The sequence below is a fragment of the Lygodium microphyllum genome, chromosome 7, assembly GCF_053477565.2.
Source record: "Lygodium microphyllum isolate KBCC chromosome 7, Lygodium_microphyllum_v1.1.10, whole genome shotgun sequence".
Lineage (NCBI taxonomy): Eukaryota > Viridiplantae > Streptophyta > Polypodiopsida > Schizaeales > Lygodiaceae > Lygodium > Lygodium microphyllum.
Window position 1 is genome coordinate 604,869 of NC_141141.1, and position 72,089 is coordinate 676,957.

Genomic DNA, 72,089 nt, shown 5'->3' on the forward strand with positions numbered 1-72,089 from the left:
GCATACAGCTTATGGGCCCTCATTGTCTCAAGGACAATCCGAAGTTGAGGTTCATGATCTTCTTCCTATTTAGAATAGATTAAAGTATCATCGAAGAAGACAAGCAAGAAATCATCAAGATATGGTCTAAAAATATCCTGCATTAATCTATTGAAGGTGGCAGGTGCATTTGTAAGCCCGAATGACATAACCAAGAACTCAAAGTGCCCATATCTTGTATTGAAGGCCGTCTTTGGAATATCTTCTTCCTTGATCCTTATCTGATGATAACCTGACCTGAGATCAATCTTGGAGAAGATATTTGCACCTTGAAGACGATCGAGAAGCTCATCAATTCTAGGAATAGGATACTTGTTCTTGACTGTTGATTGATTCAACCCTCGATAATCAGTACATAGTCGAAGTGTCCCATCTTTCTTTTTTTGGAATAGTACTGGAGCTCCCCATGGTGAGTTGCTAGGCCGGATGTAACCTTGATCCAACAGTTGCTTGAGCTGTTCCTTCAACTCAATTGCTTTTGATATGGACATTTTATAAGGTCTCTTTGCAATTGGTGCAACTCCAGGTACTAGCCTAATCTCATGATCTACTTCTCTTGGAGGCGGAAGTTCAATCAATTCCTCAGGGAATACGTCAGCGTATTCCTTTAGCCAAGAAGGTCCTTCATGAGACTCTTGCTTTTGATCTAACTTGTTGAGTTTGATCAGGTAAACGGGTAATCCTTTTCTGACTCCTTTTATGATCCGAGATACTTTGGCTAATTGGATTCTTGGCACTCCTGCCTCACCTTGAGTTGTGACAAATTCCCTTTCAGAGTTTCGAAAGGAAACTTGACCCTTTCCACAATGAATGTGGGCGTCATTAGGCTTAAGCCAATCCATCCCGAGTAGACACTCATGGATACCTAAATTCATGACTTTGAATTTGACTAAAGTCTTCTTTCCTCCCAGAAAGAATTCCACCTTAGCAGTTTGCCTAGTACAAGTTACCTCATGACCGTTTGCCAATTCCACAAGCAGGGTAGGTGCTTCTACTGTGGCTATTCCTAATCTTTTTGCACATGCTGGTGAGATAAAGGAATGTGTACTGCCACAATCAATCAAGGTTTTGAAACCTTTACCTTGATAGTCCGACGGTGTTTGAATCACCGAGAATTGGCGATTCGGCCCTTTCTTGTGTAAAGCGGCATGGATTGTCGCTCTTTCAAATTCTGCTTCCATAGTCGGATCTTCATCATCTTCTTCTTCGCATCTTTGCCTATTGGCAATGCAGGCAGTTCTTCCTCTTCCACGGGTGGCGGCTCCTTGACCGCGGCCTGCGCCTTGGAAAGGCGTTTGATGATGTCCCCCGCTCAGCTTGGGACATTGCCTCTTGAAGTGACCGGGTTCGTTGCAATGGAAACATTAGAGGTTTCAGCCATTACTTTGAGTAGGAACAAAGTTGTTGATCCTTGCTTTCTTCCTTTGCCCCTGATTGTGACCTTGAACTCTCTTCACTTGAGGTCTGAATGCTCCTCTGTTCGGGTCACTATAGGACCAAGTTTTGTTACCCCTTGGTCTAGCTTGCACCTCTTGAATTATAGGCGCCGCTCGAATGAGTGCATCCTAAAGATTTGATGGACGCATAGATTCGAGATGGGTATTTACGGGTGGATTTAAGCCCGCACAAAATTTGGACACCTGCTGCGTCATGTCCATCTGTGGCGCATACTTTAAAAGTGAGACGAATTTAGAGTAGTATGCGTCCAGAGTGAGTCCTAGCTGTTTTAGCTCGTAGAACTCATTCATTTTCTGTGTACGATATGCAGGTGGAAAATATCTCCCCTGCACGGCTTTCTTTAACTTCTCCCAGGTAACGGACCCCTCTGAAGTCCCTTGATCCCTGCACCATTGTTTCCACCAAAGTCTGGCTTCACCAATGAGTTTTAACTTAGCGAGCATGGCCTGATTGGTAGGTGCAGTACCAGCTGCTTCAAAGTAATCCTCCATAGATTCAATCCAAATTTCAACATCAGACTGGACGAATGTGCCTCTCCCGTCAAACTCGGGTGGCTTTATCTGCTTGAGGAGGAACTTCTTCTCCTGGGTCATAGCAGTACTTGATGTAGGGGGCGGGGCGAATTTGGAACCTGTACCTAGGGTTGTGCCTGGATAAAAGTTTTCTTAACGTTATTATATGATAATTGACGTTAGCTTATCTTTAGTTCAACTATCTCGTAAATAATGAAGCTAATTAACTTTTTAACAACTCTGATGCACATCAAGATATTGATAAAATAAATCTTTATTTATATTTACATGGGCGTAACCTTATACAACGTCTCGTGTGATGATAATCCAATCATTACATTCAGTTTGGGGAGAACAACGTTGTATTGCATTTGTCTACAGGGACTGTGTAATAGTAGGGTTTTGGGTCATGGATCTTTAGGAATCGATAATTCATTGGAGGTTCGGGATACCCTTTTCGTTGGAATCCATACTTCTCATGGCGGCCCAACACTTTAATCCTGTCGGCTGGGATTACACGGGTTACTTCCTCATATACATATGAGTTCATTTCAACCCTCCGACCTTGAATATGTAAAGTCAAATTTACGTGAGCTTCCACAAAAATGAACAGCTTCACGACTTTCACGTCTTCCAACCACTTGATCCTCTTTAGGTTGGTCTGTAGATAAGCGAACCGGTGGGCAGCTATGTAGTAGATTCCTGAAGACCCCATCCATCTTCATTCAATGTACAAAGGTGATGGATTATAAATCTTCTCCAGGATGTTCATCATCCCAATTCTTTGTCTATAAAGCGGAGAATGCATTGCAGTCATAAACATGACCCGAAACACCAAAAACTTGTTCCACGCTTCATAGTTCTACAAGACAGCATTGAAGATGAGGAAATGTTTGGACAGCAACAATTTCTTTACTTCATTTTATTGACATCTCATAAAAACAATTCCGTTCTTGGTCGGCTCTGATACCAACTGTAACCTGTCCCCTAGTATCATCTAGGACACGTCTTAGCAGTCCATCGGAAAGGATGTCTAGAAAGCTCCGCCCGGCACTCCCATGGAATGTTACGGGTTTTGCAATCTAGTTCTTCCCGCGTCTGCCACGTAGCAGAAGTATCCTGGCCGTTCCCACTTAGGATTGATCGGAATTAGGGTTTTCCTAATGGGTCATTAGCTAACAGCAACTAGCGTCAGACCCGAGAGAACTACTTTATGCAGAAACGCCAGGTCCGAAGCGGATTCACGCTGCACTTGGTTCAAGGAGAATGGGAAACGAGAGGGATGCAAAGCTCAACCTCTCTGCCATAAGGCATAGTCCCATTCCGTTCCCCTAAAACAGTGTAAATCGGGTAAGACGTAACTCTAGGTCATCGTTCTCGTTATTCTTTTTGATGATGATGATCATTCCGCTATTCTTCGAGATTTTTGAGAAAACCTCCCGGCTAACCGGGACCACCAAACCGTAGGACGGACCCATGGCCCATCCTCCGCACTTTCCTCGGTTTGTTTTAGTTATGTAATTATCTAGCACATTAATTTGAAGTATAACAATCAACTTCTTTAATTAATCTTGTTAAGCATTGGTTCCTTCACGTAATCTTATCACGTGACATAGAAAAACAACATCAAGCAAGTTCTTTTAACATCTCATCATTTTATCTTTGAAATACAAGGAGTTCCGGCCGTAGGCTTGTCCATAATCTGCCCGAAGGCTAACCAGTAATCTCCAGGGATCACTATTCCAAGCTTCCGCCCGTCAACTAGTATGCGGGCCTTGAGATCCAATCCTGAGTCACGTTAGCCTCTTGTGCAGGACCCAGAAGGCGAGGGATTTACGGACAGAGGCCCCCCTGGCACCCAAACGTCCTCCTACTCCAAGTAGAGCTTAACGGAAAGACCTCTCGCGGCGGGTTCGGTCCACATTTCCGGCGCGGTCAACAACCCCCTTGGTTAGGGTCAGGCAGGTAGTCAGGGGTAATTGAAGCTGCCTCTCCCTTCACGCCTTTAACCTGAAGTATATGTACTTACTTAATTTGTAATTCATAATTCAAAGAGAGCCCTAAAATCTCTAGCAAGCACAAACATTTCCATTAATCAACCCAGTTGTATGGCAAACTGCTAAGGAAGTGTTCTTTCCTTTTTGAGTGTATCATCACTCGTTCCCAAGGTGTCTTGTAACTTGGCAAGATCTCTTATATTCCGGTGTAGGGCATACCCAACTTGGTTAACCTTAAGGTACCTTAGATATGCTAGTTTCTATTTTACAACTTTCCTTATTTAGAAGGATATCCAAAAATACATCTTTTTGCAAGATAACTTGAGTAAGGATCTGCCGTCCTTGATGAGGGTTTTTTCCCTTTTCTCCTTATGAATCAATCACAAAATGATTTCATACATGTTGCGCAAGTCCTGCGATGGAATAATCTGTTTAGATTCTTTAAGCTGACGTATGTCAGGCCTAGGGTTTCTTCATTTAAGAAGCTTAGAGACAAACCCTAGTTTCTTATCTTTATGAATTTATTGTCCCTACGGTAAGGAAAGTAGTCAAGTGTTTAGGGTATGAATGTTTCCATGTTTAGATTGGTCCGGTTATCTTTTGGAAGGTAATCTTAATCGTCTTGTCACGGTTTTACTATCCTTGTGACAATTAACTTTCCCAATCAATACAGTTTAATTTGGCATATAGCATAATGCCAAGGTGATACAAAGAGCGACAATACTCCTTGGGACAAAAAGGCCTAGCTGAGAAATTGGTGTATACACACTTTATTAGTCCCAAGTCCTCAAATAGCAGGGGAAAAGTGTTAATAGAGTGTCATCCAGAAGTCCCCTTTTACATTTTCTTTCCAAATGAATTCGTATATCTAATTTTTATACTTGTTAATTCCTAACATTTAACTTCCACCTCCTTTAAAGTTGAACTCATGCCAAATAACAACAATTTCCTTGCTAAGATGTGCAACTAGCAAAGATAACTCCCTAGTGATTTGAGCATTGAAGAAACCTTTCTTGGATTTAGCTATTTACCATGAATCGTTGCGAAAGGGAATAAGACTAATGATGCAAGATATAATTTCTACACTTTAGGAATATATTACTATAGTAAATGGTTAATCTTGCTTGTAATTTTATAACGCTTGATGCAATTTGAAGAAAACTAAGTTGTATACATTGTCATTCATAAGCTAACTCCTTCGTTTAAAAATAACTCGAACAAATATATCCTATCCTTAACAATTTTTCTTTGCATGACCGACTTAAAACCGAATTAACACCAAGAAGAAAAAAAACCTGGCTTTGAGGTGAGATATCCACATGGATACCGGGAGATGACCCTCCCGGAGCTACACCTTGGAGTTTCTTCGGCGGCATCGTAGTTCGAACGTGAGATAGCCTTTTCCTTTTTCTTCTTGGAATTCCACCGTCTGGTCCTTCCTTTTCTTTTACCTTTTTCCCACCCTTCCTCCTTCACTCCCTCTTTTCACTCCCTCTACTTCCCTCCCTATCTTTTATCTCACGGCTATTTCTTCCTTACGGGATACCATACGAGGCCATGATGATGAATTGGATTTTTAGGACATGGGAGTGTGTGGACACCGGCTTGTTTGATAAGACTAAGAACACAAAGCTCAACTAAGAGAGCACTTGCACAAAAAGATTCAAAAAGTGAGTGAAGGAATTAATGCAAGAGAATGGAAGTCCGCAAGGTAGCCTAAGGACAAAGTAGGGCTATGGGTGTGACTTGAATAGTCTAAAGAGCTAAGAGGGGGGGAAAAGGAACAAGGGCTTAGGGGGGAATTAAAACCCGGGAGGGGGGGGGAAACAAGGGCTTAGGGGGGGAAATTAAAACTCGGGAGGGAAAACAAGGGGGTTTAGGGGGGAATTAAAACCCGGGAGGGGGGGAAACAATGGCTTAGGGGGGGAAATTAAAACCCGAGAGGGGGGGGGGGGAAACAAGGGCTTAGAGGGGGATTATACCTGGGAGGGGGGAAACAAAGGGTGTTTAAAGAAAAACATAAGGGGGGGGGGGGGGGGGTGAAAGGGGGCTAAGAAGGTTCTTTTAGAAGCTTCCCTCCAGGAAGCTTCTAAAGCTTCCACGTGGGGGGGGGGGGGAGCTTATGCAGCAGAGCGGCGGCGCATTGACGGACTGGACGGACTGCGACAGTCGATGGCAATGTGGTGGAGGGTAGATGTCGGCGTGATGGTCGGCAGTGGCGACTCGTCTTCCTCCCTTCAGCTCGGAGTTATGGCGGCACTTCTCCTTGCCTTGCTCGGCCTCTTCTCTCACGGCCCAGCCTCTCTCTATACAGCGCCCCCCCCCCCCCCCCCCCCCCCCCCCCCCCCCTTGGTTAAATAGTGGAAGGGAGGGGGATCTTTCCTCATGGCGTGTCAACACGCATGGTCCCCCTCCCTCCTAAGGCTCCACCAAGGAGCTTACAACTCCTTCTATTCCCCTCCCCCTCCAGCTCGTTAGTCGGCTGGAGGGATAAGGGGGGGAATTAAATTTTTTTTCCATAAGTCCCATTTATTTTCTCAATGCGGAATATTACAAAAAGCTTTTTCATTTCAGCCTCATGAAATTGGCTATGTGGATCCAAGTGTTGTGGCACTAATGGTGATTTTCACGATCCCACACATCCCTTGGAACCTTAAACCAATTCCGGTACCAAGGGCTCATTTGCCTAAGTTATTGGAGCTTTTAAATGAAAAGATAAAGATGCCAATATTGGAGCCATCTTCAGCTCCGTATTCTAACCGATGATTTATCGTGCCTAAGAAGAATGGATCTTTGCGATTCATTCAAGATTTACAGCCTGTCAATAAAGTCACTATTAGAAATGTTGGTTCAGGGCCAATTGTTGATGAATTTTCTTAGGCTTTTGCAGGTAGAGCAATTTATTCCATGGGTGATTATATTAGAGCTATGACCAATTTCAGCTTGCTTTGGAGAGCCGAGACATTACCACAATGAAGACGCCATGTGTACTCTACCTCAAGGAGCTACAAATTTAGTAGCTCACATGATGAATGCCATGCATCAAGTATTGAGAGATTATATTTCCCAACTAACTCTTCCTTCCCTTGATGATGTATCGATCAAAGGATGTGAAATTCATGAGAAGAATGAAGAGCTCAATGAGCTTGGATGCTGCAAGTTTGTTTCCAATCATATTAATGATTGTGCTCAAACCTTGTCTAAATTGGAAGAAGTTCATCTTACTCTTTCAGGAGCTAAATCAGTTTTTGGAGTCGAAGAAGTTCTTGTGGTTGGGCATATGTGTGACCCATATGGCTGAAAGCCTTCTCAATCAAGATTGATGCTATCAGTAAAATGCGGGAAATATGCACAAATGTTTCGAAGGTGAGAAGATTTCTTGGAGCATGTATTTTCTATCTTATTTGGATCCCACACTTCACTCATGTTGCTGAAAATCTTTATCAAATGTTAAGAAAAGGCCAAAGGTTTATGTGGGAAAAAGAGCATACTCAAGATGTTCAAAAATTGAAGAAATTGCTGATTTCAGTCCCCACCTTGAAGGGGGCTGATTACTCTAATGGACATCCTATCATACTCACGGTAGACACAAGTCCTATTGGGATAGGATGGGCAGTCGGTCAAGATGATCTTGAAGGCAACAGATATGCAATTCACTTTTTGGAGCAAAGGTTCTTAATGAACGTCAACGAAGGTATGCCACTACAAGATATAGACCTTATACCGACGTTTAAAGCGACGAAAATACAAACAACAAAATTTGCCCCCGTCGTCGCAAAAAGCGTCGTTATTGACGACGCCATAGAAACATCACTATTTGCGTCGCTATATGTGTCGCATTTGCGCAAGGCCAATAGCGACACGAGCAGTAAATTTGCGACGCAAATAGCGATGGTAACAGGGAAATTTTTTTTTTGTGGCTGTATGAGAGCCATACAAAATAGTTTCTGCACTACTGTATACAAAGCGTTTGCAAACAAAAAGAATGTATACTGAAATCATAAAACTGATACATGAAATAAATACATGATTGCATAAAATGCGATTGGTACAATCATGAAAGGATATCACTAATACATAGAAAATGTCTACATAGATCAGGTGACTAAAAACTAAAGGTGTGTGAGCTCCAAGGATCCAAGGGCGAGCTAGAAATCCTCGTCCCCCGAAAGCTCATCCCGTCGCAAAGGAGCATCGAACGGATTCTGCAGAAAAAGAAACAACATATCAATCTACCATACAATAATGCATTCAAATATCTCATGGTAACTACGGACAAGAAAGATGAGTGACTTACAGCACCGCCGCGTTTATACAATCAGTCGATCAATGCATTGAGACCGTGCCTCTCTGCATATCGAGTCTCAAGGCCTTGCGGATCGCGATTTGTAATGGAGTGCTGCAAAGAAAACAAAATGCTAACTGTTAGAAACATGATTGTCAGTACAAAGAATATTTCAAGAAAACAAATAAGCAAAACAAAAGAGAAACTTACAAAGTCCTCCAAATATGTCCTGTGGCCACCACTCCCAAGATGATGCACCACTCCGGCCTCGAGTCGTGCCCTCGCCGCCTCCCACTGCTGACTCCAACGTCCTGGCGAATCTGTAGCCTCCTCCCTCAGTCGGCGCCAGTCGTCTGCATCTAATCACTCGGGCTTTGCAGCCCCACTCTTGATTGCCTTGCATGCATCGGATCGTCTATGTGACATGTATGCACGCATGCAATCCATCATCCAGCCCGTAGAGAATCTATCTACTGCGGCTGGCACCGGAAACTCCTCGTGCAAGGATGCTACTATGTAGTCCTTGCTCCCCTCTGGTATGTTCTTCCAATGATCCAGGACGTGCTGAAAAACTTGTTGGCACAACTCCCTCATGCGAGCCATCACCCTCCTCCCCTCATCATTCATGATGATGGCTCCTAACCTACTATCAACTAGGTATCCATAACCCCTAGGAGTCTACCTAAGATGGGTCCTCTCCCATCTCCATCCACGATCCTGGGCATATCTAGGAGACCCCTGTACATCCGATGTACCGACGGGGGTACCCTCTCTCGGAGTGCCATTCAAAAGGGTGCCACCAAAGGGGGTGCCACCAAAAGGCATGCCACCTGCTGACGGCTGCGCAAAAGCCAGAGTAACTGGAGTAGATGTCCCCACAGGTGTGACAAATCCTGGAGGTGACGCAGCTCCAACTGAACGACGAGACGGAGACACCACGTCCGTGTCTCCACTGCAGCACCCCCCGATCTCGATGCGGTCTCTCTCTCTGGCCCAAGTCATGAGCGTCGAGATCGTCTGCTCGAAGCTGAAGCATCTGATCACGCTGAAACAGATCTAGGAGAGCGCCCTGACGAAGAACGAGACAGCTGATCTGGAGACATGCGTGCCATCATGTCCTGAAACTCCTCATCGCTCATTCCTCGACTCATCCTAAAAATGTCACCTGCACAGATAAAAAATGATGTTAGAATAATCAATTTAAACTATACAAAGCACAGTAATATAAATCATTTTTGAAAAATCCCTCTTAAAATGCATATCTTATGTACCTTTATGGAAGATCTAAACAACGAATTGAGTAATACAATTCTCCAAGAATGAAGTATTCTATGGTCCCATGTTAATCTCCTGACACAACTCTACATACACTGGAAGGTCGATAGACATGTCACCACAAAAGAACGAGTCTGCCTCGTTCTCAAAAAATTCTTGGACTTCTGTATTTCCATCATTGTTAGGCGATGCGGGCTCCAAACTTGTGATGGCCTCCACCCCTTGTAATATCGACCCCTCTATTTGCATATTTTCTTCATCTATGCCTGGAACATCGCTTTGATCATATACTCTCGCACTTCGAGGAGTTGAAGGTATAACATACCACCATCGAGGTTGTCGGGGGTTTGGATAGAAGATTACCTGTTCACAAACACGTACAAAGCGAGTTCAAACCATTATGACATAAACCATGTCGTATTACAATTAGTAAGCAAATGACTCTTTGCACCTGTTCACAATGGGCCGGCAACACAAAGGTATCGTGCAAATTCGTCCATTTTTTTTTGGAATCTATTTTGAGAAATCCAGATGGACCTCGTCGAACTATTGCTCCAGCTCCTCTAAGTACCATTTTGAACCACTGCACATCGAATAGTATCATGGAGAAGCTACGGTAATCCACCGTAATAATACTTTGCAAGTTCCCAAAATACTCCATCTCATCCACAACTGTGTTCGGATCCGTTGCTTGTCGCCGGCTCTCTTGCTCAAACCTTGCCATGACACCACAGTCCATTGTGGAGCGCATTTTGTCAATATGCTCCATGCGAAAATGCCGTCCGCGCGACCACACTGCACTATATATTTTGTACTGTACATTGAAACACTCAAATTAGATGTAGCAAGCAAATTTAGATATGACACATTCTAAACCCCTCATTACCTTTGGACTACATCCCCTCGAGAACTCCCACTCCTCCATTGAGACCTCTGTCCCTTCGCTAGATGCTGCGGTCAAGGCTCCATGCAACCATCGTGTTGACATAAACCATGGTATCTCCTCCATGCCTTCGGCATATCGAATCAGTCAATGATGTGTACTGTGTCGGAATTCATCTCGCGCTTCCTCTCGATCTTGCCTTGCAATCTCGTACTTGGCGAGCCACGTCTCCATGGAGGCATGGTGCAACATACAAAAGCGATTCACCTTCTCTTCCATTGAGGCATCCATTATTTTTTCTATCCCATTTCCAACCACCACATCTCCAGTCAGCCTATCATCGTCCTTCAGCCTCCACAGCATTTCATTGTCTGGTTCCACCGTTGGTAGCCATTGTGAGATATGCACTAACGCCTCTGACACCAACCAACCTTCCACCATGTTACCTTCTGGACGAGCTCATTGTCGCACAAAGCCTTTCAGGGTTTTCATGAAGCGCTCCAGGAAGAACATCCATCGCATATGGACAGGTCCAACAATCTTCACTTCGTCCACAAGATGCATCGTGAGCATGCTAGTGGGCAGGTATTTCTCAAAGAGACAGACCGTCTCCACTGCTCCCCGCCTCGCGGATTCAATAGAGGACGTATTAATCTCTTTTTGTGAGATCCATTGCACCAAAGTCGATAACTTGTAAATGGCCCCGCGAATTTTTGGAGTAAGGCATCCTGCGATCGCGATCGGTAGGACAAACTGCCACAAATGAGAAAGCATTATGAATAATGGCCACTTTTCAAATTGCAAAATGCCCACGCTAATTACAATCCATTCTGTTCGCAAACCTGACATATCTTATGCCAATCATGGGATTTTAGCCCCGACAATTGGTCATCTTTAGAAAATGCGGACCTGAGAGAACGCATCATACCCGTCGGAGTGCGGATAGACTTGATTACTTGCTTCACAATGCGCTCTTCTTTGGTAGACAAAACCCAGGGAGTGCAAGGAAGCTGCACTCCCCCTTCTGCACTCGACTGCGGCCAAAGTGCCTCCATCTTACCTACCTCCTTCAAATCCATTCGTGACCCTATAGTGTCTCTCTTTCCTGTGATGTGGTCCCATAGCAAGCTGCCCACATTCTTGAAAATATGCATGGGATCCAACAAGTGGTTGACCTGTAAGTGGGTCCAATATGGCAACTTGTAGAAAACTGAGAATCGTCGCATTCCATTTGGATGTGATTCCGGGTTTACCATTTTCAGCTCATACCAGCTTGCAGTGTTCATACGTGCTGGAGGTCATCCAAGAAAACATTCCCTGAGTTCATGATCCTCCGGCAAGAAAGCGGCGTGTCCTTGATATACCATCTTCTTCATGGTTCATGACCTTCGGGAGTCTAACTGCGGCCCACACAATGGACATGCATGATAACCTGAGGTAACCAGACCTGTAAGGCGAGCCACGACCTAATGAATACTTGATTGAATGAAATAAAATATAGATATTACCAGCGAGAACGGAGGTCTGCTCACTTGAGTACTCTCCCAATCTCGAAAAGTCATGCATCGTGCACATGAGAATGGCTCGAATGTTAGCTGACCACCGACCATCGCGCTTGCTGATATCTTGCACAGTGACCCCCTCCTTCCACAAAATCTTAAGCTCATCGACTAATGGACGAAGATACACGTCCATATTTTTTACTTTGTAGCGGCCCGGGACGAGCAAGCTAAGGATGAGATGTCCTTTCTTCGTAGAAAGCTATGGAGGGATGTTGTAGTCGACAAGCACTATAGGCCACACACTGTAAGAAGTCGAGCGCAGACTGAATGGGTTCACACCATCCATGGCGAGACCGAGCCAAAGATTCCTTGGCTCTCGCACAAAGCCTGGGAAGGTAGAGTCAATGTGGCTCCATGCGCTCGAATCTGCTGATATTCGTTGAACTCCATCCGTGGACCTATTCTACACATGCCACGTTGTCAAGCTTGCCATGCCAGACGTGCGAAACATGTGGTTTATGTAGAGGACGAGCAGAAAGTGTCTGAGAACTTTTTGAGGGATGGTTTTCCCTTGCAAGTCCTGTCGATACCTGTGAGCACCACACTTTGGACATGTCTCCATAGTCTCGTATTCATCTCGAAACAGTATGCAGTCATTGATACATGCATGGATGTTATTGTAGTCCATGCCAAGCTTCCGTAAAACATGTCGTGCATCATCACGAGACTTAGGCATGGTATTTGCAGGTGGTAATATATGATATTTCAATAACCTAAAAAAATCATAAAACACCTTGAAAAAGCACAAATTTTTGCAATAATACTGTAAAAAAAAAAATCAATGAAGCCTATGTGCAAGGTACCTGAATAACTCAGTCACACTCGTATCACTCCAACCGTATTCTGCTTGCACACTTAAGAGTGCAAGCAATGTCTTCAACCGAGATACTCGGCACCCATCATATAATGGTATGGATGCTTCCTCTCTAAGCAGGTCATATGTCTCAACATCCATGGGAATCAATGCATTGATCATTGCCTCCATCTCAGGCTCCAAGATTGTAGGTAGGTTGGGAAGGTTGTCTGTCTCCTCTGGCATTGACGGTATAGATGGGCCTTGCGAGTGGTGGATTGGCTCTTGCAATCCATTCATCTCACGTCCACGAACTCTTCTAATTGGCCGCAAAGGGTGCACTTCCCCTTGGGTCGAGACATCACCCCCTTGGATAGAAAATTTGCCAACAAGACCCAATCTTATTGCGTATGGTTTTCAATTAGCTTGCGAGTACAATGCATGGTTAATATTAACTTCAAATTACCGTTTGCTGAAAATCCGCAATCGCCTGATCAATGATCTCAGATTGAAATTCGCCAAATCGTCGTACGTGTTCTATAGACAATCGACGTTTTCGTCTAATTGCCAACTTGCATTGAGAGCAAGGACATGGGACACGCTGATTAAGATACGTATCGTAGTCTTGAACAATAAGACCTTCTTCATTTTCCATCTTATCTACATTACAACAAACGAGGCTTAAATGGATAGCTTTATGGAGATGTACGTCAAGTTGCAAGTTGACCATAAATCTTGCATTGTACATAGTAGTTGAGAGATTTTCCAATGTTATATCTCGGCCTTGTATCATGCTCAAGGATTTGTTTGTCCCGGTAGATAATTATTCGTTATTGTAAAAAACTGCACTAGAGGGCTTTGAGTATAAGTAATCCATTTTGAGCATCATTGAGGATCTCTTAGTCTAATAATAAATCAGTCTCAACAAAAAGCATCTTAGAAATGTGGTTTTTTTGTCCTAGGATCGTGTATTAAAATTAATGCCATCTATGAAATTTATCAACTATAGTAATAAAATTTATTTCAATCAATTCTACTCATAGTCATAAGACCTCAAAGAAAATATCCTATACTCAATTTAAGGGATTCTTCTTCTATAACAATACTTTTGGGTTCATTTTGATGAAGTACCGTAATGACCATTAGCTAGGATATCATTTTCTTTTAGTCCTTCCGTTGACTAGTTGGCATGATTTCTAATTTGTTATGCCTATAAAGTTAATACAAAAACAATGAATTATGCATATCACAATTAGATCCCCTACTTGGACATTATGAAGGACATGACCAATTTTAAGCCATCTTAAAGAGTCACCAATGTATGTGGCCCATGGCAAAGCACATTGCATACCATTATCGATAAGTCTATTATCTTAAATTTCCTTCCCCTCCCTCTCCCTCTCTTTCTCTCCCTCTCTCTCACTCTCCCTCTCTTTCTCTCTTTCTCTCTTTCTCTCTCATTTCCTCTCCTAAACAAGCAAAAAAGAAAGTGATTTAAACATTAAACAAGCAAGAGGGAGAGTGAGAGAGAGAATGCACACACTCTCTCTCACCCTCACCCTCACCCTCTCTTTCTCTTTCCCTCCCTCTCTCATTTCCTTCCCCTCCCTCTCCCTCTCCCTCTCTTTCTCTCCCTCTCTATCTCTCTTTCTCTCTCATTTCCTAAACAAGCAAAAAAAAAGTGATTTAAACATTAAACAAGCAAAAGGGAGAGGGAGAGAGACAATGCACTCTCCCTCTCTTTCTATTTCTCTTCCTCTCTCATTTCCTTCCCCTCCCTCTCCCTCTCCCTCTCTTTCTCTCCCTCTCTTTCTCTCTCATTTCCTCTCCTAAACAAGCAAAAAATAAAGTGATTTAAACATTAAACAAGCAAAAGGGAGAGGGAGAGAGAGAATGCACTCTCCCTCCCTCTCCCTCTCTTTCTCTCCCTCTCTCATTTCCTCCCCCTCACTCTCCCTCTCCCTCTCTTTCTCTTTCTCTTTCTCTCTCTCCCTCTCCCTCTCCCTCTCCCTCTCTTTCTCTCTTACTCTCTCATTTCCTCTCCTAAACAAGCAAAAAAGAAAGTGATTTAAACATTAAACAAGCAAAAGGGAAAGGGAGAGAGAGAATGCACTCTCCCTCTCTTTCTCTTTCTCTCTCTCTCCCTCTCCCTCTCCCTCTCTTTCTCTTTCTCTCCCTCTCTCATTTTCTTCCCCTCCCTCTCCCTCTCCCTCTCTTTCTCTCCCTCTCTATCTCTCTTTCTCTCTCATTTCCTAAACAAGCAAAAAATAAAGTGATTTAAAGATTAAACAAGAAAAAGGGAGAGTGAGAGAGACAATGCACTCTCCCTCTCTTTCTCTTTCTCTCCCTCTCTCATTTCCTTCCCCTTCCTCTCTGATGGAACCTAGAACGGGCCGGCACTGGCTCGTGCACTAGCCAGACCTCTATCTCACGCGCTCAACAACCCCACGGCCTCGCGGCTAGGAGCGTTGATGACATATACATTGCCTTCTTAGACATCTTGCGTTTGTATTACATCGTTTGTAGTCCACTCTTCTCTCACCCACTACTCCTCAGAGGGAGTCCCTTGCATATTGCCTAATGGCACGATGCACAGACATAGGGGGTCCTCCAACGGCCGAGTGCCGCCACCCCTCTGCGACTCTCCTACACCTTGGGGATTAGCCCCTCGATGCGTTGCTCAACATATAAACATTTCGCACAAAATCCACTCAAGGTACCATTTAATCGTATACAGAAATGTACCATTGTCCTTACTTCTCTTTTCCCCAGACCCCACAACTAGCCTATGGCTTAGGGTGTCATGTCTCTCACTCAACGTGGGTCAAGGTCCTAATGAAAGCAATTGCTGTGCATCCAGGATTTCTGATACCTTTAAATATCTCCATGATTTATGCATATTGTGGATGCTAAGTGCTCAAACAATTATGAAATCAATATTGTGCACATGCGGAAAACATCCTTTCAATGATTTTCAACTATCATTCTTATGCGGCGTTGCACGAACCTAGCACCGAGGAAACCCTCGTGCTACTGGGCCCTTATTTTATAATTATTCACCGACCTATATGGCATGCAAACAAAAGCCAACAATCTTTTCATCATTTTACTCCACATTTAGACACATTTTAACCACTCTACCCTCGCATCGATCAAATGTTGCATTGTGGTATAGATTTATAGGGCATTTTGCCAAAATTTTATATGTAAAAAATGGAAAAATACGCACTAGAACAAGAAGGTGGGGTTGAACTGAGGCAAATCCTCATGCTTCAGTCTCCACAAACATTCACAAACATTGTTCTTAATTTTCATTAATTTTTCGCACCCAAAATGCATTTTTTTCCTATTTTTAGTGTTTTTTTTTTATTTTCCTCGTATTTTTTCTTATTTTCTGCATTTTTAAGTTATCAAAAATTCAAAATAGGTTATGGGCTATGGCCCTTAGTTCCTTCTTGTAGCAAAAATGAAAATTTAGTTGGTGTTCCTATTCATTCTTCCATTTTTATGCCAAAAAACATCATTTTCCCTTGATTTTCCATATTTTACGTGTTTTAGTGTATTATTTTGAGTCACAAGATGCATGTTTTTCTGATTTTCTGATTATGATCAACAAGTACTCATGGAAAACAGCAACATAAACAATTTTTAGCCCACATGAACAACATTTTATCAATCAAAAGCCATGAAACCTCAAATTTCCTTTGAAAAAATTGAATTACCGCTTATTTGCGTGTTTCGAGTTTCATGTCCATGGCTGCAAATCTGAAAATCAGCAGCACTTCATGCTCATGACGATCACAAGTCACCATTTCCAGCCCGTGGAGCAATCCGATCGATGCCGGACAAGCCTCCACCATTCTTTCTTCTTCTTTTCTCTTCCCACATGAACTCCCCATGCGGGGGTAGATGTTGAAGTAGGACTCCAACTTGGATGTCCATTCTTCTAGGTCAGATGGTGAGGGGGATTGTCCATTGTACTTTGTCTGAATGACCTTGTCACACAAATCATAGGGGTCATGCTGCCCATGAAATCCTTGCTGTCCGTGCATCCTGTGGTGGCCATACATGCCCTGCTGTCCATATATCCCTTGTGGTGCATTTAGCCCATGTTGTCCATTATAGCCATGCTGTCCATGATTGCCAGGCTGGCTGTTTGTACCAGATGGTCCTTGATGGGGCTGATTCATATGTGGTGCATGGGGGCTCCTAGGTAGAGCGGGTGAAATTTGACCCAAGGTGGGAGAAGGCCTCAAGTGAATGTTGCCGGCATGGTGGATAGGGCAATTCAATAGGGGCTCATCATGCATATGAGAGGGTTCCCCGATCTCATAAGTAGAAGAAGGGAAAATTCCCTTAGCACCAAGTATACCCTATGGGCCATGCGATGGTTCCTGATGTGGATGGTGTCTAGACTCATGTCTAGAGTCATTGGTCTTCTCTTGGGGTGAAGCGATCGCTAACTGAGCAACAAGAAGAGTGAGTTTTTCCAAGGTCAGTTGGGTCTTTGAGTTTGAGATAGTCATGTGCTTGATCGCTACATCAAACTTGGAAATCATGGCGGTGGTTGATGACCATATCATGGTGGCATTCCATATGACAGAGCTCATGTTGACAGAGGGTGTGATTAAGAAGGGCATACAGGTCAATTTCAGGCATTTCCTCCTATATGTCACCATGGTAATCTTACGCTGAGCTTGGTTCCTCATTCATGGAGGTCCGAGAGTCTCTAATATCCCTCTGGAGTTCCTCTTGGGCCTTGGTTTTGCCTTTCTGGCCAACCATCTGGATGCAGTCCATAGGACCTGCTGTCAGTAAAAGGGGTATGAACACACATGTATGTCCCGAAGTTCCTTTATGCCTAGCTGAAAATTATATGGCACTGGTTGATCTGATTGCCCTAGATATGGGCCCCATTGATGTTGTCTTGGGCTGTGATTAGATGAAACAATTGGGGAAAATTGGTTGGACTTCTCTCAGCTTTACATGGAGTTTATGATGCATGGATAGCCGATCCACCTAGAGGGAGTTTGAGATCATGCTGATTTTCAGCTCATTACAACAAAGCAACTCAAATGGGAGTTTAAGAAATGCTCACAAATCTTTTTTTTTGCAATTAAATAAGGACACTTCTGATCAGCCCTCCGCAGTATCTCATGACTCTGCCTTGCAGGCCTTACTTGAGGAATACAATGACTTATTTCAGATGCCTACATACCTCCCTCCCAAGAGACAAGTGGACCATCCACTTGACCTAGAGCCCCATTCCAAGCCAGTGAACAAATCCCCCTATAGACTCTCCAAGTGTGAGCATGAAGAGGTTGCAAAGCAAATCAAGGAGTTGTTGGAGATGGGTTTTATTGAACCGAGTTCTTCCCCCTATGCATCCCCTATCCTCTTAGTCAAAAAGAAAGATGGTTTCTTTTGCATGTGCATTGACTACAGAGATTTGAACAAAATTACAGTGAAGAACTCCTACCCCATCCCATGAATTGATGATTTGCTGGATGAGTTAAAAGGGACATGCTTTTTCACTAAGATTGACTTACGCTATGGCTACCATCAGATTCGTATGCGGGCAGGAGATGAGGTCAAAATGGCCTTCAAGATTGATCATGGACTTTACCATTTTCTTGTGATGCCTTTTGGGTTGACTAATGCCCCTGCCACCTTTCAAAGCCTCATGAACAAAATCCTACAGCCCTTTCTGTTCAAGTTCATGCTTGTTTTCTTTGATGACATCCTCATTTACAATAAGTCATCTATGGAGCACTTGACACACTTTTGGAAGGTGTTTGACATATTGAGAGAGCATCGACTCTTTGCTAAGGAGAGAAAATGCATATTCATGCAAACATCTGTGGAGTACTTGGGAGACATTGTGAGCAAAAATGGTAAACAGGCTGACCCGAAAAAGGTGCAATGTGTTAAAGATTGGCCCACTCCTTCCATCACCACTTCCTTGCTGGCTTCCTTGGTCTCTCTTCATTCTACAAACGCTTCATTAAGCACTATGCTACCATTGCAGCACCTTTGACTGATCGCTTGAAAAAAGAGTCATTGTTTTGGGATGCCATTGCGGATCATAGGTTCAAACAGTTAAAGGATGCGCTTACTTCAGCCCCCATCCTTGTTTGCCTTGACTTCTATAAGCTATTTACCATTCATTGTGATGCCAATGGCCGGAGTATTGGTGCAGTCTTGTTGCAAGAGCATGGTGTGATTGTATTTGGAAGCCACAAGGTTGATGAGAAGGAGATGCAAATAAATGTATATGACCAAGAGATGTTGGCCATCCTCCATGCCATCAAGAAATGGCACCTTAATTTGTATGGTAGCCACTTCCAAGTAAAAAGAGATCACTGAGTCCTCTAATACTTCTTGACTTAGTCTACTTTGACTCCTAAGTAAAGGCAATGGGTGGCAATCTTGCAGAATTATGACTTCGACATCTCACACACACGGGGCAAGGATAATAGTGTGGCTAATTCTCTCTCTCGAATGTGGGCATGTAGAGTAACTTCTATCTCAGAATTGCACAGTGATTGGGTTGAAGAGCTCCAAGAGGCTTACTTGTTAGATGATCATTTCAGCCACATATTTCGGAAATTACAGCATGGGGTTATGGCTGAAAACTCCAAATATCAGCTCAAGCATGGCCTTATTTGGTCCCATGGCAAGATTGTCATCCCACACACTTCCACCTTCACGCATAAGATCATGGAAGAAATGCATTCTTGCCCCACTACTGGTCACTTGGGTGTTTTCAAAACATATGATAGGAAAAGCTTATGCAGGGACGTCAAGGACTTTGTGACCAAATGTGTTCCATGTCAACAGAACAAGGATAGTATACTCAGGCCCGTTGGCCTCTTGCAGCCTCTCCCTATCCCGGAAGGGAAATGGACTCACATCACAATGGACTTTATCACTGGCCTTCCTGCGACTAAGAAATGGCGAAACAGTATCTATGTGGTAGTCGATCACCTCATCAAAGCTGCCCACTTTATCCCCACTAAGGTCCAATATACTGCCTCTCAGGTGGCCACTCAATTTATGGAAAATGTCTTCAAGCTGCATGGCTTACCACAAGTCATAGTACATGATCGGGATGAAAAGTTTATGAGCAACTTTTGGCATATAGTTTTCACCTCCATGGGGACCAAGCTTGCTCCATCCACTGCATACCACCCCTAAAATGATAGCCAAACTGAGAGAGTGAACAAATGGCTTGAGACATATTTGAGGCACTTTTTCCATGATGTACATCACAATTGGGATACGTGGCTTCACTTGGCTGAGTTTGCATATAATAGCTCCATACACTCTAGCATTGGAGTTTCCCCTTTTGAGGCCTTATATGGTATAAGGTTCCCCTTCCTACAGTCTGTTTTACTGATAAGATCAATCCTTAGAGCCAAGCTGAATTGGATTGCATGCAAGCTTTACTTCAGCAATGCAAAATGAATCTTCAGAGGTCCAAACACACATGAAACTCTATGTTGATGAAAAACGAAGGCATTTGGAATTCCAAGAGGGGGAATTGGTCCTTTTGAAAGTGCCTAAGTCCCGTTACTCAACTCTCAAAGAGGGCAGCAATAACAAGCTAGCCCATCGCTTCTATGGCCCATATCGAATCCTGAAGAGAGTTGGCGACTTGGCTTACTGCTTAGAACTCCCCCCTACCACCAAAATCCACAATGTGTTTGATGTCAGTCAGCTGAAACCCCTTGTAGACTCCTCAGTGGACTATGTGGAAGAACTTCCTCCCATAGATGAAGAGGGCATCACTCAATATGTCCTTAAAGCAGTCATTGGGCAGCGAGATAAACACTTACGATCCTGATCCATCAAAGAATACCTCATCAAATGGCAAGGCCTACCCTTGGAAGAAGCCTCTTGGCACCCAACAACCATCCTCAATGAATTTCCCTACCTCCATGAACCCCAAAGGCTGGAAGACTAGCCGGTCATGCTGCAAATTGCCCACTTTCTGCCCGCAGACTGCACACTTACTCAAATCACATGCATGTGCATTCTACATAGGCTGAAAGTACTCGTCATAAGATCCATTTTGACATATGGTACTCCCTATTTGGAGGAGCCTATCAAAAGTTATGACCAGTTTACTTTAGCAGACCAGTTCCAGACTGCATGCTGTCCCTAGTCTCTCCACACCTAATCTTCATTGTCAAAGGGCTTTGAGTAGTACTCTCCAACCCTCCCTTTGACCACCCATCACTCCCCTCTATTTCTCCTTGTTTTTTAGGGCAAAAACCTTTTGAGTGGGGATGGATTGTAACAAGTGGGATATACACCGACTAGGGTTTAGACACCCCATCACACTGACCAGGGTATTTAAGGTGTAAGAGCCCTAGATTAGGGCAACTAGTTATTATCAAGATCATACTCTTCACTTTCATCTCCAGCTTCCATGGCTTCCTCCCTCTTTATCTCCTCTTTTCTCTCTTTCTCTCTCTTTTTCTAGTGTTCTTCCTTCTTCTTCTTCTTGTCCTCTTTCTCTCTCCTCTCAGCTTCTTTCATTACATGCTAGAAGGTATTAAGAGAAATCATTCATATCTATAGTTCAAGTCCTTTGGCTCCCCAAGCATTAGGTGCTGATCTTTACATTTTCTTAGAGGTATATTTTTTGTGTTCCTTTCTTCTCTGCACTTTTTTCTATCCTTCTATTCCCTATCTACCCACTTGGTTGTTTATAGGCTTTTTATTACTTCCTCATTCAAGCACTATTACTCAATGTGAGTCACTCATCCAACTCTCTCTCCATCCTATTCTATCCAATTTATCTAATTAAAAAATTGTCTATGCCCCTACTTTTTGAGGTGTGCTAATGCTATTGAACACCATATTGGAGAATTTGGGAATCTCCCAGGTCCCACTTTCAAATAAGCGGTAAAGATTTGGCCATGTGGTGAATTCTTAACCCATTCTTCAAAGTGGGACTTGGAAAGATAACCTATATAGTAGTTAGGATAGACTCCACTTTCAAGTAAGGCGACAAGATTTGATCAGGTGGCAAAATATTAACTCCATTGGAAATTTCCAAACTATGTGAGAATTTCCTAATTTTCTAATATAGTATTATTGGGGCCCTTAACTTACCTTATTCTCTCATAACTAGGTTATTCATAAAATCACTCCCTCGCATGGTAGCCTTTCTCTTTCTAGGTAGTTACAATTATATTCCCCTTTGTTTAGGTCATCACTCTAACACATGATTCTTCCCCAAAGAGATCTATCATGTCATTCCTTCATTTTTAAAATTATACATTTTTTTAATATTAAAAATAAATAAATTTGGGTTAGTTTCACCTCCCTTTCACTCCCAATTGAATGCTTATTGTACTTGAATGGTTATATTGGATTTCAACTCTCCATTCTATCTAGGAGAAAACCTTCTCCCTCTCTCACATTCAACTCTCTAGTTTACTGTGTTCTTCCCCTATATCTCTCAACTAGCATTTGACATGCATCCATCCTCTAAATCCTTTCTATTCATATTGAAGACTACACTTGGATAACTTTTAGATAAAATGTCTCCACCCTCACGGGCAAACCACCAAGACCCACAAACCGCTTATTACTTCAAGCATTTCAAGACAAGAGCTATGGCTACCTCTCACATAGTTGTGCACATTCCTCCACACACCAATGTAGTGAGCTTACCTTTGAATCAAATTGAATACCTCCTCTCCCGAATTTGTCAATAGCTCCACAATTCTAGATGCACCCTCAAGTAAGCTCCAACTCCAAGCTCCAAGATTTTACCTCCATTGCCATGTGCATAAGAAGGGGGAAGAGAAGAAGATGAGTGCTGAAGATAATGGAAGTTTCGATAGGGAGCATGGCTGCTCTCCTTCTTGCCTAACCTTTGTCCCTCTCTCTCTCTATTTTGTTTTATTATATCAGATCTTTTTCATCAAGTTGCCATTTAAGAGGATTGAATTCTTGTGTAAAAAGTCTATGAAGAAAAAAAAAACGTGCTGCCATAGCTAGAAAAACAACATCACATTGGAGTGGACATCACATGCTACATACATCAGATTAAGGTAAACTAAATTGGAAAAGTGTGTCTCATATCAAAAGGAACAAGGTGAGTATACTTGTTGGAGCTAAATCATTGTTTAGAGTCCACACAAGATCAATCATTGCATTAGAAAAAATTGTTCCTATTTTTAGCCATGTGGAAAATTCTATAGTAGTTACTGTGTCACTCAGAAGTGAAGGATATCTAACTCATTTGCTCTTTGACATTCAAGATCAAGTGGAGCATCTAATCCCTCACTAAAATAGCTTCTAAATGAGCTAGTACATGCTGATTTACAATAAGTTCAAAGCCAACCATTGAAGCTGCAAAACAGAGCAAAACGATCCTCAACTAGAGTGGACTACATTAGAGCAACTGGAGTGACCAAACTGAGCAAGATTGAGCTGGGCATTCCACATCATCAACTGAGATTCGAATTGCAAGCATAGACCAGGTAATATCCATCACTAAAATCCATTTAAATCAACTCAAAACAGGTGGACAGAAAGGCATACAAGCTGTCCAAAATAGTTTGACTATTTAGCAAGGTTTGATCTGCTAAAAATTAGCCTAAAATTGGTCTAACAAGTGGAGCAACCACTAGAGTTTGATTTGGAAAGTATTGAGCTGGTGTAAACTCATCAAATGTATTCTAAATTTTCTCAAAAACATAGCAAAAATTTACTGGTTTTTGTCTGAGCTATCTGAGCTCTAAATTGAGCAATAAACACTATTGCATTCTCATACACATACTTGGGAACAAAGCATATGTATTGGCTGAGAATGAAATAGTGTTTATTGCTACAAATTTTTGGTAAAAATTGGTTGTACTATAGGTCATTTTGACGTGCATTTCCTACTCGCATTTTGGGGTAATTAACTCTACACATCAAATCTCATTTTTCCAAGCTGAAGACTTTGGGATGGCAAACACAAGAGAGAAGGATACTATCACCTAGATAGTAGGTGAGAAGCTAGACTACAAAAACTATGTTTAATGGAAGTTCAGGATGTCACAATTCTTGATTTGAAGAGGCTATTGGGATCTAGTCACAGGTCTTGAGGATGAGTTAAAGCTATCAAAGGATAGACCTCCAACATAGGATCAATTGAAGACACATAAGACATGGTTGGAAAAGTCTACCAAGGTCTTGCATTGGCTATCCTTATATGTGTGTTAGACACAAAAGCTATGCAAATTGCAAATTGTACATCACCACAAAAAGCAGATTGGGGCTTGTTGATGAAGAATTATGGCCATGTCACTCATTCAAGAAAGACACAATTGAAGCAAAACTTCAACCACATATCCAGAAATGGAAGGTTTGTTGAAGACTATGTGAGTGAGATTAGAACCATTGTAAAGCAACTAGGCTCAATTGGAGCTGAATTTGAGGATGATGATTTGGTGGTCACTATCCTCCATGTTCTTGGAGACGAGTACACACAGTTTGACACTTCCATATCGGTGCATCAAGAGCAGCTTGACTTTGATGAACTTGTGGCACTTCTTTTGCATGAAGAACTGAAGCTTCTTTTGCATGAAGAAGTGAAGCTTGGACTCAATACAAGTTCCAATGGATCTAAGAATAGTAGGCACAATGTCTTCTACTCAAATCAAAGGAGAAGAGTTGGAAGAGGAATACCAAACTTTAGAGGAAGAGGGGTTGGAAATACATATGCAACCCATGGTGGACAGTAAGGTAGTGGATGGTGTGATAGGTAGCCTCAAGAAAATAGAGATGCCTCTAATGCTCATGGAATAGGGGATTACTCATCTAGAGGAAGAGGTACTTGGTATCAACCCCAAATGAGCCATGCACATCAATCAAATGCAGATAAGGGTTGTCATTTTTGTGGAAAATATGGGCATGTAGCTAAATATTGCAACAAGAAGAAGAATGATTAGAGAGCAAGAGGAAGGCAACATGGTAATTATGCCTCTTCTAGTGGTATGCAAGAGGATGATGGGTTCTTTGCTATGCAACATGCGAAGAAGGGATTGCCTACACAAGGCAAAGTAGATGATGTATGGTGTATAGACTCAGGGGCATCTAACCACATGACTCCTCATGGAGAGTGGTTTGACACATTAGTAGAAGGTGCTCATGGATATGTTTGTGCAGGGGATGGTACGCAACATGACATTAAGCATACAGGTGGTATCATTCCCTTGATGATGTTGCATGGTGATAAGAAAAAGAGCCTATATGATGTGTTACATGTACCCCCCATTACCCAAATCTTGCTTTCTATGGGAAACATGGCTTTAAAAAGTCTATAAGTTAGATTAAATAGACATGGATGCTACATTGAAGAGTATAGTAAAGGAGGCTAACTCATTGCTAAAGGCAAAAGAAATGGCATAATGTTTGCATTGGATACAAAAATTTCAACCTTGAATGCTACTATGCATTCACATGACAATGTTGCAATAAGGGACATTGAGATATGGCATAAAAGGATTGGTCATATAAATGTTCAAAATCTAAAAAATATGTAGCATAAGTAAGTTGTACTTGGACTCCCTAAGTTCAAGCATGTGGAATTGGGACATGTATGTCAATCATGTCGATTTGGAAAGCAACCAAGGCTTCCATTTATGAGGCATGTAAGCACCACTACTAGATCATTACAACTTGTACATTTTGATGTATGGGGACCCTCATAGAATGCATCTCTTGGGGGATCACACTACTATGTGTCATTCATAGATGACTATAGTAGGTACACATGGTTGTATATCCTGAAGCACAAGAGTGGTGTAATTGATGCTTTTTAGGACTTCAAGAGATGTGTAGAGAAAGAATTGGCTTGTTATATCTCATGCTTGAGATCTGATAGTGGTGGAGAATGTCTCTAAATACTTTGATCACTTCGTAGTAGCCCATGGGATGAAGAGCAATCGATATGCATGTACACACCACAACAAAATGGTGTGGCAGAAAGAAAAAATAGGGTGAATCAGCTAGAGCCATGTTGAATGAGAAGAGCCTACCAAATGCATATTGGGTAGAGGTTGTAATGATTTTTTTGTATGTCATGAATCATACACCAATAGTAGGGATACATGAGGTGACTCCTCATGAGAGGCTTTATGGGATAAAGCCTGACATTAGCCATCTTAAGGTCTTTGGATGTTTGGCATATGTACATGTTCCAGATGAGAAGAGGAAGAAGCATGATCCAAGGGCAAGAAATGCCATCTTTATTGGGTATGCACAAGATAGGAACGCTTAGAAATGCTACAATCCTTCTACTCATGAGACATTAGTGTCAAGAGATGTAGTATTTGATGAGTCAAATTCATGGCATAAGAAGAAGACCATCTTGATAGATGATGATGATGTTTGTCAGGAGACTTATGTACATGCAAGTACAAATGAGAGTGCAGAAATTTTTGGGCCTTCTAAAGATGCTACTACATTAGCGAGTCCTTAGATAGGTAGATTGAGAGCTCAACATCTTTATCCACTAACACAGATATTTCAGTGAGAGGGAGAAATGTGGAAAAAAGCCAAAGCCAAACTTAATGATGTTACAGGGCCACTCACTTTTGGTTATGATTCACTTGGCACACTGACAGCTTGGATAGTGAGTTTGGCATTCCATTAGTTTGGCATTTCAAAGAGCTACTTGGAGTGAGGTAGCACACTTGAGCTTGAGGGGGAGTGTTGAGATTCAATCTCATGTATCTTTGTTTTGGTTTGGTTATCTTAGTTGAATAAGGTTTGGGTCATATTTGCTCAACCACAATTGAATATAGGTCACTTTACTTTTGTATGTTTGGTTGTATGCACACAAGTTAGAGTGCCAAAGATAATGGAAGTTTTGATAGGGAGCATGGTTGCTCTCCTTCTTGCCTAACCTTTGACCCTCTCTCTCTCTTTGTTTTGTTTCAAAGAGAATAAGTTTGGCCACACACAAGAATGAGTTTCTTCATTCATTTCTCAACTTATATACATGCCCTTATCCCCTCCTTGGGTGGTCATCCCCCTTTTTGGTCCTCCAGTCTTTGTTCGACCTTTGTCCATTCCTCTACTCTCTTTTCCTCTCCTTACTATTAACATAGGCTTCAACCGGCATCTCTCATTCTTTATCATTTTCATGGAAGGGAGCCTGGCACTCTTTTACAAAATGAATTGTAATGTACGTGGTGCTTTTTGTTAGCATATCACAATGCGCTTATTATTGTGTGCTTCCTTTTATGTTTGAGACTTTTTCCTACACTTCTTGTCTCCAAAATTTTTTGAGTGTGCCTTTCTCCTCCATCTTCTTCTTGCCTTGTGATTGTCTTCCATTTTTTGTTTTTTAGCTTTTATGTCTTGGTCTTCCAAGGGTTTAACATTAAACCCTCTAGCTGGGTGCTAGTCCCATGGCACCTAATGATACATGCTAAGTTTGCAAAGGGTTGATGAGAAATGATGCTTGGGATTGTTGGGGAGGTAGGCCACATTGGGCATGCTCTGTAAAGTGAATTTGAGAGGTTGCCAATGGTGAGGATAGATGATTGGTCAATGAAGGTCTTTGTCTGGGTTGGTTTATCACATCACCATACAATGTTCTTAAAAAGAAAAAGAGTGCACTTCCTAGGGGGTCATGTCTACCTGCCTAGGGGATCATTATATCTCTAGCTTGAGAATAGGGTATAGACCATTTTTGCATGTAGTCCTAGATGGTACTTTTAGGAATGTCTGTCAAGATGATCCCATTTTTTATGTAGACCTTCTTTTTGTCCATCCCCAGCATCCCATAGACATCCCTATTTGTCCTCTTCTCTAGCTTATCTACTAATCCCATGGCCTTCTTCAAAATTTTTGGATTAAGGGTGACTTCCACCCTTCTAGAGGTCTCTCCTTGCCTGATGGTTACTGTCCACTATTCATTTGGGCATCAAAACTTCTTAGGAATTCTGTACATTTGCTATGGCTGATTTCTTGCTCCACCTTTTCTAGGTACTTGGCAAGATTACATCATTCTATCATTTGTGCCACTACCTCTTTGAATGTCACCATTCCTTCCAAAGTGTGGATGCTGTAGTATTTTAATTGAATGAATGCTCATATATCCATGGCTATTTCATATCTTCTCTATGCTCCTCCTCTGAGAGAAGGTGAGCTTGTTGGCTTTATCCTACTAACTTTCCATTTATGTTCCTTTTGCCACACAATAGCCCACAATTAGTTCTCTTTAAAGGGCATCTCTTACACAAAAGGTAAAATGACTAGAAAGATTAGTGTCATATGATGAAGGATATAACCCAAAAATGAGAATTCTCATACCAACCAATCCATACATTTTTACACATTCATTCTTCCCTTTAAAATTCAATTCCTATTTTGAGTTTTCATCCATTTTCCACTTTTTCCCCCTCTCCCTTTGAAGGAATGAAAATCCTTCCTAGGATTGTGGAAATCCTAGTGTATGAGCATTCCAATGCATCCATGGTGTGCCTTACTTTTTCAAGATCTGGTCGTAGAACGTGGGGTTATACTCTAGAGTCGCATAACGGTCCATATCTTATGGGGGAATTCCCACTTGCATGATATAAGTTAATACATCAATTAAGAGGTCACGGAAGTTGAGTCTACTTGCAATGTAGAGTTCCTCCTCCATTAGGATCTTATCCAAGTATGGGTGGAGCATGATATTGCCTTCTAATGGACTATTCCTTATTATGGCTAAAGCTCTAGATGAGGCTTGGGCCACATAGGTCTAGTGATACTACTCATAAGTTTTAATGGCATGTCATTGCTCCACATTGGTCATGAATTGGAAACCCTCTTGAGGCCATGAAATGCATGAAGTATACCACTTGCATAAGAAATTGGACTCAGACTCAACTAATCTTTTGGGTTCAGAAAGTTCCTGTGGTGACATGGGATTTTTCTCTTCTTGTAGGAGGTGATTTAGCATTGGCTAAGGTCTCTTCTTGTAAAATTTCAGTGCCAATCATTTCATCTGCAATAGTGGAAGCGTTAGTAAAATTTTTTGAGATGTTTGCAATCACACCTACTTCACTCTCTTTGGAAGGAGTAGTGAGGGCTTAGGACAAGAATCCCATAAGCATAGAAGGAGGATGTGCTACCTAGACTTTCCTATAAAGCATTGTATTTGCTTGTCATTTTGATATGAGATGAATAAAATGTCATTGTTAGTCTTATACACAAGAATGTGTTTATAGTCCAAGTCTCAATCTTGTAACCTAATTCACTTGTGTAACAGGTCAAGTCCTTGTCTTTGTCCATGTCATCATGATCTTAATCTTCATCTTTCATCCACCATAGCATTTGTCATGCTCTAGATCTCACATCTTTTACATGGCATCAGAGCTTAGTTGGGCATGCCACTGCCTCTCTAGTCTCTCCTCACCTCTGAACATCTCTACCCAACTCACATCTAGCTGAGGACTTCATTTTTTCAACTTCATCTTCAGTCAAGCTTGTGACTCTGTCATAGCCAGAGAGGACCTGCTGTACTTGGAGCTTTCATATCTCATCATAGAGTTCATATCTTTGGAAGCTTCCTTCTAGAGAGTTTTTTTTCCAAAGACAAAGCTTGCTATCACATAACACCTTGACATTAAGCCTCCATTGGCTCAAAATTCCACCTGCAACACACCATTGTTCAAAATTGTACCCGTTGTTGTCGTACTATTAGTGTAGTGAGTATAGGCCACGATTCAATGTGCCACCATAGGGCTTTGGAAGCCCATGAGACAAGCTTCATTTCCATATAAAAAGTTTTAAAATTTATCAAGTATCCAACTCACACAAAACAAAAAACCACGGTTTCCTAGAAACCCTAATGCAAACTCCATAGCCAACTTCTCAAAAAGCTTCAATTTTCTTCATTTTCTCACTCCTCTTGGTAGATTGAAGTCATTGCCACTCTGATTTGAAGATTCCAACAAGGAGGGAAATTTGTGAAGACCTTGGAAGATTTGGAGACAACATCAACACCAAGTTCTTCATTGCTACAGTCTCAAGCACTCAAAGATCTATTGCAAGACTCGAGCCTCAAGGAGGGGAGTTTGGAAGATTTGGAGTAAACTAGAGGAGGTTTGTGAAAGTTCTTAAAAACCTCAAGTCCAACAAGGCAAGCAACACTCAATTTTTCATAACTAGTATCTCTTGATACTACTCATCTACTAAGAATTTTGGAGTTGATTTGCTACTGTTCCTACAAATTCAACATGGGAAAAGACTCTCCAACATCTCCTTTCAAAGGAGTCGGGTTTCACACCTGGAAAACCTGCATCAAACTCAAATTCAACATGAGAAAAGACTCTCCAACATCTCCTTTCAAAGGAGTCGGGTTTCACACCTAGCAAACCCGCATCAAACTCATCCTAATGAAGAAGGGCCTATGGGCCATTACCACTAGAAAATAAAATAAGCCTCATGATGTTGACATGGTAGTCATTTGGCAAAAGGATGATGATAAAGCTCAAGCCATTATCAAACTAGAGCTAGATGACAGCTATATCCATCATGTGGATAATTGTGATGATACTTCACATGATACATGGAAGAGACTTGACACCTTTTTTGGTGCATAGTTTAAGTCATCAAAATATGGTCTCTTGATTGAATTTTTTAGGCTTGACATGAAGTCCAACACATCACTTGCCACACATCTAAATTACATGGAAGGACTTCTAACCCAGCTTACAGGAATCAACATTAAATTGGAAGAAGATGTTTGCATTGGTGTTTTGCTCAAAAGTTTGCCTCCTAAATATAACAATGTATCAACAACCTTAATCAATATGCCAAACCATATGCTTGTTGATATCCATGCATCACTATTAGAGGAGGAAAAGAAGTTAAAAACTAAGATAGAACCAAGCACCTCTAGAGATGAACAAGCATTATATGCTGGCAACATGTACAAAGGCAAGAAGGACCAGCTTTTCTATGGCTTTTTCAAAAGGTCCGAACACATTGAGAAGTTTTTCCACGGAAAAAAAAGGTCCTAGAAGGCCTACCTTGTTGCAGTTAAAGAAGAAGAAGACAATGGAGCAAAGGAAGAAGAAGACCACCAGGAGAACCTCATCAATCCTTCTATTCAGATAGACTTTTTTAGCATTGTATTGCCTAGCCCTAATGCTTCAGACATAAACTTGTAAACCCCTCATGTAGCCTTGTATTACAGCCTCTGTACACTTTGTGAGGCCCATGTTACAACCTCTGGATGTCCACCATGTTTGTGGTACCCACACTTAGACTGCCTCTAGTGTTTTGCCATGTTCACTAGAAGCCCTCGCAAGGTGACACTTAATCCTTTTCTAATGCTCACTTTTGTTTTCGCTCCAACCTTCCTTGTTTTGTCATTCATTTTTTAGCAAGAAGCCACCCCTAGGAATACCAGGTATTGGCCCCGGGTCTGACTCGTCCCCAGGAACCTACCAGGCCTTCGCCAGGCAATGATCAACTGCTTATAAATTTTCATTTCATTTCTTTTCTTTGATAGGGGTTAGAACCCCTTTTTACACACCTTCGTATCTATACTCATCTTTTGGGATGTTCAGGGTTTCTTGGCATCATTATTATTATCTACCGGCAGGCTTCTCTAATTGCCTCACTACTAACAAGAAATCCTAGAACGGCTGCCTAGCAGGCTTAGCAGAACAGGGTCACTAGGACTTCCTTCCAAAATAGGTCTTTCGATGCCTGACAATGTCTTTATAGGAGGCAATGACTACTCCGACCTCCCTCAAACATACTTAGCCTAAACTTGGGACTTCATGCCTTGGTTGCCAGTCCCCAACAAAAATATATCCCCTTGACAAGTACAAATACACATATACAGGAAAGAAAGGTACTCGTAAAGGAGAGGTATCACCTGGATTGGCCACAAGAAGCTTCCATTGCAGCAAAGGCTCCTCTAGGCTCCACGAATCACAAAACCTGTCTAGCACAACACTTAAAATAAAACCCGATTAAACGCACCCGCACTAGACAGGGAAATGGCCCTCTTGGCCTAATGAAATCAAAACAATACTACGCATAACATCCTCCTGGAAACAACTGTGATAGACATCAAAGCATGCCATTCCCAGGGGAACAGGGCTCGTAGCCCTAAACTAGGTGCATTAGATTATGACCCATCCCTCCTGCATATATCGCAAGAGGTGTTCGCATCACATGTCGTCTAATCAGTCTGTGGGTCCAAGATAATAAAGGCAGATGAGTCTCGCCTACCCTCTGCATCACCCAGATCAACCATCGTCTACCAAAGAGGGCATGTTCAGAAAACATACCCCACAAACAACCAGGTCCTGTCTCACCATCAATAGATATATCGGGACAAGGGCCACAATTAAAGAAGAGGTCTTCTTCATATGAAAAATTAGCCAATGAATCGGCAAACTGATTCCAATTCCGTGGAATCAGCTGAAAAGACACTCTATCAAATTCGTCTAGCAGGGCTATGGCAGTATGATGGTACATACAAAGGATGGGGTTTCGTACCATGTACGTCCCATTGAGTTGATTTAAAACCAACTGAGAGTCCCCTTTCACCAATAACTAGCAGATACCACCCTTCTTTGCAATATTCAAACCCATAATCAGGGCTTTGTACTCTGCCATATTATTGGTAAAATTCACCCCGAGATAAGCAGCTAACTTCATGACAATGCGTCGTCGGGGGTCTCGGATGACAACTCCTACACTTCCTTTTTTGCATGCACCCCTGGACGCCCCATCAAAGTACAAGGTGTACGTCCATAAAGGATTTACATATCTTGCCATCCGGAACTCTACTCGTAATTGTGGTAATCGAAATTCAGCATATTCAACGGGTGGACTGTAGGCTCCATCCCTCCATCATCATTAAATTCAACAGGGATGCTCGTCAAAATTTGTAGGCAATGATGGCAGAAGACCTTGATCTCCCAAATAAATGTCCTGCCTTCTTGCTCATTCACCTTATATCCTTTGCTCCACCAAATGAGCTTTCCCTCATGATATCTCTGTTCTAAATATGGGTATTCTAAATAAGGGATCAGACGACCCATTAACCTCTATTACGATTTCCTTGCAGATATTTGATCGATCTCTCCCAGACCTGCTAGGCAGTCATAGTATTAGTGCAATCAGAGATAATAAGGTTTAATCTTATTAAGATTAACCTTATTTTTAAATTCTATCCCCTCAAGGTTAGCTAACAAGACTGTGGACTTATTCTTTCCTAGTCTAACGATCCTATAGGGCCCGTTCCATTTGGGCTCTAGCTTGCCTGAAAATAATTCACGTCGTGCGTCATAATACAGAACAAGCTGTCCTTTCTTGAATGTGTATTTCTTGGCTTTAAGGTCGTGTAGCTGCTTCATTCGACGCTTTGCCACTTCTTGGTGCAATAAGATCTGCAGCTTAAGCTCATCTAAATGTGCTAGTGTCGTCAAGCGCTCAAAAAGTGCGTCTTCATCACTCAAAGAATGATTGATGGCAAACCGAATAGTCGGCAGCTCAATCTCTAAAGGTAAGACACACTCCTCCCCATATACTAACTTAAACGGGGTATGGCCAGTGGCTCGTTTGAAGGTCGTATTATAGGCCCACACTGCCACGTATAACTTTTTATCCCAATCCCGTTTATTTTCCGACACAATTTTGGACAGGATGCCCACAAGCTGCTTGTTGGTGCTTTCAACTTGCCCATTGGCTTGCGGGTTATATGGGGTTGTCTTGTTATGCTTGATTTGCCAAGTCTCTGTCAAGTTTTTGATGACCTTATTCAGGGAATGGGTTCCGCGGTCCGACACTAATTCTTTCGGCGGACCAAAACGGCATATTATCTGCTCTAAAAGGAAACTAGCCGTTTCTTTAGCATCATCTTTCCTTGTTGCACGTGCTTCTGACCACTTTGTGAAGTAGTCAGTTGCTACAATGATATACCTCTTTTGCGTAGTCGACGACGGAGTAATAGGACCCACAAAGTCTATTCTCCACTTCTCAAATGGAAGTATCGCCATAATAGGGGTAAGTGGTCGTTTCCTATTCTCTCGACTATCATGTCGTTGACAAATATCACATCTCTTAACATACGCAAACGCATCCTGGAAGATGGCAAGCCACCAATAACCTGCTCTTAAAGCCTTTTGTGCTGTAAGCCGTCCAGCAAAATGGCTGCCGCAAGTAGAATCATGGCACTCTTCCAAAATGAATGGCACCTCGTTAGGCATCACACATCGGCGATAGATGTCATCAACCCCTTGCCGATATAATGTACCTGCGATCAAGGCAAACTTTAATGCTTGCTGCTTAATTTTCCTTCTCTCAGCTTTAGATAATTCGGATCCCGCCTCTCCCATCGATAAATAATGCGTTATTGCAGCATACCAGGAGGGAATAGATGTCGTATCTATTTTAAATAACAACTCCATGTCACTACCTTCAGCCACAGATTCTTTCGGCTCCCCAAAGTCCACAAGACATTCCACGATGCCTTGCAACCTTGGTGGCTTACTCCTGATTTCATAGTCAAATTCCTGCAAAGTGATCAACCACTTTGCTAGACGATCAGGCGGCTGTAACTTATTCATCAATAATCGAAGTCCCTCCGCCTTCATATAAAGCACGACTTTCTCATAGAGAATATAATGCCTGAATTTCTTGGTCCCAAAGACCATCGCTAGACACAACTTCTCCATGTAGGTATAATTGATCTCGGATAACCCCAGCTTCCGGCTAGCAAAAGCAATCAGGTGGTACCACTTCTCTTCCCAAATTTGGGCCAAACAGCAGCTGATACTATACATGGTGGCTGCTGAGAATATATAGAACACCTCACCTCTTTTAGGTGCTTTTAAAATGGGCGCTCTTGCTAGCTCCTGTTTCACATCCTCGAATGCTACCTTACAAGGGTTACCCCATACAAATGAACAGCTAAAGGACAATAAATTTGTAAGCGGCAACGTTCTTTCTACCAAGGCATTTATGAATCTACGGTAATAACCAACCGAAGACAGAAAGCTATGAACTTCTTTCGGAGTGCGTGGTGGACCCATGGCAACTATAACTTTGACCTTCTCGGGGTCTGTCGCAATTCCTACCGAACTGACCACATGACCCAACAATAGCCCATAAGGTACTCCAAAAACACACTTGCGTGGGTTTAGAGCGATGCAAATTTGTCTACAGCGCTCAAAACGTTTTCTTAAAATGATCAACTGTCTTCCTCTCACGGTGGCAGCCCCTAAGTCATCAATAAACACCTTCAACTCTTCAGGGGATATGTCACCGAATGTCTTATCTGCTGTTCGTTGCCACGAACCAGGCGGATTGCATAAACCAAAGGCCATCACATGGTACGCAAAAGTACTAAATACAGTAATAAAATTTATTTTCAACTTGTCCTCTTCTGCAATTGCCATCTGGTTATATCCTGCAAAGCAATCCATAAACGAATATATCTCCCTACCCGCTAATTGATCCAAAATCTGGTCAATAAATGGCAACGGGTAGTAGTCCTTAACTGTCTGCTTATTCAGCTCTCTAAAGTCTACACATAATCGGATTTTATTATTATTATTCTTTCTGATCACAATCGACGAACACCATTCCGTGTGTTGCACAGGAAAAATCAAACCTGCTTTCCGAAGCTTCTGTAACTCTTCAAACAGTCCGTCCCTCAGTTCGAAAGGCATACGCCTTACTTTCTGTCGTACAGGACGACTGCCCTCTTTCAATGGAATTGTATGAACAGCAAGACTAGGAGGAATGCCTCTCGGCTCATCATAACTCCAGGCAAATATATCACGGAATTCCTGAATCAAGGCCACATAGTCCTCCCTTTCTGCTGTGCTGAGCATAGAACCTAATTTGATTGGCCGCGAATCATCAAGCGTACCAAGGTCTAGCTCGATAACATCTGCATCTCTTATATAATCTTGGCCCTCTATCGGCTCGTTCAAAGTGATCTGATAGATGTCTTCCGTAGTGGATCCCTCTTTGAACTCATCACTCGATGATGTCTCACTGGCAGATAAATCCTCTAATGTCTCCAATTCTGTAGAGGATAGAGGAGCTCTCTCACTCTGCGGGGACTTAGGATAAGCATCAACCACCACACGCTAGGCACCCCTGCCGAATATTAGTCGATCGGCGGGTATATCTACTTGGCAGTCCGCTTGCAAGATCCAAGGTTGTCCGAGTAATACTTGGTAACTTGGCCGGCCTGCAAAACGAATCACCTTAAAGTCCAACATGCATTCTACATTTGCAACAATGACATGGACCTTAGTAATGCAGCCTTCCGGCTGTCTCAAACTATCATCTGCCATTCTGAGAATTGTGGAGGTATCTTTCTGGATCACAAGACCCAACCTTTCCATCAATTCAGAACTCATAATGTTAATAGATGATCCCGTGTCGACAATGGCATAATCTACTAATATCCCATCGACATAGGCTGCAACCCTTGGGCAATGCTTCTCAGCATGCTCGAACCAGTCATCACCAATTCGTGCAATACCCAAAGGTTCCACAATATACCCGATACGTAGGATCTTTCTAAATTCCTTGTGTACTCCTGGGGAAAGCTTAATAAGCTGTAAGAGATTCACATCCGGCTTGACTTCGCAGAGAGAGCTCGCCAAATCGTATTCATGATAGTTCGATAGAGTTCGCTTTTCACGCCAAACCATCCGCTCTTTAGGTTGCTGAACTGGCTTTATTGCCTCTTTCTTAACTTTCACCTTCTTCTTTGGTGGTTCCTTATCAGCTTTACTTTCCACGGGCTTCAAAGGTCCCCCTTCCATGGCAAGATCCAAAACTTGCATTCCTTTGTCGCCTTGTTTAGGGTTTCCGTCGACAGGCTTATCCTTGTCCGCTTCTCTACCCTTTTGACCTCTTGTAAGAACAGCTCGCAGATTAGAGGTTTCAGCATCATTAACGCGTACAGCCTCAATCAAACTAACCCCACTACCACTGGGTAGCTCCTCTACTGTAGTCTTTGGTCGTTGAAGTATTTGTTTAGGCCCATCTTCTCATTGGGAATCATTTCCTTGTGCACGATGATTAATAGGCCATGGCTGCTGACTACCGCGCTGGAGGGAACTGATCTTACTCCAGTAAGTAGCTGCTAAATGGCCAGATTTTCCACAGATGTCACACTTAACATTTGGGCAATTTCTTGGATAGTGTTGCCCACCACACCATTTGCAACTAAACCTCGAAGGTGCACCCTCATCTAGGTATCTACTTCCTATCAAATTTTGTTGTTTTTTAAGGAAGTTAACATCAACGGCTATTTGCCGATACTGCTCCGTAATCATGTCGGTATAATACTTCATCATGTCCTTAACCTCGCCAAGAACATTAGAAGTGCTCGACTCATAGCCTTGGTCATTACCATGTTGTTCCATCGGCCTAACAATTCGATTAGGCACTGGTTGTTGAGCCACAGGCATGGTATTAGAATTGACTGCCTGGCCTTCACCATTTGGAGCCATTTGACTGCCCCTAGGCATCGACATGCTAGGGGGAGTTGGTAGTAAAGGGACATTCTACATCATGTTCCCTCTCCCATTAGGGTTAGCCATCGCTATCCCTTGGCCACTACTGCCATTGGCCATCGCCATATTGTTTCCCAATACTAAACCCATATTCGAATTTCCTCGAGAAGCATAGGTTGCTTGTAGTCGGGATTCCACCTCTTGTGCTCGTGTAATGGCAGTGTCTATATCCCCCAAGGGGACACTACTCAACTGCAGTTGGATATTAAAGTCCAAACCATGTAGGAAATATTGCAATTGGGCAACTGTGGGGATAGGAATAGAGGTGTCCAACTTACGGAAAACCTCTTTTATTTTCTTCGCATAAGCAGGAATATCCTCATGTGGTTCTTGGCGGGTCATGTTGAGTACACGCAACCAATATTGCCCACCCCTTTCAGGGGCAAACTCCCTTCGAAAAGCTCCATAAAATGAATCAATATTCAATATGGTTCCGGCTTCTAAACCATGATACTATATAGCGGCTCTTCCTTTGAGAGTCATGTTGAAGAACATCATTAAATGACCTTCTTCTTGAATGCGACAGTTAAACATCAGCTTTTGAAACTCCTTAATGTGGAGTTCCGCATCTTCCTCAACTAGCCCATTAAAAATGGGTAGCGGGTAACCTAGAGCCGGCAAATCCGTTGTTCCTACTGGAATTGCAATAGGCTGTGCCATGACGGGGATTGGATTTGCACTAGGAATAAGGGACGGTGGGGTTACACCTCCCGCACTTGATGTAGACTGGCTTATGGAAGAAAGGGGAGCACTAGAGCTTCCACCTTCTCCTGACGTACTACTTGTGGCCCCAAGACCACTAGATCCACTCCCTCGTAAGGGTTCAGCACCGCTACGCTTAGGAAAATATCTCCTAAAAATTTCAGCACGTCGCCTAGCTCTTTCGTTTCTCTCTTGCTTTTGGATTTCTGCTAGATGATGCTTATCGATAAATAACGGATCAATCACAGTATCCTTTGGCATAAACTGCTAGTTGGTCCTTAGACAACCAGGATTCGAGGACCGCCACTTTTAAGCAGCTCCCGGTAGACGCACCACTGATGGAACCTAGAATGGGCCGGTACTGGCTCCTGCACTAGTCCGACCTCTATCTCACGCGCTCAACAACCCCACGGCCTCGCGGCCAGGAGCGTTGATGACACATACATTGCCTTCCTAGACATCTTGCATTTGTATTACGTCGTTTGTAGTCCACTCTTCTCTCACCCATTACTCCTCAGAGGGAGTTCCTTGCACATTGCCTAATGGCATGAAGCACAGACATAGGGGGTCCTCCAATGGCCGAGTGCTGCCACCCCTCTGCGACTCTCCTACACCTTGGGGATTAGCCCCTCGATGCGTCGCTCAACATATAAACATTTCGCACAAAATCCACTCAAGGTACCATTTAATCGTATATAGAAATGTACCATTGTCCTTACTTCTCTTTTCCCCAGACCCCACGACTAGCCTATGGCTTAGGGTGTCCTGTCTCTCACTCAACGTGGGTCAAGGTCCTAATGAAAGCAATTACTGTGCATCCAGGATTTATGATACCTTTAAATATTTCCATGATTTATGCATATTGTGGATGCTAAGTGCTCAAACAATTATGAAATCAATATTGTGCACATGCGAAAAACACTCTTTCAATGATTTTCAACTACCGTTCTTATGCGGCGTTGCACGAACCTAGCACCGAGGAAACCCTCGTGCTACTAGGCCCTTATTTTATAATTATTCACTGACCTATATGGCATGCAAACAAAATCCAGCAATCTTTTCATCATTTTACTCCATATTTAGACACATTTTAACCACTCTACCCTCCCATCGATCAAATGTTGCATTGTGGTATAGATTTATAGGACATTTTACCATCATTTTATATGTAAAAAACGGAAAAAGATGTACTAAAACAAGACGGTGGGGTTGAACTGAGGAAAATCCTCATGCTTCAGTCCCTATAAACATTCACAAACATTTTTCTTAATTTTCATTAATTTTCCGCACCCAAAATGCATTTTTTCCCTATTTTTAGTGTTTTTTCTTTATTTTCCTTGTATTTTTTCTTATTTTCTGCATTTTTTAATTACTAAAAATTCAAAATAGGTTATGGGTTGTGGCCCTTAGTTCCTTCTTGCAGCAAAAATGAAAATTTAGTTGGTGTTCCTATTCATCCTTCCATTTTTATGCCCAAAAACATCATTTTCCCTTGATTTTTCATATTTTACGTGTTTTAGTGTATTATTTTGAGTCACAAGATGCATGTTTTTCTGATTTTCTGATTATGATCAACAAATACTCATGGAAAACAGCAACATAAACAATTTTTAGCCCACATGAACAACATTTTATCAATCAAAAGCCATGAAATCTCAAATTTCCTTTGAAAAAATTGAATTATCGCTTATTTGCATATTTCGGGTTTCATGTCCATGGCTGCAAATCTGAAAATTAGCAGCACTTCATGCTCATGACGATCACAAGTCACCATTTCCAGCCCGTGGAGCAATCCGATCGATGCCGGACAAGCCTCCACCATTTTTTCTTCTTCTTTTCTCTTCCCACATGAACTCCCCCTTAGAGGAGAGAGAGGGAGGAGAGAGAAATACTGATTTTCCCTCTCCCTCTACAGGCTGCTATTGACTGCGTGGAACGGAGCGATACGGAGCGGAGGATGAGTGCGGTTGCCTTCTGCAATTGGATCCATGGCTTGCTTGTAAGCCTTCATCACGATTTGTTAGGGGGGGGGCATTTTTTTCGGTGGCCTACAACAGCTGCCGCCCCCCCTCTATCACGATTTTTCATGAAGGGGGGGTGCTCCTTCACAAAGGCACCCCCTCACTTCTCATTTTTGGGCACCTCCCAATTTTTGACCCGGCCTTTTGGCCTTTTTCCCGGCTCCTCTCACATACGGCGTCCGAATCTCGATCTGAAAATTTCTGTGAGCTTGTCTCGGCATCCCGCACTGATTGCCAGCTCCATTGACTAGCACAAGCATATGGAAAAATTACTAAAAATCTGCAAGTGTTGCCCGGGCGTCCTTAGAGCACTTTGACGCTTAAAATCGTCCTAGGTCGAGCCGCCGCCTTTGACATTGGATATTTTTCCCTTAATATTCATAATTTTTAGCTATTTTTAAGCACTTCCCGGCACCAAAATTCCGCTATCACTCTCCCTCTCCCTCTCTTTCTCTCCCTCTCTTTCTCTCTCATTTCCTCTCCTAAAACAGCAAAAATAAAGTGATTTAAACATTGGGAGAGGGAGAGAGAGAATGCACTCTCCCTCCCTCTCCCTCTCTTTCTTTCCCTCTCTCATTTCCTCCCCCTCCCTCTCCCTCTCCCTCTCTTTCTCTTTCTCTTTCTCTCTCTCCCTCTCCCTCTCCCTCTCCCTCTCTTTCTCTCTTACTCTCTCGTTTCCTCTCCTAAACAAGCAAAAAAGAAAGTGATTTAAACATTAAACAAGCAAAAGGGAGAGGGAGAGAGAGAATGCACTCTCCCTCTCTTTCTCTTTCTCTCCCTCTCCCTCTCCCTCTCCCTCTCTTTCTCTTTCTCTTTCTCTCCCTCTCTCTCCCTCTCCCTCTCTTTCTCTTTCATTTCCTCTCCTAAACAAGCAAAAGAGAATGATTTAAACCTTGAACAAGCAAAAGAAAGAGAGAGGGAGACTCACCGATGAGATATGGCGAGCGTGGGGCGGCTTCTCTTTGCGATGAAGGCTCCTTCTCTCCTTCGCGAACAACGGCGGCGGCGGCAATTCTTCTTCCTCTCCTTCTCTCACGACGGTCGCTCTCTCCCTCGCTCTCGCTCTCAAAACTCTCAATGGAGCAAACAAGAAATGAAAACCGCGCTCGGTTTCGGCTGCGTTTTTTCCCTGCGGCCCGTCGCTATTCATAAATAGCGACGCTATTAGCGACACAAATAGCGACGCCAATAGCGACGCCGTTATCTGCCGTCGCTAATCGGCGTCGCTACTAGCCCAAATCCTTGTAGTGTGCTCAAATTAAAAGAGAACTTTGAGGAGTTGTAACTGCATTAAAGTGTGATTGGGAGTACTTCATGGGTGCACATGTAGTAGTTGAAACAGATTGTCTTCCACTTTTGGGCATGATTGCCAACTGTTCCACTCCCGACATAGCTATGCTAAGATGGATAGCCTATATTAAATCCTTAAATCCTGATTTGAAACATATTGCAGGAAGAGATAATCCAGTTGTGCTGACATGCTTTCACGTGCCAAATATAAAGATGAAGAAGAGATGATGGATGAGGAAGAAACAGAGTCTATATTTGCTGAAAATAATGCTGTAATTGTAGGTTTAAATCTGAAAACAGCAAGTATAGCTGTTCCTAATGATGGTACAGCTGTCATAAATATAGGTACATCATTAATTACGGCAAGTACAATAGGTACAGCTGCTGTAACAGAATTTACAGTAGCAAAGATAGAAGAAACAACCATGGAAGGACGGTGGGCAACTAAAAGACAGCATGCTCAATGTTTTGTTTTAGTTTGTTCTCATTTTAAAGAAGGATATTATGAAGATGATTTGCTAAAAATTGGCCAATTCCTGAGCACTATGACAAAGAAGGAAGATTGGACTAATGAAGAGTTCAAGAGAATCATGAGAAAGGCTTATGGCTTCTTTCTCAAAGATGGATACCTTTGGAGGCATGCAAAGAAGAAAGGAGGAGCGCATGTTTGTGTCCTAGGAGACAAGAAGACTCAAAGACATGTCATGCAAGAATTTCATGAAAGCCTATTGGCTGGCCATGGAGGCATATGGGGCACTTTTGCCAAAATAAAAGAAAAATTTTGGTGGCAAAATATGTATAAAGACATTGAGCATTTTGTTGAGACTTTTCATGTTTGTCAAATGTACTCTATGGTTAAGCATAGAGATGGGCCTCAGCCTACCTTTCCTTTATCTATTCATTACAAATGGGTTGTTGATATAGTAACCATGCCTACAGGAATTTGGAACATGAGATATCTAGTGCTTGCTAGAGAAGATCTCACAAATCAGGTGGAAGGAAAAGCCTTGACAATAAAGACCACTCAAGCTGTTTGTAGATTTTTACTTGAAGAAGTGTTTTGCATGTGTGGCTGTGTTGCCAAAGTAACTGCTGATAGAGGAGAATTGGATGCCGATGAGGCTCGCCATTTCTTTGCTCAATTGGGAATCAAACTATCTCTTACATCAACCTACAATCCTGAAGGCAATGGCAAGAGTGAAAGAGGTCATCAAACTGATTCTCAAAGCATTGGCAAAGTCTTACAGAGGGAAGATGAGAGAATGGCCTAAAATGCTTCCATTCGCATTATGGGCTGATAGAACTACCCATAGTGTAGTAACAGGTTATATGCCGGCTGAACTAATATACGAGCAGCCACCTATTATGTCTATTGAGGAGCCTATTATCACATGGAGTATCTTGCCTTGGGATGAAGGCATAAATAGAGAAAAGCTGCTGATTTTGCGCATAAGGCAGCTTGAAAGAAGGCCAAGCAGCCATTGAAAGGCTGAAGACAGCAAGATTGAAGAATAAGAAGAGGTTTAACAAGCATCATCGACTCCGTCCAAGAGCTATTCAAGAGAATGATTGAGAGCCTGGACAATCAGTATAGTGCTCATAGGAAGCTAGCCAAGCGATGGTTTGGGCCATATGTGGTGAAGGTGGTACATGATAATGCTACTTACACTTTGGCTGAAATGGATGGAACCATGGTCAAGATACCAATAGCTAGCAAACGTATCAAGCTCTTCAAACGAAGAGAGTCTTCTACTTATGATCTTGATGACTTGGATGTGAGCCATCTACTTGAAGACAAGGAAGATGAAGAAGATTTAGAGGATGAAGATGAAGATATGTCAGAAGAAGAGCCTCCTTAACCTACAATTTTATGAAATGGCACATATTAGAGAATGTGCAGGTTAGGAGGGGGTGAATGTCAAAGAGTTTTCTGTTCATGATATAAATCATAGAGTTCTTATGTTTGTAGAAGAACTTCATTAGGATTCACATGAGAAACTTTCATACATAATTTTGTCATTATTTTCCAACATTTGACTTAGATATCATTTAATCTCATAAGTTCCTTTGTAACTTGATATGCAATTTTCAGTTTGTATCATGTAAATTGACAAAAATTAAGTCTATGGGGACCCTCAACTTGATCAACAGGAGATAATTGATAGTCTACAAGTTATGTCACATTGGTTCATGAGGAGTATTTGCTTGGAAATCAAGAAGAGTGCCCAAAAGTCCACTTGGTTTGTATGGGACCTGGAATAATGGACTTGTGTGACTTGTAAGTGACCTAAATGGTCAACTTTTGTGTGGAAGCTAAAGGAAGAGCAGCCCGCATTTTTCGGTGCAATTTTTGGGCCTGCATACCTGTGGCAAATGGAGGGAGAGCTGAAGGCTATGGTGCATGCTCCAAAGCATGCAAACTCAAAGCAAATTGAAGAAAGAGAGGAGATACAAACAAAGAAGTTGAGAGTCTTTCTGGCCCATCCATTTGGTATCACAAAAATGAGTGGTATGACAGTCCATAAAAGGAAAAAACAGAGATAAAGTATTCAGCTTGCTCTTATGTACGTTTTCTTCCATTCTCTTACCGTATTCAAGGTCCATTGAAGCCCTTCTTGTGCCCAGGTACTTGAGTGACTTTGGGGGCAAGCAAAGGGGAGATTTTGGAGGTGTATGGGGCTATTTTGGACTGCTAAAACATGTCATAAACAGGGCAGCCCACTATTCTTGTCTTCTTGAAGGGAAATCAAGTGATCTATGTGGTTACAAGTGATGGTATTGACCTCTAAATATCAGGGCTTCATTTGAGAGTGATTAGAGAGGCTTATTCTTGAGATTATGTGCATTTTTGGAGCTTGTTTACGAGCTGAAAATTATTGTTTTAAAACAGGGCTGAAGTGAATTAAAAGCTTTGACAATGCATTTCATGAGTTTTTGATCTATGTCTTGGAAGTAGTGGAGTCTACCACTCAAATACTTGTATCTTGGAGTTGTTGTTCATTGGCATTCATGAAATAGAAACTGTTTGAGCTTGCATTTGAAATATGTATTTGGATTAAATTTGAGATAAAATCTCTATATGTATTGGTCTGTCAACCTCATACGCATTTGATGTAATCAAGTCAAAGTCTTTAATTCCATCAATGTAAGCTAAGTATATGAAAAGGCTTGAGGTCTTCTTCTCCAACTGAATCATCTCTCAAACCCAAGACCTATCAAACCCCATTCTTTTCTCCCTCTCCTAACCTTGAATGCCTCACTCCTCTTCTGCTCTAAACCCCGGTGGTAGACCTTCGATCCCCAATATGACGACAGCGCATAATAATAGAGCTTGGAGCATGGAGGCTAAGGATTGAGCTTGCTTAATCTTGCATCTTGGATCATGGAGCTACCAGAGTGCTTGAGGGAGGTGGTAACTCGATCGAGCATAGAGGTAAGCTCACTACACTCGTAGGTGTGAGAATGAGTATGGCTATGGGAGAAGTAGCCATTGCACTTGGCTTGAAACGCTTACAATAGTAAGCCATCCGTGGGTCTTAGCAGTCGAGCAAGAAGCTCCCACAAAAAACATTCAATCCTTTCATATTTTTGGCTCATACTTACTACTTCTCTCAAGGAGTGTCATTTCTTGCTCATATGATAGAATAAGAAACCAGACACATGCAAGTCAATTTGACTTGTGCCAGTCTCGATGGAGTCCAACTACATGTCATGTGGCTAGGTACCATTCATTTGAATTCCCTTTTTTAAGGAACTTTTGCCAGTTGACCGAGTACCTCTATTTTTTATGATACTACATTTCAGTTTGTAAGTTGAGGTGACATGTCTTTTAGGTATTCGTCCATCAATTTGCATGCAATGCGATCTCTCCTTTGGAACCCAATTTTACACGTCTATCTCTCCTCTACGAAGCCACAAGGCATTGATTTGAACATGATCGACCTGTGCATAGATGTTGGTGCTTGAAACCATTTACTAGCATACACAAGTTGATATACTTGCACGTGTCTAGGCTATTAGTGACTAGTTGTTGCCAAGCATCTACAAATAGTGCTTATGAAATGTAGATGTGATGGCAATTTGCCCAACTTTCTGATTTAAATAAAAGGATTCACTAGAATGAGAAGTAGATTTAGTGGAAACTGCAAATGTGAAGGCCACCTATAGGGCCCCGGAACACACCAGTGTGTTCACTATGTTAAGACACGTGTAGTTGACCATGTGAGGAATCTTACCCCTTTGCCTTATAGGATATTGCAAATCGATGGGGAAATGTAAAGAAAGTCACGAGGAATATGTTCCATGTGTCCATGTCGTCTTTACATGGTGGCGGAATGATTTAAAAGAACATACTTAATATTGGGATGGCAGCGGGCTGCTGGCGGGCGGCAAAGAGAGGGATGGGGGCATGGGCTACTTTATACCGTGTATTGTTCTTCTCGGCTGTAGGTTGATTCAATGAGGGCTTGCCAACAAGAAGATTATGATTCTTTATTCGGATGACGGTTGGCCGCTACAAAAGGACCGGCGCACAAACTGCAAAGCGAGAGAGAGAGAGAGAGAGAGAGAGAGATGGCGGAGCTCAGCCAGCAGCACCAGAATTTTGTGTTTGCGCTCGTTCCCGCAGTGGCGCAATACACGGACAGAGGAAGCCATGCGAGTAAGGACCTGTCCTGTTTCTTCCACCCTTACAAGCCAGTATACTACGAGGGCAGGGAGCTTACAGGACGACTCGGGCAGCGCCCGCAGAGTGGGTACTCGGACAGCTCGTTAGTGCTGATTCTACTGGAGCTAGATCCAGCTGGCCAACATGATACGGTGCCCATCAAGGGGGGTGCCGACTGGTGGACGCTTGTGTGGAACGACAGAGGCAGCCGCCTCGCCGATGACTTCAGCGTGTGGCAGGTGAAGCCCGAGCGCATCCCAAGCGGCTACGTCTGCGTCTCACCTTGCTTCTTCAAGAAAAAGACGAACGGCCAGGGGTCGTGGGAGCCCCCCTCCGACGCGGATGTGCAAGGCATGGTGGCGTTCCGAGAGGCACGCTTGGTGAAGCATGTGCCGGGCAACCAGTTGATGAAAGTCTGGGACGATCGTGGCACCCATGCCACCGCCGATGTCTCCATTTACACCGGCCCCGACAACTTCGGCCTCTTTGCCTTCCCGAATTATAGTCCTCCTGCCGGCGCCACCTTCCCCGTCATTAATGTCACGCCGTCCGTCCCCTAGAAATTTTTATTTATGGCTCTCGATTTCATAGTATGACATCACGCATCAAGTACCCTATAACTATGTCTTTTTAGAGAAGCTTTTAAATTGAGATGTATTTGGAAGTTGGCACTACGCGCTTAGGATCTCTGGAAGCAAAGGTAGGTAGGGCACTTATAAAGCTATGTTGTCTAGACTCTAACACTCTCCCTCCTCTCTCATGTGATGCACCTACACTCGTTATTCATTTAACACGACACGAAAAGGTAACACAATATGTGAGAGCAAGGTATACTCTTGTATTATTCAATCAAAGAAACGGTACAACATAGGCACATCCCAAAACTACAACCTTGTGACGCCGCACATAAGAGGGTTCACCACTAGGAATAGGGAATCACACGCAGAGTGGAAACCAAGTAGGGCGGCTCTCAGAGTTACTACTACTCCCTATATAGGTGTTTCCAGTAGCAACACCATGGTATAGCTACAAAGCCCTTACACTCACTCCCGCTTGCTGGATTGTTGTCCTTAGCAATCTAAGGATAGCGCTTATTTTGACTCATCCGAGATCTTAACATAGCTTTTGCTAACAAGCTGGCTAGTGTATGCCGATCTAGGACTTGGTAAGACATTTGCGAGGTCTTAACACAATCTATGCTATCAGACTGGTCAGTTCTACTGCACTAGGACTTAGGGGTCTTAACACAGCTTTTTCTAGCAAGTTGGTCAGTGTCTGCCCATCTAGATTGGGTAGGGGGAATTTTTGGTTTATTGTTTGGATTACCATGCAAGTCCACCTTTGACTCAAGTACATTTGAGGAGTGGAGTCGTTACTAGTTGGGCCTATGATTTGAGGACCATTTGTTTGTGAAGGCTCAATGGGTGTTTGGAAGATTGGTGGGATTCTCCTTGAGCCAGATGATGGCGAAGACGTCTTTGCCACATTCGCATGCCTCTGCTTCCGAAATCCAAGTGGCTTCATTGAGAGGACACCCATGCCACTTAATGAGATACTCAAGGTATCCTTTTTGTTCGCACGTTGAAGGAATGCTTGTACTTCGAAAGGGAAGTTGGAATGGAGCATTGGTACGTGCCGCGCCTATCGGTTGGTCGGGGTAGAACCTCCATAGAAGACGAGAATGAAAAGTATTATGAACACAGATACTTTCTCGCAAGTCGAGTTTGTAGGTGACTTTATTCAGCACTTGAGTGATGCGGTAGGGTCCATAGTAGCGATGATTGAACTTGGGGCTCATATTCTTTGGCAGTGACATATTCTTAGAGCTGACCAGGACCATGTCACCTTTAGTAAAGAGTACGACCTTTCTCTTTTTGTTGGCTTGCTCTATCATGGTGATTTTGCTTTGTTCGAGGCTTTGCTTGGTCGCTGCATTCTAGTCTCTCCATTTCTTCAAGAATTCCTCTCCATCTTGATCTTCAGCTTTGGTTGCTCTCGATGCTAAGGCAAGGGGTGTGATGACTTCTTTTCCTGTGGCCAATTCAAAGGGTGTGTAACCTATGGCGGAGTGGATGGAGCTGTTATAGTAGAAGTCTAGCACATTGAGGTATAGGGCCCAATCCTTTTGGTCCACCCCAATGTAACTTGTGAGATAATCTTCAATACCTTGGTTGACTCTTTTTATTTGCCTATCTGTCTCAGGGTGGAAGCATGATGAGAATCACAACTATGTTTCTAGGGTCTTGAAGAGTTCCTTTCACATGTCACTCATGAATCTCCCATCTCTATCTGATACTATGGCTAAGGGTAGGCCATGTAGCTGGAATACATGTGTAAAGGAGAAGGGCTACCTCTTGGGCATTCAATGGTGGTTTGGTAGGGATGAAGTGGGCTTGCTTGGAGAAGTAGTCCACCACTACAAAAATGATGGTGTATCCATGGGATTCGGGGAGATCCACAATGAAATCCATGCTAATTACATCCCATGGGCAGTTAGGTACTGGCATAGGTTGAAGCAAGCCAGTTGGCTTAGAGCATGCTGCCTTGACAAGTTGGCAAGTAGGGCATGTCTTGATGTAATCAATCGCTTCTTCTTTCATGTTGGGCCAAAAGAACTGCTTCCTAAGGGCCTCCCGTGTCTTGCTCTGTCCCTTGTGTCCTCCTAGTTTTCCATCATGTATTTCATGTAAGATGAGTTTCTTCAGCTCCACATTGTTGGGGATATACAATCTCTTTCCTACATATAGGATGCCCTCCTCAAGGGTGTACATTCCTTGTGGTGTCTTGTCAGCTTCCACATCTTGTATAATTTTTTGTGCATGTCTCGGTCCTCTTCCAAAACTTCCTTCACTAATTCCATGAAGTTGCTACTGACCACACTAACGACTTTCAAGTCGGCCTTCCGGCTTAGGGCATCTGCTACCTTGTTGGTGGAGCCGGGCTTGTGTTTTATCTCCAAGTCAAATTCGGCTAGGAAGTCTAACTAGTGAGCTTGTTTGGCCAATAGCTTGGGTTGGGATTAGAAGTATTTGAGGGAGATGTTATCGATGAAAACTTCTATGTGTTTATCTTGAACATAGTGCTTCTATTTTCTGAGGCAGTGGATGAATGCGAGCATTTCTTTCTCATGTGTGCTCCACCTTGTTTCGGTATCTGTGAACTTCTTGGATTCATAAGCTATGGGGTGGCCTTCTTACACCAATACACCCCCAATGCCATAGTCGGATGCATCTCTGGAGATCTCAAAGGGTTTGGTGAAGTTGGGGACTTTCAAGACAGGGGTTTGACTCATGCATTTCTTCATCTGTTCAAAAGCATCCTATTGCTCACTACCCCATGTAAAAGTATTATCTTGGTGAGGTGGGATATTAGGGATGCGGTGATGAGGCTGTAATCCTTGATGAAACTTCTGCAAAATACTGTGAAGTCGAGGAACTCTCACACTTCCCTTACAATCTTTAGTATGGACCATTTTTGGATAGCTTCCACTTTCTTGGGGTCCACTTTGATACCATCTATCCTACAATGAAGCCTAGGAATTCTAACTCTCTTACTGCAAACTCACATTTTTCTGGTTTGGCATATAGCTTATGTTGCCACAGCTTCTAAAATACTAAGCGTATGTGTTGCTTGTGTCCTTCCAAGGTTTTGCTATGGACTAGTAGATCATCGATGTAGATAATGACAAACACATCAATTTCGGGTCTAAAGACTCCATCCATGAGGCCACAAAATGTGCATGTGCCATTGCTTAGCCCGAATCCTAAGACTAACTACTCAAAACTACTATATTTGGTGCAAAAAGCTATTTTTGGGATATTTTCTTCTGCTATGCAAATCTGGTGGTATCCTGACCTAAGGCCTAAGCGGCTAAAGTACTTGGCTCCGTGTAGCTTATCTAAGAGGTCCTCCACTAGGGGCATAGGATATTTGTTTTTTATGGTCATTTTGTTAAGGGCCCTATAATCTACATATTCTAAGACCCCCATCCTTCTTCTTAACAAACAACACTAGGGTACCAAAGGGGAATTTTCTGGGGCAAATGAAGCCTTGTTCTTCTAATTCATGTAGATGTTTCTTCAATTCCATGAGTTCTGTGTGATTCATTCAATAAGGAGCTCTGGCCTGGTGGGGCAGATCCTGGAATGAGCTCGATTTTGTGATCCACATCTCTTCTGGCTTGGAGCCCTTTGGGTAGTTCTATCATCATTACATCTTTAAACTCCTCGAGTATTTTGGTCGAATCATACATAGATAGACCATGTCTCCTTTCTTAACAAATTTCTCCACTTGCTTGGCACTGCATGTCATGATACGTGGTCTAATGGGGTTCTTGAAACTGTGTTTCTTGGGTTGGCCCCCTTTGTTGGTTTATGGGATTATAGTGTATGGTTGGGGATGTGAAGAAGCAGAGTTACAGCATTGGAATGTGTGCATAAGAGGAAGGAGAGAGCTCAAAGTACAAGAACAATATCTGGTTTACTAAGTTGCTTCAAGTACAACTTGGGTACACTCTCCCACACATGATAGTGACCCATAGGCTGTTTATATAGTCTCTGCGAAGCTAGGGTTAGGGTTTCCCCTTCTCCTAAGGCTATTCACACCCATCTGCCCTCATACACCCTTGCTTACAGTCTGTCCCTATGCATATCTTCTAACACCCCCCCTCAATGCAAGGGTGGCATTGGATTACAAGGCATGTAAGATGTCCTCCCCCCTTTGAACAATCGGGATGCCTTTATAAATCAAGCTACAAGAGTGTTTTTAGGTAGATGGTTTAAAGACTCAAAAAAGTCAATCTTCAGATGGATTGCAGGCATAATTGGCCACTAGTTCTTTGGGTACATAAGGAATGTTGGGGCATTTACTAGTGATATGCCATGTCTTCTTGCATTTATTACATTTCATTTTCTCGGGATACTTCTTCCAACAATTGTTTACAAGATGTCATTTTTTCTTACAGAAAGAACATCTAGTGAGAATTGTATGTACCAATACTTGATCACGGGAAGTTGAAGATGCCTGACTGTTGCTACCTTCTTTGTGGTTCCTCTTTTCTTCATCCAAACAAGATTGGATGGTACTTGCCAATGTAGGATCTGGAATGTTGGTAAGAGTGGTTACAAGAGTAGAAAACACCTATTTTTACTTTGAGGAGAATAGCAATAGCATCTTCTTTATGTATTGGATCTTGTACTAAGGCAAGCTGTGCCATAAGTCCCTTCATGTGAGAGATGAATTTTCCCAAGTCTTCTCCTGATCGATATTCCAAGCTAAAGAATTCAATTTTAAGGAAGATTTTAGTATTTTTACCGGTGGCTCCATAGAGCTTTTCAAGCTCATCCCATTTTTCTTCAGCAGTATTTAGTTGATCAACATGATGAATCAATGACTCATCTAAGTGTAACATGATGATTTCTTGGGCACATTGGTCATCCTCTATATCAACTAGATTTGCAGAGTTTACATCTCTAGTGCCTTGAATGAGAGGCCAATACTCTTCCTCCATCATCTTTGCTTGATAAGTACTTGCCATGGGTGGAAATCTTTGCCATCAAATTTTCAAATTTGAGGATGGACATCAGCATATGTTGTGGCCATTGGGAAGGTCTTACCACTTGCTAGAATAAGGGCAGTGTCTAGTCCCTTACAAGCTTTGCCACTAAATGCGGAAGCAAATCAAAGTTGTAATGAGAAAAAAGGCTAAAAATCATACATATGTAATATTTCAAAATATGACTTTGGTGGTCCTTTCTTATGGGCAATATTCTTCCAAGGTTTAATGGTATTTTTAGGCTTCAATGATTTGAACCTAGATTGAACTTCGGGCTCCTCCTTGTGGTATGGCTCAGTGCATGACCCTTTTGTCGAACAAGGACGGTCTATGATTTCAATGCTTGTTGTTGATGATTCCGAGGAGAGTACAATGACACTCATCCCTCTAATTTCATTGACCAATATACTTAAGAAAAAATCACTCAAGATATGCAATACACTTCTAGTGAATGATGGTCTATGTGTTTATAGTTGTACACATAGCCTTACAACTTGAACCAAGGTACTTAGTTGTTTTAATTTCCTAATGAAAAACATTCAGATTATTTAAGTATTAGCAGCAATGATGATTAGCAAATGTGCCTTAGTGCTTACAAGCACTCATCTGTAGCTCATGTCGCTAGAGATGGTAAATGTCAGTCTTAATGAGCTTGATGATGACCCTTCGAGTAGAGGAACCTCTAAAATGAGGTTCCCAGGTTCATAACTCACTCTGGAAGAGTTAACTCAGTTATTAGAATCACTGTCGATGACCAAACATTGAAAAAATTTGAAGATGGAAGAAGCTTGAAGCTCTTGGCTATGGCTGCCATAGACTAATAGTTAGGGTTTGGCTTATAGCAACTAGCAGAGATGGAATTTCTTCAAACCCTGTTAGAGGGAGATGGCTCACTAGGGGGGCTATGAAATCCCTATGGTGGCCCCAATGAATGCACCCTCGTTAGCAAGCCCAACAGCACGCAATGTCTTGCCTGCAGATCTACGCCTATTTCTGTGTTTTTTATAATGCTGCTCACGACGACGTCCCATGTCAGGGATTGACATGCCATGATAAATTGCCCAGTGCTTAGGAGAAGATCTCTAGAAGAAACCAAAGGCTAAAACCCCTTCTATTTCCCACACCAGCTCCTCTAAGGTCAGGGGGTCTAGCTAGCTATGGAGTTTGAGGGTGAGATGGAGATTACCTTGTGCGCTTAGTGGAGCTGAGATTTGAGGAAGCTGAGGGGATCAAAGGGGGCTCTGATACCATGTGAAGAAGCAAAGTTCCAGTATTGGAATGTGTGCACAAGAGGAAGGAGAGAGCTCAAAGTACAAGAACAATATCTTGTTTACTGAGTTGCTTACAAGTACAACTTGGGTACACTCTCCCACACATGATAATGACCTTGTGCTGTTTATATAGCCTTTGCCAAGCTAGGGTTAGGGTTTTCCCTACCCCTAAGGCTATTCACACCCATCTTCCCTCATACACCCTTGCTTACAGTGGGTTCCTATGCTTATCTTCTAATAGGGAAAAACCTTGGCAAAGGGGAAAGTGGAGAAAAGAGAGAGTTTGGGAACACCAAAGGTAGGGCAAAAATCAGGTGCACATAGGGTAGGTCAGGCCTAGAGAAAACATGGACAAGAAGGGCGCTGAAAATTCATCTAACTTGGAGGCTTGAGTGAATAGAAATAAGACTAAACACTCCTAGACCTTCAAGATATGGTTTGGACTAGCAAAAGAGTCGGTTTTTGGCTCATATGAGTTGTGGGAAATAGGAAACAATAGGGTATTCAGATTTTATAGTATTGTCCTAAATATGCTTCTTTGCTCTCTAGGATCAATTCTTATTACATATGCTTAGTTACAATTAGTAGAAGCTTGAAGAATTCAAAGACCTCTTTAGAGTGCTTTTGGAGTTGTACAAAGAAGTTATTTTGCTATTGTAATACATAGGATAATACATGGCTAAATTGCTATAAGCAATGAGCTCGAGTGTCTATAGCTTGATACAAGTGCTTTCTTCCTAAAAGGCTTGCTTAGGCAAATATAATTTCAAGATACATTTGTATTGCTAAATACATATTACTATAGGTGAGTCTTGACAGTGAAAAGAAAGGTTTCTTATCAGGGAATTCAAGATTTTTTGGGCTGAATATATCCGTGTGGCTATATGCTTCATCCTCGCTATTAACAGTGAGCTAGAAGTATTGTTTTGAACAAGGACTTTGTATTATTGGTATAAGCTCCTTTTGGGCTGAGATAAGAGTCTCAGCTATTCTCTCAAGAAGATTTTTTTCTAAGCCATCGACTTGGATGGAAAGTTTCTTGGCCAAAGTGCACTATTCAATTGTATAGAGAAGAGTTTATTAAGAGTTGCAATGTATTGCATAAAGGTCTTGTTAAGAAAACTTGTTAAAGTTTTCTCTAATCTAATTTATGGAATTTCTTAACCTCTTTCTCTCCCTAAGCTCTATGTTTCTTATGTCCTAAACCCTTGTGATTATACCTTCAACTCTATACACTCCAATATTGGTAAGCCCGATGTGAAGGCCTTCAGAAGAATTGCAAGCATGGGTGATGCAATGAGTTCTTGTTCTTTTGTAGGGTCTAGTGATGATATGAGGCAAATGTTATTGCTACTCTAGCAGCATGGTAACAACAACAATAATAGTGAGACTTAGATAAGCTTGAGTCTGCATCTATATATGAAAGGTGGAGCCTGATGGAAGCATGAGCAAGCGAAAGCAAGAGGGATGGAGCTATTGTGGATGGAACAAGAGAGCAAGAGAGAGAGACACATGGTGTGGAAATAATAGTAGTCACGATATATGATTGGTCTTTCCTTATTTAATAGTAGTCACTAAAAGAATAAAGAATGAAGCATCAACAATGATGGATGGGCCACCACTTGTAGTGTATATGTGTGTGGCCACTCTATACACAATAAATGTGGATGGTATAGATAGAGGTTCCTTTATCCCCCAACAACCTACCACTTAAAGGTGAATGTATGCCAAGTGAGAACAAAGTGATAATTTACAACATGTACATAGGGTACAATAGGATGAGGAATATACATCATCTCATCCTAAGCCCATCATCTTCTTAAGAAGACAGAATGTTTTGCTAAAAGACTTTTAGTGAAAAAATTTGCAGGATTCTTGTCAAAGTAAATAAGCTCAATGGACTTATCCTCTACCATCTCCCTAATGAAGTGATATCACACCTCAATATGCTTTGTCTTTGCATGGAAGACTAGATTCATGGTCAAATGAATGGCACTCATAGAAACCAAATAAATGTAGCATAGGAGTAATAGTAATACCAAAAAGATATGCTACCAGACAACCTAACCATAGAGCCTCATTGTAAGCCTTAGTAGTTATAGCATACTCAGTCTCAGTAGTAGATAAGGTTGTCCATTTTTGCACCCTAGATATTCGTAAAATAATGTCTCTAACAAAGGTGAAGGCAGCCAAAGGTGCTACATAGCTTGCATAATCACGGTCTGTGTATCCCATGATTCTTGTATCTTCGCTACCATAACAAATGTATGTATCTGTAGTGCCTTTGAGGTATCTTATGATACCCTCTGTGTGTCCCAATATCGCTTGCCATGTGTAGCCATGTATTGGGCCATAACTCCCACTAAAATATCAATTGCATAAAGTTTCAAGATAATAAGGCTACAATCACGAGTCTTCTTTGTGTAGAGACATAGATCCACACCACTACGGAAGTGTTAGGACAAAAAATGGGCCCAATATTGGCTTTAGGGCTCTAGCCACATGTTTTCTATGCTCACTCACACAACCTCATGGTCTTGTGGCCAGGAATGTATAGACACTATGAATTGATTTATTAAAATAACGTGTTTGTAGATACAATCTCTAGATTGTAGTCCAACGTGATGCCCTTCCCGACTCCAAGCAAAGGGAATGCCTAAACATATAGATGGCTAGTACCTTGTAACACAAAGAAAGGGGGAGCACTCCCCAGCTTATCACTATGGCTCCACTATGGCTCTCCTACACGGCTCTCCTACACCCTAGGGATTGGCCTCAAGATGCATCATCTAAACATATAACACACGCACAAAGTCCAATCTTCACAATATTCATTCCAAGAGATAGTATATTCCTCACCAAATCAGTATCCAAGGAAACAATTATATTAAACCTACAACATAGGGAGCCTCACACTCATCGTGGGTTAATAGTTTGAAGCCAAGTGCTATGCATCAAGGAGATAGTTCTCTTTATACCATGTCAATACAATCCAATGTAAAGTGGATGACTTTGAGTACACTGAGAGCTAGAATTTAGGAGCCGCTGCTTTTGAGCCGTGCTTGAAGCATTTGAGGTCGTTTTTGAAGCAAATGTGATCATTCTAGAGAGAGAGAGAGAGAGAGAGAGAGAGAGAGAGAGAGAGAGAGAGAGAGAGAGAGAGATTCCTAATCAGGGTAGAGAGAGGAAGAAGATAGCTATAATCTTGCCCATTTTCATGGAGGATTAAGAAACCTAGTTTTTTAGTTTTTCTCTCTCCTCTTTGCTATTGTTCGTATGCATCAATTCAAGAGAGAAGGGGGAAGGTTGTGATGAAGAATTCGAAGCAAATGATTATGCTAGAGAGATAGAGGACGTAGATCAAGCTGAGAGAGTGTGTCAGTGGTAAAGAAGAAGCATCAACAGCCTCTTTGCTATTGTTTGTATGCATCAATTCAAGAGAGAAGGGGGAAGGTTGTGATGAAGAATTCGGAGCAAATGATCATGCTAGAGAGATAAAGAATGTAGATTGAGCTGAGAGAGTGCATTAGTGGTAAAGAAGAAGCATCAACAGCCTCCCATCTATGAGACACGAGCCTTGAAATCGCAGTTTCTATGTGTAAATGAGCCAATCCCCAAGGCATAAGAGAGTTGCAGTGGGGCCACGACATTGAATTGGAGGGGTTACCTCCTTTATATTTGTACTACATTGGTATATTATACCAAGATATATGGGAACTCCCTTTGAGGAGTAGGGAAGGACAATTGTTGGACTACGTTCTACTACAAATGCAGGATCTATATTAGAAGTTAGGGAAATGTGTCATTTAGAAGCTCATGGTCATGAGGGTGTGTGGGGTTGTCTCATGAGGGTTATAGAGGCCCGGCTAGTGCTATAGCCAATATTGAGGCCATTCTAGGTCCTAATAGGTGGTGCGTTTGCCTACAAGTGGTGGTTTTTGTGCCTTGGTCAATTGGGACTTATTCTCTTGTGTATGCCAAAACTTAGTGACTTAGACTCACAAGACTGTCACGGAGCTCCAAAAGAAAGAAAGGGTTGAATGAGCTAGACGGCGGGCTAAGATAAATAGAAGATATTCTCCACAAAGGAGTGGCTCGATATCCTTATAAGTGCGGGGTCTTGGGAACGCTAGTTCAATGCACAATTTGTTAGGGGGAGGAAGCTCTAGTACTTCCCCCTTTCTAATCAGTCCCTCCACATTGAGTGGAGCTCTAGTTTTGATTCTTCGAACCCTACAGCAAATCCAATTGTTACCATGCCGCACAACCTATTACTATACCTACTAGAATGGCAGATTTTCTAGCTTTAGGTTTCCCCGTACCCATCTTTAATGGGTTAGTGGAGATGGCTCCACCAAATGTTGGAGGCCAAGCATCGAACCCTAACATTGTTCCTATGAGTTGGCAACAACCAATGCCCAATCAAATTGTTAGGCCAATGGAATGACCAATAGATGATCATGGCTATGAGTCAAGTGCATTGAATGTCCTTAGAAAAGTTAAGGATATGATGAAGCACTACACTAACATGATTTTCGAACAATATTGGCAATAGGTGTTGACGTCAATTTTCTTAAAAAACAAAAACATTTGATAGGAAGTAGACGCCTTGAAGAGGGTGCACCCTCAAGATTTAGTTGTAAATGGTGTGGCAGCCAGCACTACCCTAGAAATTGTCCAAATGTCAAATGCAACATTTGTGGGAAGTCCAACCATTTGGTTGCCACCTATTGGAGTAATATTAGCTATCTCCAACAAGGTAATAGATAGTAAGGTCCTATTAACCATCATGTGCAAGGGAACAATCTTCAACAAGATGATGAACTGAAACAAATACTTCAAAGAGGTAAGGCTACTATAGAGAAGCTACCTAGTGGCAGTGGAGTTAGCCTCATTGAGGTTGTATGGATTAATGGCACTGAAGCTTCTAATTTGCCGGCCATTACGAGAGGTCAAAAGGGTAGAGAAGGCAACAAAGGTAATGTACAACATGTCAATGGAAACCCTAAGAAAGACGACAAAGGGAGGCAAGACCTTAACCCTAACATGGAAGTGTTGAGATATCGAGCTCCACTCGTGATATGCTAGGGTGACCGTTGTGCATTTATGTCACCAACTTGTCAGTTGCAGATGCGGTTGGTACACCGCCCATGAATAATAGCTAGATGACAGCTATCCTTATCTACTCTAGTTCGTGGCTCAGTTAGTATGCCACCTTAGTTAGTTGAGTTTGGTTTGAGACCCATATATAGGGTTCTTCTATTTCTATGTACTTGAGTTCTTTTTGGCTTACACAACTAAGAAGAGGAAAACTATTTTCAGCCTCTACCTTTGTGTGTATTCCCCCATTGTGCAAGCAAGAAAGCTACAAGTGAGACTCCTTCCTTCTCTCCCACAATCTTGACATGGTATCATAGCCTTGTTCGTGGTAAGGAGCTCAAGAAAGCAAGCCAAGTTCACGGTGTTCAAGTAAGAGGACCAGTGTTGCTTTCATTTTTCTGTTTTGAGAGCAAGTCTCTGCAGGTAGCACAGCCGGAAAGTGCAAGAGTGCATTGTCTCAGATTGAGACGCCCTTCGCGGTGTAGCAAGAGGGCAGTATATGCTGCGGGACAAGCGCTTTAGCCCTTGGTTGCTCTGTTTTTTTTATTTGAGGCCATTTCAGGGCCTGTTTTGGAGGCAGAAGTTTTCTGTACGCACTCAGGAAAAGGCCCTATTTTATGTTGTGCAACCACCGTTCTACAGGTCGGTGAAAAGTTACCGTAGAAATTGCATCGTATGCCTGTGTGCAAAGACATTGGGAGTTACAGAATCATCCCTGTTGCCTGTTGATGCGAAATCGTCACTAGGAAGTGACTGTGTGGTCAAATACCACTTTCGTCAGTTTTTGCAGATTTGCCCTTGTGAGGCTGAAGCTGTGTTTTTTACAGTGAGACAGAATTTTTTGTAGTGTTTTGTAATGGCGTCTGGTTCTCTTTCACAGATTGTCACTGAAAAGCTTGACAAGAACAACTTCCAAGCATGGAAGTTTAGAATGACGAATTTCCTTATGGGAAAAGGATATTGGAAATTTGTTGCAGGAAATGAAGAAGAACCAGTTCTTCCTGATGTTCCCAATCAATAGCAAATGCAGGCATTTAAAGGATGGCATGAGAGAGCCAGAAAAGTTATTTACTGGTTGTCTATCAGTATTTCAGACTCGATGATTGTGCATTTTCAGGATGCAAGTACGCCAAAGGAGGCATGGGATACTTTGTCAAAAATGTATAGCACAAATACGCAAGCCAGGAAAATGCAGCTCAAGCAAGAGTTGCACAATGTGCAAAGAGAAAGTATGAGCATCAATGACTACCACATGAAGGTGAAGAAGATTGCAGATGCACTTGCTTCCATTGGGTCGCCAGTGGAAGATGATGATTTAGTTTCTGTGACCTTGAATGCACAGTTCCGAACATCCATTTTCGTCCGTGAAAGATTTCTTGATTTTGAGGAGTTGATTGCTCTTCTAATTTCTGAGGAGCTGAGAAATGGTGGTGCATCTTCTTCAAGAGGAACTTCAAAAGAAACTGTCTTCTACTCAAATGCTGGAAGAGGTAGAGGCAGAGGTAGAGGAGGCCGATCTAGAGGCCGTGGTAGAAATCAGAATATGCAGCAAACTCAAGAAAACCAGTCCTATGGAGGAGGACGTGGTAACTCTAGAGGAAGGGGGAGCCAAAGTGGTCGTGGTGGATGGCAAAGAGGACAAAATGCAAACAGCAATGTTGAATGCTACTAGTATGGTAAAATGGGTCATATGGCTAAAGACTGCTATAAAAAGCAGAATGACATCATGAATGGAAAATTGCAACAAGGAAATTATGCATCTTCTAGTAGACAGGGTGATGATAGAAATGAGCATTTGTTTATGGTGCAGCACATGACCAATTCTGTGACAAGTGCAGAAGAAAGCAACGATGTGTGGTATGGTGACTCAGGTGCATCAAACCATATGACAGGTCATGCAGAATGGATGCCGAATGCAAGGAAAATAGAAAAACCTGGATTTGTGGAGACTGGTGATGATATTGCACATCCTATTGTGCAGATTGGAAAAATTCCTTTGTCTATGTAGGATGGGAAAAAGAAATACCTATCGGATGTATTTCATGTCCCGAATATCACCAAGAACCTAGTTTCTGTTGGTCAAATGGTTGAGCAGGGCTTGCAGGTCAGATTTAATTCTCATGGATGCTTTGTTGAGGATATGAAAAATAAAGGTCGCTTGATAGCAAAAGGAAAGAAGAAAGGCAGAATGTTTACGTTGGAAGCAGACATGCCTGAATTGAGTGCAGCAATGTTTGCACGTGGAACCGGCATAGTTGCAGATATTGATATCTGGCATAAACACATTGGTCATGTTAATGTACAATGACTTAAATCAATGCAAGCCCAAAATATTGTTGTAGGATTGCCTAAATTCAAGGTTGCAGAAATGCATAAGGTATATGAAGCCTATCAATTTGGAAAAAAGACAAGGAAACCATTTCCTAGACATGTTCAAGAGAGTAAGAAGCCATTGGAATTAATCCACTCTGATGTGTGGACTACTAAAGCTGCATCTCTTGGAGGCTGTCATTATTTTGTCACTTTTATTGATGACTATAGTAGAAAAGTTTGGGTGTATTTTATGAAAAAGAAAAGTGAAGTTTTTGGGCATTTCAAAACTCTTAAAGCTATGGTTGAAAAAGAAACAGACCTACAAATAAAATGCCTAAGGTCAGATGGAGGGGGAGAGTACCTCTCAAATGAGTTTGCAAGGTTCTTGTAGGAGCATGGTATAAAGCAGCAATATTCATGTAGTCATATCCCACAACAAAATGGAATTGCAGAAAGAAAAAACATGCATATTGGAGAGGTATCTCGTACCATGCTCAATGAAAAAGACCTGCCAGATTTTTACTGGGCTGAGGTAGTTGCTATAGCAGTCTACACAATGAACACGACTCCCATTGCAGCAATACATGGCATGACTCCAGAGGAGAGGTATATTGGTAGGAAACCAGATATTTTTCATTTGAAAATTTTTGGTTGCATTGCCTATGTTCATGTGCCAGATGAGTTGAGATCCAAGTTGGATCCAAAAGCTAAGAAGTGCATCTTTATTGGTTACTCTCTGCAGCAAAAAGGGTATAGATACTATAACCCTTCTACTCATAAGTTTACAGTGAGCAGAGATGTTGTTTTTGATGAGATGAGTAGCTGGTATAAACCAGTAATTGTGATTGATAATGTAGATGCACAAAATGGTAATGCTGCACAAAATTCACAGCAGCAGTCACAAGATATTAGTGGACCTGGAGCGTCCTCTAGCAGTGGTTCACATTCTTCGCCATGGACAAGCATATTGAGATCAGGAGAATCTTCTCAAAGCAATGCAAATAGTGGTATGCAGGTATCACGAAAAGGAAAAGAGAAGGTAGATTAGCCCATGTTTGATGTGAATGCAGGTCACTCTTATGTGGATGGTGAATCCGGTGGCTCAGAATAGAGCATTGATGATGAGTTGGGTATTCCTTCTATTGTTACACCTGGAGTAAGGAAGACCAGGGATGATTTGAGAGGACCTGGGAGTGAACCTACTTTGCGTAGGTCTACCAGAGCTAGGTATCCTGTGGATAGGCTGAAATATGATAGATTTACAGCCATTCACTATGCCTATATGGTCAAAGTGATACAGGAACCAGAACCCACTTCTTTTGAGCAAGCCATGGAAAAAGAAAAATGGGAGAAAGCCATGGATGAAGAAATGGATGCCTTGGAAGCAAATGCTACATGGGAATTGGCACTTTTGCCTAAAGATAAGAATGCAATTGGTTATAAGTGGGTTTATAAGGTGAAGCACAATGCAGATGGTTCTATGAATAGATACAAGACAAGGTTAGTAGTCAAGGGGTATGCACAAACATATGGAATTGATTATGAAGAAACATTCAGTCCGGTTGCAAAGATGGAAATCGTAAGAGCAGTCATTGCTATGGTTGCGTCAAAGGAATGGTCTTTACATCAGATGGATGTAAAGAATGCCTTCTTGCATGGTAATTTGCAAGAAGAGGTATATATGGAGCAACCACTAGGTTATGTGCATGCTATTCATAGTAAGTTTGTTTGTAGGTTGAAGAAAGCCTTGTATGGCTTGAAGCAAGCACCTAGAGCATGGTCTGACAAGATAGGACATTATATTGTCACTATTGGCTTTCAGATTTCCAAGGCAAATTTCTCACTTTATGTGAGAAAAACAGAGAAAGGTATTATGCTAGTTGTCATTTATGTTGATGATTTGATTATGACAGGTGACAATGATGAAGATATCCTTCATGTGAAAATGCTATTGAAGCAGAAGTTTGAGATGAAGGATTTGGGAGAGCTGCATTATTTCTTGGATATTGAGGTGATTAGATCACCAAGTGGGATACGGCTCTTCCAGAGGCAGTATGGATTGGACATGCTGTCCAAATATGGGATGACAGGCTGTAAGCCTATTTCAATTCCTTTGGAGCAGAATGTGAAGCTGAGCGCAGATGCAGGTGAGCTTCTCGAAGACCCTACTATGTACAGACGCATAGTAGGAAGTTTGATTTATATGACTATTACCAGGCCAGATTTGAGCTATGCTGTTGGATTGGTAAGTCAATTTATGCAGGCTCCAAGGAAACCGCATTTGGATGCAGCTAGACGCATACTCATGTATGTGAAGTCCACATTGTAGTACGGACTACTTTATGAGACTGGGGCTCAGATACAGTTGTATGGATACACTGATGCTGATTGGGCTGGTAGTGTTTATGATAGACGATCTACCAGTGGATATGTGTTCTCTTTTGAGAGTGCTGCAGTCACTTGGAGCAGCAAGAAACAGCCTACAGTTGCCTTGTCAAGCACAGAGGCTGAGTTCAGGGGCACAGCAATGGCTGCATGTGAGGTAGCTTGGTTGCATAAGCTACTTTATGATATGCATCAGCCTACAGATGGGCCAGTTGTCATTTATTGTGACAACATGAGTAGTATACACTTGGCAAATAACCCAGTCTATCATGCTAGAACAAAGCACATTGAGGTGTATTATCACTATGTGCGGGAGAGGGTTTTACTAGGTCTTATTGATCTAGTTTATGTCAGCACAGAGGATCAGGTAGCTGACATATTCATGAAGGCATTGGGCGCAGAGAAGCTGCTCAAGTTCAGAGACCTGCTTGGTGTGCAGGAATTGGGATTGAGCTCGAGGGGGAGTGTTGAGATATCAAGCTCCACTCGTGATATGCCAGGGTGACCGTTGTGCATTTATGTCACCGACTCGTCAATTGCAGATGTGGTTGGTACACCACCCATGAATAATAGCTAGATGATAGCTATCCTTATCTACTCTAGTTCGTGGCTCAATTAGTATGCCACCTTAGTTAGTTGAGTTTGGTTTGAGACCCATATATAGGGTTCTTCTATGTCTATGTACTTGAGTTCTTTTTGGCTTACACAACTAAGAAGAGGAAAATTGTTTTCAGCCTCCACCTTTGTGTGTATTCCCCCATTATGCAAGCAAGAAAGCTACAAGTGAGACTCCTTCTTTCTCTCCCACAATCTTGATAGGAAGAAGGGAGACCTTTAAAACCAATAAAGAGTAAAGATGATGCCAAGAAGGATAAACAATTACCAATGAGAAAGGAAAAAGCTAAGAAGGAAGCACCAAAGCTAGTTCAACGACCAAAAGATAGAATGGCCTAAATATATTCATTTATGGATTGCTTTGTGAGATACAACCAGATGGCAATTGTAGAGGAAGATAAGTTGTAAATAACTTTCATTACTGTCTTTGGTACCTTTGCATACCATGTGATGATCTTTGGTTTATGCAATGCAACTGGTTCATGGCAAGGAACAGCAAACAAGACTTTTGGTGACATCTCCCTAGAGGAATTGAAAGTATTTATCAATGACCTGGGGGCAGCTACCATAAGAGCTCCATAAGAGAAAGACAGTTGATTATTTTAAGGAAGTATTTTGAGCATTGAAGAAAATTTTGCATAGCTCTTAACCCTCGGAAGTGCGTCTTTGGGGTGCCTTATGGGCTATTACTAGGTCATGTGGTCAGTCCAATAGGTATCACAAAACTGATCCTAAAAAATCAAGAGCATAGTCGCCATGAGTCCGCCACACACTCCGAAATAAGTACACAGCTTTCTGTCATCTCTGTAGGGTACTATCAGAGGTTCATAAATTCCCTGTAGAAAGAACATTGCCACTAACAAATTTATTATCCTTTAGCTATCTATCTGAATGGAGCAACCCTTGTAAGGTAGCCTTTGATGATGTGAAACAAGAGCTAGTAAAAGCACCAATTTTAAAAGAACCTAAAAGGGGTAAAGTATTTTACATATTCTCAGTAGCCACCATGCACAGTGTCAACTATTTCTTATCCCAAATCTGGGAGGAAAAATTGTATCACCCAGTTGCTTTCGCTAGTTGGACGTATCAAAAATCAACTACACCTATATGGAGAAGTTGTGCCTTGTAATGGTATTTGCGACTCAAAAATTCAAGCACTACATTCTCTATGAGAAGGTAGTTTTCTATATGAAGGCGGAGGGGCTTAGAGTGCTGATGAGCAAGCTAGAGCCGCCTAATCATTTAGCAAAGTGGTTAATCACTTTGCAGGAATTTGAATATGAGATTAGAAGTAAGCCATGGAAGTTACAGGGTATTGTGGAATGCCTTGTGGATTTCGAGGAGCCAAAAGAGACTTTAGTTGAAGGAAGCGATATTGATGAAATGTTTAAAATCGATATGGCCTCCATCCCATCTTGGTATGCTACTATAACGCACTGCCTATCAATAAGAGGGACTAGAGCCAGTTTATCAAAATCAAAAAAGAGAAAAATTAGACATCAGGCCTTGCAATTTTTGTTGATCTTAGGAACACTATATCGATAGGGGTTTGACGATATATATCGTTAATGTGTGATGCCTAACGAGGTTCCATTCATTTTGAAAGAGTGTCATGACTCCGCTTGTGGAGGGAACTTTGCTAGACGACTGACTACCCAAAAAATTTTAAGAACCGGTTATTGGTGTCCATCCATTTCCCAAGATGCATTCGAGTATGTCGAGAGATGTGATACTTGTCAACGACATGACAATAGGGAGAATAGGAAGTGACCACTTACTCTGATTATGGCTATACTTCCATTCAAGAAGTGGGGCATCGACTTTGTGGGTCCTATTATATGTTGATTTGGTCTGCCAAAAGAATTAGTATCAGACCATGGAACCCATTTCCTAAATAAGTGATTAAAATCCTCACTCAAGCATGGCACATTAAGCACAACAAGAAAACTCCTTATAACCCACATGTGAATGGGCAAGTTGAAAGTACTAACAAGCATCTTGTGGGTATTTTATCGAAGATAATGTCAGAAAAAAAGAGAGACTAGGATAAGAAATTATATGTGGCGGTGTGGGCATATAACACGATGTTTAAATGATCCTCTAGCCATACCCCGTTCAAGCTAGTCTATGGGGAGGAGTGTGTTTTGCCCTTAGAGATTGAGTTGTTGACTATAAGATTTGCAATCAATCATTCTTTGGGTGACGAGATGCCCTCTTTGAGTGCTTTACGACTTTAGCCCACTTGGATGAGCTCAAATTGCAAAGTCTGTTACACCAGGGAGTGGCTAAGTGTCTAATGAAGTAGTTGCATGATTTAAAAGTGAAGAAATATACCTTTAAAAAGAGACGGTTAATTCTATATTATGATGTGTATATGGAGCTATTTCTAGGAAAACTTGAGCCCAAATGGGATAGGTCCTTACAAGATCGTAAGAATAGGGAAGAATAATTCCATGACATTATTGGCTGATCTTGAGGGATCAGTGGCATTTAAAAATAAGGTTAATATTAAAAAGTTATTATCTCTAAATACGCTAACAAAATAAATACCTTGCAGGTCAATGTGGGGTTAATCAAAAACCTGCAAGAGAAAATATTCTTTTATGGGGTGGCTTATTCCTTACTTGGAGCACCCATACTTGGAGCAACGATATCATCAAGGAAAGGTTATATGGTGGAGTAAGGGATATAAAGTGATTGAGCAAGAGGACGGATCATTTGTCTAGGAAATCAAAGTCTTCTGTCATCACTGCTTACGAATTTTGACAAGCATCCCTATTGTATTCAATGAAGAAGGTGGGATGGAGCCTTCAGTACATCCTCTGAATATGCTAAATTTTGACTATCATAATTACGAGTAGGGGTGACAATGGCTTACTATGTGAACCCATTGTGGACATACACATTGTACTTTGATGGAAAGTCCAAGGGTCCCAACAAGAAAGGGTGTATAGGGGTAGTTATTAGTTAGAGATCCCTGATGTAGAGTCATGATGAAATTAGTTATTTATCTCAAGAATGGATTTACCAATAACATGGCGAAATACAAAGCTTTAATCATGGGCCTAAATATTGCTAAGAAGGGCGGTATCCATCAATTTTTAGTAAAGGAGGATTCCCAATCAGTATTGAGCCAACTAAATGGGACTTACACAGTACGAAATCCCATTCTTTCTATGTATTATCCCACTACTATGACCATGCTCGATAGGTTTGAGAGAGTTTCTCTCCATCTAGTTCCACGTTATTGGAATCAATTTGTGGACTCGTTAGCAAACTTTGCATAAGAAGAAGACATTTTTTTCATTTATGGTCCTAGTTTGGATATCTCTATTAATGATGAGATAGGACCCCGTTGATTATGGGGCCTTTTATTAGAACATACCCTATATGGCAAGCGATGGTTAGTATGGGTGATGCAAAGAGTGGCCAAGAACCATTTGCCTCTATTATCTTTGGACCCATAGGTTGGTCAGATTACACATTATTTGTACACCTCTTGCTATTTATGCACGAGGCATGGGTCACAATCTGATGCATTTAGTTTAGGGCAGGAGCCCTATTTCCTCCTTGGGATGGAGCAACTTGTTATATATTAGCAAGACTTCAAAAGGGAGAAATATATATGAGTTGTTTTGTTTGATTCCATTAGGCCAAGAGGGCCACTTCTTTTTAGGGTTTTAATGCTTGATTTCTTAGGCCAAGAGGGTCAATTTTTGCAAAGTTTAAATGATTTATTGCTTTAGGCCATGATGGCCAAATTTTTTGGGTATGACATGTGATATTTCCTTAGGCCAAGAGGGCCATATGTCTGTTTGGTGCAAGTATGTTTAATGGTTTTCTGTTTTAGTGATTACATTACACAGATTGGTGAAGTCATTGGAGTGAGCCTTTGCTGTAGAGGAGCTTCTTGTGCCCATTCCACGTGGTTTCGTCCCCTTTTTGACTCTTTTTTCCTTAAGTAGATAATATTATACATATATGTAAGGGTTAATTTCTTTTCGGTTGTTGGGGACTGGCAATCAAGGCATGAAGTCCAAGGGTTGGTTAGGTATATGTGGGGGAGATTTGAGTAGTCATCTACCTCATGTTAGGACATTGTCAGGTGAAAAAAACCTGTGATAGAGAGTAATCGTTGTTACCCTGTCCTACATGCTTGTTAGGCAGTTGTCCTAGGAGTCCCTGCTAGTGCGAGGCAGTTATAGCGAAGCCTCACAAAATATCACGAGAAGAGCAAGTTCTGAATCTATCTAAAATTACAAATTATAGAGGTGTGTAAAAAGGGTTTCTAACCCCTCAATAAGAATAGAAAATGAAAAAGAAATAAAATTCCTAAAAGCAGTTGATTATCGCCTTGCAAAGGCCTAGTAAGTTTCTGGGGAGGAGCCAAACCCAAGGGTCGATGCCTCATCTTCCTAGGGATAGCAGCTCGCAAAAAAGAAAAGAAAAGGAAGGTTGGAGCGAAAATAAAAGTGAGCATTAAAAAAGGATTAAGTGTCACCTCGCGAGAGCTTGGTAGGTGCTTGGGTACTGAGTAAGGACCTAAGGCCGATGCCCTATTCTCCTTGGGTCACTCATCTCTCTCCTTTTTATACGCTCGATTATGGAAACTCTGAATGGAAAATATGTTATCAGACAAATATGATGACCAAGCTATAGGAGTCCTTGCCTAGTAGGAGGTCCTGGCACAATTGTCCTAAGCTAGATAGGTAGTTTAGACCACCACCAAGATGACCTCCTTAATGGGCCTTTTAGCCATTCCGTGTTTGAGCAACTGGTTAGAGACTCGCTCTAGATTTATGTCAGATTATGTTAGGCCTATCCCTTGTGGATTTTCATGCATTGATTTTGTCAGGGGGTAGGATGCACACTGTGGAATGTTTTGTTGTGTATTTTTTGTATCAACTTGATGCTCTTTGTGGTTATGCATGTGCAGATCTATTTGTGGGATTCGATGATGGGCTGATTGACCCTATCCCTTGGTCACCAATGAGAGCTGGATTTTAGGAGCCGCTTCTGAGCCATGCTCGAAGCATTTAAGGCCGTTTTTGGAGCAAGAAGTGCATAGGAAGCACCAAAGACCAATTTTTTATGAAAAATCAAACACTAGCGGCTAGCCAAGCTGGAGTTTTTCTAGATGCATTTTGATGTCAGGAATCCAATGCAAGTCTCAGTTTGTCGATCGGAGGTCGTTTGTGTTAGAATATCAAGCTCCCGTTACTCTTCAGTTAGTCTATCTTTATGTGTGTGACCACATTAGTTGGATATAGTGTGTGACATTCAATAATTTGGTGTAGTCAGTGACTTAACCAGAGTTAGTCTGGGTTAGTCATACCTATGTGTGTAAGTCTCTCTCATTGAGTATGAACAGAGATAATGGAAGAAGAATAACTATGAGCTGAGGTTCATCTTCTGTTCCACTCTGTCTATCTCCCTCTCTTCCAATATGGTATCAGAGATTGAATGCCTAAAGTCTGAAGGCTTGGCAGTGGCCATTTGACATCAAGATATCAGATCTGAAGAAAACGTCATCAAAGGAGACTGTGCCTGCAGTCTGTTTTTTTACAAAAGTTATATCTTGCTACAAAAATGGTTTTTGGAGAAACGAACCTATATTCTTGACCATTTTGACGTGATCTACAACTTTGTAAAAGAAAGTTTTTTCAAATTTCTCACAGATTTTGAGATATTCAACACAGACCTGTGCAGACTGGCTGTTTATTGCAGGAAGCAGGCAGGCAGTCATTATTCTTAAAAGGTATGCATTTGCTTGTGTGAGGTTCTATGCTTCAGGCAGTGGTGGAGACTTTTTAGGGAGCTTTAGGAAGCATCCTTGAGCACATTTGAGTGCTCATCCTCATCAAAATCAACATGATATGCTATTGCCTGATCAGCCTAGACCTGCATGATGGCGCGTGGCTGTATGCTGATGTCAAATCTCTGCAAATGATTGAAAACTTGGTCTGAAGCTTGTGTGAAGCCTTTGTGGAGTATCCTTGAGTAATATCTTGCTGCTATAAGCATCATTGCTTGACTGAGAGCTCATCTCGGAGCTTGAAGCAATGATTATAGATCCGAAATAACAAGGGTCTGCTATATACAGACAACCTACAGCATGTATGCACCTCTGACATGAGCTTGGAGCTCTCAAACTTGTTAAGGAGTAACCATTGAAGCATAGCTATATGCTGGGAAGTCATATGGACTTGATGTCGTGCACTGGAGCTGGGATTTTATGCTGAAAAATATTCAAATCTAGAATTTTTTAATGGCTAGAAACTGTCACTGAATGTAGGCAACAAGCATTGCCTCTTACTAAAGCATTACATGTCATTTTGGAGCTCCTATCATTTGTATGACCTGATATATGTATGTTAAATGCTTAGAAGACTAAAGAGAGCATTGGATGCAACTGAAAATTGAAATCTAGAGATGAAACAAATGCCTTGACATCTACTTGGCTAGTCATTTACTGTAAATGCAGTGTATGGCATTGCCTCTCTACACTCCTAATTAGATAGCTTGAAACAGACATCATAAATATTTAGGACACAAATACACAGCAATAGAACCAGATATGAGCAACCAAAATCTGGTGCTTGCAGAGTCTATGTATTGACTAAAATACCTATGGGTTATCCCACATGCTTGTGAATGTTTCTGAGGTTGTAAAGGGCTGAAATACCCTGTTTCTTTAGTGCAAAAAATATTTGCAAGAAATTGTCTTGATTTGCAAGAAACAGCCTTGAATTGCAGAAAACTACCTTGAATTGTAGAAAACTGCCCTGAATTGCATGAAATTATCCTAAATAGCAGGAGACTAGTCTTAAACTATAGGAAAATGAGTTAGATACTTACAGGTTGTATACATCACTGAATACCTAAGCTGCAACTATGGCAAATGCTCAAGGCACTAACAATATCTCTCAAATTGTGGGAGAAAAGCTGGACAACAAAATTTTTTCTTTATTGAAGTTCCATATGAAGAATTTTTTGGTTGGCAGAGGTTATTGGGACTTACATATAGGTGATGAGGCTGAACTTGAAATGCCTAAAAGGAATCCGACAAATGATTAGAAAAGGGCTCATAAGCTATGGACTGAGAGAGCATGCAAGGTGTTACATTGGTTTTTCTTATGTATATCAGATGCTATGGTTATACAGATTACTGGATGCAGTTCCCCAAAGGATGCATGGGATATACTCATGAAGAATTATGGAAATGTAACACATGCAATAAAGATTCAGCTGAAGCGACAGTTCAATAACATGTCTAGGAATGGCAGAAGCATTCAAACCTACACTACAGAGATCAAGAACATAGCAGATCAGCTTGCCACCATTGGATCTTCAGTGTCTGAGGATGATATGGTTGTAGTGACATTGAATGGACTTGGAAAAGAGTATAAAGCATTTGATACATCTATTTCTATGAGAGTTGAATCCCTTGATTGGGATGAGATGATTGCTTTGCTGCTGCATGAGAAAGTTGAGATTGGGCTGAATACAGGTTCTAGTATGTCTCAAAGCAAAGACATTGTTCTTTACTCTACCTAGCATGGAAAAGACGGCAGAGGTCGTGGCTCTTTTCAAGGTCAAGGAGATACTCAAAGCACTTATAGACAGGAATAGCAGAATGCTTGGCATGGCACGAATACACAGGGCCAGTGTGGATCTCACAATTTTCAAGGCAGGGGGAGATTCCCTAGAGGCAGAGGAGGATCCTTGCAGTCAAACGATCAATCCAACAAGGATAAGAACTATCATTATTGTGTAGATATGTGCATATATCCAAAGATTGTCATAAGAAGCAAGATGACATGAAAGCCAAGGGTAGACAGCATGGAAATTATACTTCATCTAGCACAGTTCTTGATGATCAGGGTGACAGTTCGTTTCCCATGCAACATGTGTCTAAGAATGCATTTAGGCAGAACAGAGATGAGAGATGGTATGTTGATTCAGGGGCTTCAAATCATATGACACCCCATGGAGAATGGTTTGATGAGATGGTTGTAGGTTTGCATGGACATGTTTATACTGGGGATGACACCCAACATACTATTCAACATAAAGGAGTTGTACCTTTGTTGATGCAGCCACATGATGTACCACATGTACCTATAATAACCAAGAATCTTTTGTCAATTGGACAGATGGAAAAATAGAATCTACAGGTGAGATTTAATAGAGATGGATGCTTTGTTGAAGAATATGGTAATGGCTGCAAATTGATTGCTAAAGGCCGAAGAGATGGCAGAATGTTTACTCGATGCGTCAATTCCAGAATTGAAAGCAACCATGTTTGCACATGATGGTGGTGCTATATGGGATGTTGAGATATGGAATAAGCGGATTGGTCATGTGAATGTACAACAGCTGAAATCTATGCAATAGAAGGAGATTGTGCTTGGTCTGCCTAAGTTCAAGTATCATGACTTTGGACATGTATGTGATGCATCTTAGTTTGAAAAGCAGGCACAATTTCCAGTTATGAGACATGTACGGAATAGCTCATGACCATTGTAGTTGGTACATTCAGATGTATGGAGTCCATCTCATAATGCTTCATTTGGTGGTGCTTGTTACTATGTATCCTTCATTGATGATTTCAACAACAGGTACACTTGGCTTTACATACTGAAACATAAGGATGATGTGTTTAATGCATTCAAGGACTTCAAGAAGCATGGTGAAAATGAGTTGAGCTGTAAAATTTCATGTCTTAGATCAGATGGAGGTGGATATGTCTCTAATTACTTTGACATATACCTTGCTAAATATGGGATTAGAAGA

At 41.9% G+C, this 72,089-nt stretch overlaps 1 protein-coding gene across 1 annotated transcript; it reads left to right on the forward strand.

The window, feature by feature from the left end:
* Positions 1-45,937: 45,937 nt before the first annotated feature.
* On the forward strand, positions 45,938-46,743 carry LOC148033117 (uncharacterized). Its single transcript, XM_087682216.1, has one exon. It carries the CDS (start codon positions 45,962-45,964, stop codon positions 46,613-46,615), a length of 654 nt encoding a protein of 217 aa, XP_087538342.1. The 5' UTR covers positions 45,938-45,961; the 3' UTR covers positions 46,616-46,743.
* Positions 46,744-72,089: the final 25,346 nt, after the last annotated feature.

Bases quoted from the DNA above. Each gene is read 5' to 3' on its own strand.
- LOC148033117 (XM_087682216.1), top strand. From the start codon at position 45,962: ATGGCGGAGCTCAGCCAGCAGCACCAGAATTTTGTGTTTGCGCTCGTT.